The following is a 64,374-nucleotide window of genomic DNA, read 5'->3' on the forward strand; positions in this document are numbered from 1 at the left end:
CATCTCTCTATACTGAACATATCTTTGATGTAAAGTATTAGTCTGTACTTAACACATGAGGGAAAGGAGACAATCCTCCAATATTTTAAAATGATATATGTTCAAAACATGCTTTAATTTGGTCCATTTTCATACTGCAGTTCTACATTTTACATACATTCACAATAGATCTTAAAGCACGTAGAATCATAGAACAGCTCAGGTTGGAAGGGACCTCCAAAGATCACCTGGTCCAACCTTTCATGGGAAAGGCAGCCTAGATGAGATTATCTAGCACCTTTGCCCATTGCGTGTTGAAAACCTCCAGCAATGACGACACCACCACATTCCTGAGGAGGTTGTTCCAGTGAATGATGGTTCTTACTGTAAAAAATATCTTCCTATGTCAAGATGTAGGTTTGTTTATATCATACATATAAAATAATATCTTAATATAATCACAAAACAATGGCATTACTGCATTTTATAGTTGGCTTCCAATATCCACCACTCGAGGAATTTGCAAACTTCTTCTTTACCTTTCTCATTTAGGACCAAGGCTTTTTTAAGCATGACTGCAACCTCACTAGCTGCAGTAGGATTATTTACACCTTTGGAGTTAGGCATATGTTGCGGTGACTGACAGTTATCACAGAAATCAGCAGCATTCACTCATTGACTTCTTCAGTGTTCGGGACTGCAACCAGGGACATAAACTCCTCTACCTTTATTCATGTAAGCAATTCCATTCCCAAAAGGAAACAAAATAAAGGCACTCAGTAAGATCTCAATATTAGGAAAATACCCTTTTCTGCCTTGAATATCCATTAATTGGTGTTCATTGTTTTTAACATCTACTAAAAGCAGCTAACACAGAACTTCTCTTCCACAATTTTTTCAGACAGCCAAGTGATACATTGATGGAGATACCATTTTAGGAAGGTAAGGTATTAAAAATAATTAATTAGCACTGGCATGTTAGTTTTTCTAATATTATCTGCATTTCCTGAAGGTTCTTGGTGCCTGGAGTGTCTGCCACAAACTAATTGTAGTATCTCTGCCCCTGCCTGCTGCACACTGTCATGCTTTTCTCCTTTATCATAAATTGTATGCAATGCCTTCAGCTTTTTAAAATACTAAATCCAGAGAGAAATCTTAAGAATGTGGTGGGAGGTAAACCTAGCTGCTTTCCTTCCCAATTTAACTGATATATACTGGAATGGAAGTATTTCCAAGATAGTGGATTAGTCACTGGCAGCCTTCAGGAAAATAATGATACAATTATACGAAACATCATTTGTCATATCATTACGCATCCTTTGAAATGTTCTTTATTTGAGAATAAGAAGGGATGCTGGAATCTTTAAAATTCAGCACCCACACAAGAGCTACAAGTAGCTCTTCTACTGTCTGGCACCTACATCATCCCTATTCAGATAACAGCAATAATATTGAGACAGACTTTCAGATGCCCTCTCTTCATTGATCTAATGGTCCATTAATGATATGTTATCCAAAAGTTGCAGATAAAATAGTGATTACAGTTTTCACAAGAAATTATTGTCATGTCTTTGTGGTTGGGAAAGGATGATGGAAAAAAATAGTTTAAAACTGTGTTTTCTAAGCCTGGAAATCTTGAAATGACAGTGATGAGAGTCAGGAAAGGAAATGGATGAAGGGACTTGTAGTAGAAACGAGCTAAGTAATCCTAGCACAAAAATAATGGAAGTAAAGAGAGCTTCATATGACTCTCTTGAATGGTTAATTTCCTCACTGCTTTGTAGTCTCTTCTGTCTTGGAGAAACTTTACTTTGTGCACCACTGCCCCAGTTGAAGATAGCTGTTCAGGAACAGCATGTGGAAATAACCCATGAGTCTAATTCTGGTTTTACTATTAACTTACTGAAGTTGTTATATTGCAGTTTCCATTGGCAAATTATTAAATTCCACAAACTTCATATTTAATTTATGACATCAATAAATCCAAACAGCATAAAGAGCCTATCAATAAACAAATTTAAGTAGAATTTTATTTCCTCGAGGAACTTTGTAACTGGAGCTTTGTAAACAAAAGCGTAAATGGCAACAGTGGGTCTTTTTAGAGCAAGATTTGTCTTAGCTAATAGATAAGACCTTAAAAAGTAGGTGTAACTCCTTTGTTAAGGAGCTAACATTAATAAATGGTTAGAATACTAATTTCAAGCATCCAGCTCATTAAATTAAAAAGATAGCTGAGCAGTAATGTGGCTTTATTCCTGTACCAGAATGTAAACATTTAAATATCACAACAAGAAATCCTTTTTGATCTGATACATATAGTCATATCTGTCTCAAAAAAGTGCCGGCGTGGATTAATGTGGTGGGTGTATCTTTTCTGCTCTTTAGCTGACAACACGTAACAGCTATAAACCCTGCCTGCCAACATTTGAGATCTCTGAGACGGTTGCACACCATAAAATACATCAGTCTGGAAGAGCTTTCCAAAGGGACAATGTGAAAGCAAGCAGGGGCAATTAGCACACAAGGAGCCAGCCAGCAGGTGCACGTGCCCAGCACATTCAGCACTGAACTGCTTGGCTCTTCATACTTCTAATAATTCAGGAAAGTCCTAACAAACTCAGTGCCAGCTATGAATCACTGGCACAAATCATTGCTTGTTACAGGCCAGCCGGGCCCTGCAGCAGCGCTGATGGAATTAGACAGGGGTGTATGCATTGGCCCTGCTTAAATGCTGGCTGCCCAGGAGGTCTGGGGGTCTCCAGCCCAGTGTACCACTGCAGTGGCACTGCAGCCATGTCCATCGGGCCCACGGAGCAACCAGCAGAGCTACAGGAGATGCTCCCTTACAACTGTCTGGTAAGGCGCTGGGCTCACTCCTCATTTGAACTCACCAAGACAAAAATTAAATCCATAAAATGTACGTGCAAGGAATGAGATCGTTTGTTGTCTTCCATCCTGAGGCAGCAAACAGAAATGCAAGTGACAGCAGGGAGGCTTTTTAGAGCTAAATTTGCCTTCGTCCTTGACAAAAGACTTTGAAGGAAACAAGACCCTAATAGAGGAGCCTGCTGAAAAGCAGGAGCAGGGAGGAAGTAAGTTATAGGACTTGATCCTGTTACTCAGGGCCACGCAGGCACAAACTGCAATAAATTTAAACATAAAGAAAAGCTTTTTTTGGCTCTTAAGAGCAGTCAGACCCTGGCACAGCTTGCCTAGAGAGGCTGCAGGACCTCCACCCCTGGTGATACCCACAGCCCTGAGGGGATGTGGCCCTGGGCTGTCAGCTCTGGATCACCCTGCTCAGGGCTGGAGTCTGAACCATGCTGTCCCCTGCGGTACCTTCCCACCTCCGCAGCCCTGGGTCTCCATGACTTGTGCCATGGGCCCTGACAGCTGGACCCTGCAATTTTACATGCTGGGGGCTCACCGTGGGGCACCAGGCACCTACTTCAGCAGCCCAGCCCAGCCCAGCCCAGCCCATCTCCTCTAACTTCACAGGGTAGCAGGAACCCGAGGACATCCTGGGAAGAGGCTGGGTAGGCCAGCTTTAAAGGCCCGTGCCCCACACCCCAGCACTCACACGCCGCCTCGACCCGCCATTTTGAGATCCCTGCGGCCCCGCCCCGCCCCGCCCGGTGCTGCCTGCAGGGCCGCTCGGAGCCCTCCAGGGGGCGCTGCCGCGGAGGCGGGCGGCCGCTGCGCCTCTCTGGGCGCAGGCCCCGGCCTGCCCCGCCGGTGCCGAGCTGGCGGAGGAGGCGTTGCTGTGGCAGCGGCGGGTGCTGCCGCTGCCTTGAGTCTGCCGGGCCGGGACCGCCGGTCATGGAGGCGAAGAAGATGAATCTGCCGCGGGGCCCCGAGAACCTCTGTTTTGACAAGGACGAGTTCATGAAGGTGGGTGGAGGCCGCCGAGGCAGGCGGGCTGCGGAAGGGCGCTGTGGGCCTGGGGGTGCCCCGGGGGGGGCCTCCTGAGGAGAGGGGTGGCAGGTTCCCGGGGGGTGAGAGGGCCCGGAGCCTTGGTCGGAATCGTCAGCGCCGCCGCTGGGTTTTCCCCGGGCTGAGGTCTCCGGCGAAGCGCTGAGTGTGTCACTGAAAGGGGTATCTGGGCCGTTCGTAAAGCCAGGCGGCTTGCACCCCGCGGTTGCACCCAAGCAGAGGTTGCGTCTGGGTCTGGCGAGACTGACGCGGAGTCTGGGCGGCGGGGGAGGCCCGCCCCAGGACAGAGAAACCGACAGGTTTGCAACCGGGTGATCCGAGTGGCCCTGACCCGGCCGGGGCCAAGTGCTGCAGCTCACCTAGGGCAGGCCCGAGGTGTGCCCCCTCCAAATCCTGCTCGGCGTGCTTTGAAGCCAAGTTGCCGATAGACTGACGATAGAAAGACCTGCGGCTTTCAGGCCGCATTGCTTGGAGAGCTTAAAGTAGTTCTTAATACTGTATTTCGACTTTTGCTTGGTTGGGCTTTTTAAACTGTATACAGGGAATATAAATCCTTGTATTTTGGAGAGCTAGTCTTTTAGGTACTCTGACTCAAGACACTGTGTGCTTTTGAGATTGAAGACCAAGACTTTGGAACATTAGAAACTACTCTGTTAAGTAGCCTTAGTTTGCTCAACTCACTGGCATATGGAATACTTTATTTTGGGCGTGGGGAAGGGTGTGTTCCTGGTTTGAACTTTTTACTTACATCCTTCTCTTTCCTGTTTCATTTTCAGCCAGATTTTGATGTTGATCACTTTGTATCAGACTGCAGGAAACGTGTGCAGTTGGAAGAGCTCAGAGAGGATCTGGAGCTCTATTACAAACTCCTTAAAACTGCTATGGTAGAACTCATAAATAAGGACTATGCAGATTTTGTTAATCTCTCAACAAATCTAGTAAGTGTTACTAAGTTGTACTGTGTAGTTCAGACTTAATGTGGTTTAGTGGGATTTTTATTTTTCATATGAAAAGTATATGGCTTGTATTTTGGCATTGTTAAGATTTAAGACATCTTAAACCGTGACCCCTTACACTGAGAGAAACTGAAAGACCATTTCTGTAGAACTTAGTTACTGTACAGATTTGCTGTTGGCCTGTAATAAATGCTTTTGATGTATGCTTTTTGTCTTGAAATACTGATTCGCTAGGAAGTTAGACTCAAGGCAGACTTTTTTTCAAACTGTCAGTAGTTTAAAATTAAAGGAAATAAATCATTAAAATAGAATAACAATGATACAAATAAGGCCATTCTGAAGGATTCTTTTAGGACTCTTTAAATTTCCTATACAGTCAATATATCATAAAAAACCCCCCAACCTACTTGACTGAAAATTGTAATAATTTTCATATTAAAATGTCTTGTCCACTGTGTCTCCTGCTCTTTCACTCCAATTTATCCAGGCTCAAAGACTGAGTTTTAACATTTTTATGGGAAGAAAAATTTCCATAGGTTGAAATTTTCTTTAATTTTTCGCTTTGTGTGACAAGCAGTCTGATACCTTTATGCCTGAATTTGAGGTAACATTTATGCATTGTGTTTAAAACTGGAGACTATGAAGGGAAGTATCTTTTCTCGGTTCTCTTTTAATATCTGTAAAATGATAGACGTTGTCAGTAATTCACATATGAATTTACCTAAAGAGTCATAAATGTTTTTATGGTAATTTCTTTAGGTTGGCATGGACAAGGCTCTTAATCAGCTTTCAGTACCCTTGGGACAGTTAAGGGAAGAAGTTATGGTATGCTCTAAACAATCATTATACACAACTTGGTAAACTTCAGCTCACTTTTATATTATGTACAGAATGACTTTTACTCATATTAATAATTATTATAATAAACTTCTCTTTGAAAAATGATGACTTAGAGTGGTAGGAGGAGAGGCATTTTGTTTTCAAGCAGCTGTAGTAGTAGTAAATTTACATTTTCTATAGTGCCTTTCAACCAAGAGCTAAAGGATTCCTTAAACATGATAAATGAATGGACTCTTGCAAGACAAGTTTATGGTGAAATATTGAAACTGTTTCAATATTTGAGTAAGTTAAAGATGATAGTAAATAACTTATATGCAATGCAGTCCCATTAAGGACTTTTTTTTTCTCAGTCCTGTGGTCCAAGCATAAAAGATCACCCTCTTGAAGGTGGGTCTTATTCTGGCTCTTCCACAGTGACTTGGTATTTTGCAAAGGGCAATTTTTGGCCATCTTGGTAGCCAGTTCAAAGGGATGTTTGCTGCATAAATGTGCCTTCAAAATATCACAGCTTTGATGTCCAAAACAGAAAATAGGTTCAGTTAGCATGGAGAAATACTTATTATGTGAAAACTGCTACTTAAATCTGATTTATAACTTCAGTTTCCAGACATAAAATTGTATTGGTTTTATTGCCTGTTTCTGAGTGAACGGTGGTTTGTTCTCTGTAAGGTACTAAAAGAGCACTTCTGATCAGAATAATGATACTTGTGGTGGCAGTACTTAAGGAGCAGGTTGTACTTTCAGTTATTTAGTCTTATTTCTGGCTTTTTTCACTTAGAGGGCAGTTGTACTGTAGCTTTTATTAGTCCTGTATTCTTATTAATCTGTCTCCTGTTTTTAATTTAGATTTTTGAGTTAAGGATTTTTTAAACCTTAAGTGGAAAGCCAGCTTTACATACTGACTTTCTCTCTCACAGAGTCTTAAATCATGTGTCAGTGAGGGAATTCAGGCGGTAGATGACCGGATGACTAAACAAGAAGATATTAGAAGAAAAAAGGTACAACAAATAAATTATCACCTTGAAAAGATCCTCCTTGGGATGGCTTTGGTTTTGACATTAACCCAGAGAAAATGAAATTTTAAAAGTTCTAGGCTGTCTAGATGCACACTGGCAGGATTTTATACTTGTAAAAATAATTACTGACATTTTGTTCGACAGACTTCATTTTTCACAGTGTCTAGTTGATCATAAATCTTTATTTTACTTTACTTGCCAAAAACATGTATGTTTGATTTTGTTGGATTTTTAAAAATTACAGTTACTCTTGTTTCTGTTTGTAATAATATATAAACTTGCTTATTATGAATGAAATTGAAATATAACAGTTTAATTTTTATATGGGGAGACACACACTAATATTTGTTTTTGTACTTAACTTGGAAGAAAAGCATGGATAAGAACAGCTGTCCTACATCCATGCCAAACATTGTGTGTGGGGTTTTATGGACTTACGTGAGCAATACTCCAACTGAGACATGACTCAAGTATTAAGATGGAGGGAGAAAACTTCCACCAGCAAAAAAAATCCAAACAAAAAAGCTAAAAAAACATCCAAAATATCTTCAGGGTCATACGGTAATGTAAATTGGGATTGGGGTCAGACGTGAAAAAAATATTTCTTTAATTACAGATGTGTGTCCTGAGACTTATTCATGTTATTCAGTCTGTTGAGAAAATTGAGAAGATTTTACATTCCCAAGGCACTAAAGAATTGTCCTCATTAGAAGGAAACAGGTAAAAAATCTGTAACGTTCAATTTTGTTCATAATTGATGGGACTAACTTAATTTCATGGTATTGTTGTAGATGAATTTACAAGCATTAGAATATATCTTTAGAAATGTAACTCTGATGGAATAAGTGACTTATTTTAGTATTTTCTCAGTTTTAGTCTTCAGCAAACTGGTTATTCGCAGAATATGTAACTGAGCCTCCAAAGTTCTGAATTACTTGTAGTGCTTTCAGTAAACATGCTTTTTGAAGTTTGCATGCAGTCATTTTATTTTTTTTTTTTCTTGGAAGTCACTAATCCTGTCATGTCTAGAATACTCTCTATAGTATAGTTTAGTCCAATATCATTTGGAAGTAAAATGAGAAATAGCTTTTCTTGTTTTCCCTGCTTATATATAACTGAAAGGACTCCTGCAAGAATAGTCAAAGGCAGGCAAGCCACACATGTCATGCTTCTGGTACAAGGAAGGTTTGTGACAAATTCCTCTCAGACTCCCAAGTTTTGCTTTTTAACAAATTCATGGAAAATGTCTTCTCCCTTTGCGTTTGCTGAGGGATGGACGATGTCTTTCAGCCAGTTTTGGAACTGAGGTACCAGCCATGTGCTTGAAATAGTTGACTGGGATGCAAGCACAACTTAAGCTGGAGGAAAAAGGCAATTTTTTCAACCTGTTTGAACATGAGACTCTCTCTTCAGTTTAGCATGCTGGATCACATGGTAGTGAGTTGGGGGAAGTAGACAGAAGAATAAGTTGATACTTAGAGGGACAAAGCATATGAAGATGTTTTTAGTCAGGGTGAGGCACTTTGCATATTTCTGTTTGGAAGCAAGATTGTACTTGAGTGGCTGAAAATTTGGCTAATTATTGTGATTGTAGACCTGAGAAGGGTAGGAATTTTTCTCTAGATATAGCTGTCATTAGTTTTACCACATGACAGAAAGGGGAAACAAGAAACAAATCTGGATGGTGAAGAGCACTTACTGCAGTTTCTGAGCTCTGTAAGACTGGCTTTTCATGTGACAATGAACTACTGCTGTATAGAAAACAGTGCTTCATACTGCTGAGGCAAGATCTTACGTTCCTCTCAGCTTCTGCTTCACCCACTTCATATGCTAGTAGCTCCAAAACAACTCTAATCATGTAGTCTGTTCCAGATTATTATTGCATGATTGCAGTAATTGTAGTAGTACCTATCAGAATTCCAAATATTTAGATTAAACCATAAAAACTGGGAGAGAGCATTAGCTATCAGCTGCAGATGAAAGTGAGTTGATTTGAAAGGATCTGACTGTGTGTTCTCATTTTGTATCATCTCTTTTCTAGCCCACTTTTAACTGGACAGGTTTTAGAGAGAATTGCCACAGAATTTAATCAACTACAATTTCATGCAGTACAAAGCAAAGGAATGCCCCTTTTGGACAAAGTGAGACCAGTAAGTATTGCATGATACCCAGCTTATCACTTGTAGGATCAAGCAAAACCAATATAGTTGGAAGACAGATGCCTGTTTTGGCAGAGTTTTACTGAATTAATTTATGGGGGTGTCATGGTGTAAGCCCAGCCAGCAACAAAGTACCACATGACCGCTCACATGCTCCTCCCCCTGCCCCCAGTAGGATGGGGAGGAGAAACGGAAGAAAAAGGTAAAATGTCATGGGTTGAGATAAGGACAGTTTAATAGGACAACACAAGGAGAGAAGGAACAATAATAACAATAATAACAGAATATATAAAATGAGTGATGCACAGTGCAGTTGCTCGCCACCCAGAACCCGACATTCAGCCCTTCCCAAGCCATGATCCCTCCTTGGCCAGCTCCCCCAGTTCCATACTGAGTGTGATGCCATATGGCGTCAAATATCCCCTTGGCTAGGTCGACTATCCTGGCTGTGCCCCCTCCTAGGTTCTTGTGAAAATTAACTCTATCCCACCTGAACCCAGGATGGGGGAAAGCGGGTTTCAAGAGGTTGTTTTTGTCAGTTGTCTAGAAGTATTGCTGCTTCTGAGGGTTTATGCTTCGTTTGCTAACTTCTTTGGGATAAATTACTTAGACTAAGAGTAGGAAATACACAGACATTTTTGTCAGCCTAATGTAACTTGCATTTTATCTGCTTACTGATATTGAGGCCTAGTTCTAGAGATTTATGTTGGTTTTGTTAGCTGCAGCATACAGACCAGAATATAAATGGATTGTGCCTACAGAGTGACTGGTTTGAGCATATTCAAGTTTGTCTTCTGGTGAAATCTGTTGCCTCACTGGCTGTTCAGTCTGGTATACTAATCTCCCTAATACCCTGTTTGTAAGAACTATCTACTGTAAAAGATGAATTGATGTTTTGGTGGGGTTTTTTCTTCTGTCCATTCATTGGAGAGAGGGCACAAACAAAGACTGGTGCTTAAAGGTAGATAGAATGGTATCCTGGTATCCTGGCTTGCATCAGAAATAGAGTGGCCAGCAGGGACAGGGAAGTGATCTTACCCCTGTACTCGGCACTGGTGAGGCCGCACCTCGATTACTGTGTTCAGTTTTGGGCCCCTCACTACAAAAAGGACATTGAATTCCTCGAGCGTGTCCAAAGAAGGGCAACGAAGCTGGTGAAGGGTCTGGAGCACATGTCGTACGAGGAGCGGCTGAGGGAACTGGGGTTGTTTAGTCTGGAGAAGAGGAGGCTGAGGGGAGAAATCATCGCTCTCTACAACTACCTGAAGGGAGGTTGCAGAGAGCTGGGGATGAGTCTCTTTAACCAAGTAATAAGCGATAGGACAAGAGGGAATGGCCTCAAGTTGCGCCAGGGAAGGTTTAGACTGGATATTAGGAAGCATTTCTTTACAGAACGGGTTGTTAGGCATTGGAACGGGCTGCCCAGGGAGGTGGTGGAGTCCCCATCCCTGGAGGTGTTTAAGAGTTGGGTTGACATATCGCTTAGGGATATGGTGTAGTTGGGAACTGTTAATGTTAGGTTAATGATTGGACTAGGTGATCTTCCAGGTCTTTTCCAACCTAGATGATTCTGTGATTATGAATATGGAGACGGGCCAATTCTTTAAGCTGATAAGCATGGAGCTGTCATCCTTGATGGCTTTTGAGCTAGTGAGGTAGTTCATAGCCCGTTTTTCACTATGTGTATGCCTATTGGCAAAATATACATGTGTTTCAGCTCAAGACTTCCATGGCACCATGTTGATTCATGGACAGTTTACAAGACTGTTTTGGCACTGAGTTATCAAACATGCATAATAACAGGAGTAAGTGTGAGCAACAGAGTAAGTAGTCATGATGGGAGAACCTTTGTTACTTTGTTGTGTGGCTTCCTTAATGATGCTTGCCAGGACTTCTGTCCTGTACCTGTTGTTGCTAAGGGTCATCAGATTGTAGGTTTCATGACTAGTCAGCAGTTGGGGTGCTGTTCAGAATAGATTCTGTGTAATCATTTTAGGATGGATGGACACAATACAGCATGCAGAAGGGCAGAGAAGAAATTTGACTGGTTAAATTGGTAGTTCAACTGTGACTACATTAATGTATTTCTGAACTTGCTTCAAATACAGAGTTTTAACTGTATCTTGGGCCAGGTGTGTATGTGCAGGTAGTGTGGCAATGAGTTGGATCTAGTGCAAGAGATGTAGGAGGAGATCAGGGAAAAATTGTTAGCAAAAGGGAGAATATATGTTGACTGAAGCAGCTGTTTGGCAGAAGCCAGGAGTCTAATGACATGTCATTTTTTTTGGCAGTGTCACTCAATGTCTTTGGTTTGCAGTAATTTGACAAGTGTTGCTGAGAACACACTGTCATTTTGGGTTTTGACAGTGAGGGATTAATGCCATGGTTGTTACCCCTGGTGACTTACTGCAAAGCTTTTGTGTATTATCACACATAGTGGTTCAGGTGAACAAGGAACAATTATTGACCTACTTCTTCAGAATAAAGGGGACCTTAAATAAGTTACCACATAAATTACAACATATAGAGGAAAATAATTGCCTTTTAACCTTATTATAATAAATACCGTGTTAAATAGCATCTGTAATCCATTAAGCTTGTGTTAGTGTTCATTTAATGCTGACAGTTGTCAAAACTTGTGCACCTTTCAAATGAAAATGGAAAGCTGAGCTAGGTATTTCTGGAAGAATTTACTTCAGCAATGATGTAAAGCAAAGCTTTGCTTTTGGTTTTTTTTACTATATTTTGTTTCTCTTCACAGCGTATAGCTGGAATAACAGCTATGTTGCAGCAGTCTCTGGAAGGGCTGCTCTTGGAAGGCCTTCAGACTTCAGATGTTGACATAATACGTCATTGTCTTCGCACTTATGCAACAATTGACAAAACACGAGATGCAGAAGCATTAGTTGGTCAAGTGCTTGTAAAACCTTACATAGATGAGGTAAGATAAAATCAAGAGTCCTAAGAAAATTAATTGATTTGCAAACATGCTTATTTTTCCTGTTAACCTCTGGCTTTTGTTAGCAGCTTCAAAATGCCTTTGTGGAGAGAGCAGGAGAACTGAGCCCCAGCACAATGTCAGTTTGTTTGTTGTTGTTATTTAAGAAAAATGGTGGAGGAATTCTTTATCTGCCTGTCACCAATTTCAGGTTATATCCAGTTGGGATTCTTTTTCTTATCTACATTTTTCTTGAGGCAAGGAATCCGAAAAACAAACCTTAAACCAAGAACATGATGAGTAAAATCCAATTTATTCTGGATCAGGGTGCATCTGTGGGAATTGGATCAGATCTAGGGTTTGCATTTCCCCATGGCTGGCTCAGTACCAGGCAAAAGCAGCAAAAATAGTTCTTAGTGCAATGTCCTTCTCATTGTATGGAGAAGCAGTTTCTGCAGTTCCCAGCTGTACTGGAGCATTAGCAAGAGCAGGAACAAGGGTTTGTTAGTGAAGCATTTGCTGTTGTCTGGTGGGAAAATCGTGTCAGATGGCCAGTTTCTCAGCTCATGAGAAACTGATTTTAGTAGGCCGTCAGTTTACAATACCAAGTTGCACAAATCACAAAGTACTGATTGAATTTTCTGAAATTAGGGGACTTCTCATTCTCCTGACTGTGAAACTTGTTCCTCACCTTCATGTAGCACTGGTTGTTCTTACCATTTTTTCTGGCCTGAACAGTTGGTGACCTGTCTACACTACTGCTTTTCTTTTTGTTGTGGTTGATGATAGTGTAATTCCTCCAAAAAAACCTCTCAGACAGTAACCTGCCACAACAGTGTAAGAGTCACCAAGTCAGTCAGCTGTGTTCGATTTTTCTTGTATGTCAGCATACCTTCACTAAAAACGTTTTTAAGGGCCTACAGTTATACTCTGGTAACTCTGGTTTCAAGCTTCGAGTAAAAATCTAAAAATTAATTTTAAGATATTTGATAGTCTGAGTTTGAAATGACTTGATAATACAGGTTTGCTAAGTTTTTAATGAGTGTGTTGAAGTGATGTTGCTATAATACCAAGAATTCTTTTGAGTGTTTTCATCAGTGTGTTGGGAATTATGTCCAGGTCAGGTAACAATCCCATATAATTTCAGAGGTTATTTGTTCCCTACTGAGATCTGAATCACTGCCCGTTTGCAATGTAGTTACTAGTGCTAACTGACTGCCCTGTTGCAGGAAGTTTCCCTGGCTTTTACTAGGTTGTCAGAGTATTTCATAAATGCATTAAATTCACTGTCCTTAAAAAAGTTGTTAAACTGGGCCAGCACCAGGGCTGTAAAGCTGTTCTAAAGCTAGCATTACAAATCTTTCAGCAGGATTAATTTTCCTGCTCCTGTGGGAAGGAAAAACTGTAAAGTAGAAGAGCTGCCTTGGTGATTGCAAATATACACTTGCTTGAATTTGGGCGTGTTAAGAGAAGGCAGAATAGATCTTCCCCTCATCATTGCCTCTGTAATTCATAGCATGTTTCAGTGGCTTTGAGTCCCAAGTTATGTTATTGATGTATCTTTGCTGGGGGAAGATCTATTTATATTATAATATTTAATAATCTTCTCTGTGCTCAGTAAACTATGAGAAGCATGTTATGATGTGAGGTACTCTTTTCTGCTTTCACAATATTTAAAACAGTTCATTCTCTACTGATATTTTACAAAGAAATGAGACTTCTTATAGTATAGAATTAACATTTTTATTAAGACCCATAAAAGCAATGTGAACGTTGTTTCTAAAAGTATTGAATATGTTTCTGTAGGCATTAATGCAGTTGATTTTTCTTACACTGATGTGCCTTTCTGAACGTAAATGCAGAAGTGACCTTAAGGTATTTGCTTCCTTTTTAAGTTTAGTGGCTGTTTGCCACGGTGTTCCAAACCAAGGCAGGTGAAGAGTTAATCTGTATAACTTTTGCTGAAGTAGTTGTTCTGCTAAATCAAGATAGGGAAAAGAAATTACCTTTTTTTCACTCAGTAATGTCTTCAGCAGCCAAGAGATAGAATTGTTACCTTTCCCTTCCTTGTGAAAGAATAGGATGTCTGATAACACCTGAGCTGTATGTCATTGTCAGTAAGATGTTTCTTTTCTGCTGTTGGGAAGGAAAACTTTATTTTGTATTCATACAGATTTACAAAGCAAAGCCAGGTCCTGGCTTTTGTATGGGAGGGGGAGTTGAAAGGTGGTGATGTTTCCCCTTAAGGGCAAACTTCCTTTGGGTGCTTGCTAATGCTGTAGCAACTGCTGCAGTGGGGCACAGGTGGTGTTCCCCTCTCAAGTTTTCTCCGTATCTATTCTTTCTCCACTTCTGCACTGTTCCACTTGTTTATGTAGCAAGAGGCAAAAGTGTTCAGACAGGTAGAAGAATATCAAGACATATAAGCTATTGTTCTTATTCTGTATTTTCCAACTACTGTCTGTCTTTTCTTTATGCCAGAGATTATCCCTTTTCACTGAATATGAGGGACTGTCTCATCAAACTGCTTTACTAGCTGCGTTAAAGACAGCATTGTCACAGAAGATTCTTGGCTATTGTCTTACCTGCATTTGGGATTGGACCAACAACCTCTAAATTTAGAAGAAATTTTTTACTTTATTCTGAGGTTTGATTAGCTTTTGCCAGTCACCTGTTCAACTTCACAGACTGCTTCAGGTGACAGTGATGTGTGCAGGCGGTGGGGAGCCAGACACCATGGCTAACATTTAAAAGGAAGGAGCTCATTCCCATTTTGGGGGCCAGTCTTGCCAGTTAGAGTGCTGCATTAAAGGAAGTAGTAATTAAAGCTGGCAAGTTACGCTTGAAAACTCTAATATAAAAAAGTAATAAACTGACTATCCCAGTATTTGAGGTTATAGTGTTAGGAGTTTTGAGTGAGCAGACTGTGAGTCTTGCATTACCGTATTTTATATTCACTTTTCTGACATTTAATGATGAACTCTTTCTGGCAGGTGATCGTGGAACAGTACGTTCAATCTCATCCTAATGGCCTTCAGGCTATGTACAATAGACTGCTGGAGTTTGTTCCTCATCACTGCCGTCTCTTGCGTGAAGTAACGGGGGGAGCTATTTCGAGGTAAATATCTTGGGGCTTCTTTCAGTTGGACTAAAGTTACAGCAAGTATCATATACTTTTGAAACGCTTTGCATAAGTAGTTTCCATGTGCAAATGACTTATCTGGCCTTTCCTGAAGATTTATAGTCAAGTTTGAGTTCTCTCTCATGTCTGTGTTTTTCAAAACAAAACAGTGAACAAACTCTTAGTGCTGTGGCCAAGACCTTCAGAGGAGGGAAAGAGAATCCTGTATTTCACTAGTAGAATAGAGTACTGTTCATAATACAATGTGTCAGATACTTTGGTTTTTTTAAATCCATGAAATACGATTGTACACTTCATTCAAGGAGAAGGGCATAATAAAGCTATTAAAAAATGTAAGTTCAAATGTTACTGGGTTGTTAGTGCACATCAGAGAAGTGGGGATGATCCCCAGAGGTTTGACTGAGTTATTGCGTGTACTGGAACTACAGGTTTAATTGATTTGTGCTTCCAGTGTCTTCTCCAAAAGTGCTTAATTCCTTACGCAATTAAATTGCCTGTTTTGAAGTTTAAATAATTCAGGTCTACTGAATTGTATCCATTTATTCATCTCTTTGCAGGCTGGTTAATATAGTAGCCTGCTGTAATTAGCAGAACTACGGATGTAGCCCCTAGGGACTGCAGAATTACTATTCTAATTAGTCATCCATTGCTGAGCTTTTTATGACTCCTAAGTTTTACTAACATTTAAATTCTTTTAATTCCTCAGCAAGTTTTAATCTTTCTTCTTAATAATGGAATGTTTCTACTTTGTAGCGTGGTGTACTGAACTGGAATTAAATGCTTGTATCTCTTCTTTCAATTTATAAATTTTCATAATCAAGGTAGCTTTTAATCTTTTGCTTCGAAGCACAATATCATGTACAAATACAACTTGGAACAATTATGAAAAAGTTCTCCTTTTCATTGGATTAGTCACATTACTCCTATTTGGTACCTCTTTGAAGTTTGGAGCTGTTAAAACTTGAATTACGCAAGTAAGAATAGAAGTTCTCAGCTGAAATGTACTCATTTTCCAGAACACACTTGCAAAATACGTAACTGCTAAAATTTTGAAACACTTTGAGAGTTATAAAAAATACCTTGCATTTGATGAGACTGTGGGATCAGATAAGAAACCTCAGAGGAAGACTAGTTTAAGAGAATCAGCATACCTGTGTAAAAAAACTTAATTACATTTTGTCTAATGCAGTAGGTGTCTTTTTAGTCATCCCCACCTCCAAATAGCCTGGTGGTAAAATATAACCATGGAATAATTACAATTTTATTTCAGTGAAAAAGCAGATACTGTTCCTGGATATGATTTCTTAGTGAATTCAGTGTGGCCAGAAATAGTACATGGTTTAGAAGAGAAATTGCCATCACTGTTTAACCCTGGAAACCCAGACGTGTTTCATGAGGTAATTCATTTTAATTTTTTCCATTTGTGATTCCTTTGACATACACAAGAGTTGAATGAGTCATGTTCTCTAGCTTTTTTTTCCCTGCTGCTTTTCTGTAAATCCATGTTGTTGCATGGCTTGAAAGAGGAGGTTATCTCAAATCACTTGATTTAAGTTTCACAGAAATTAATTCTCCCCTCAGGTTTCTCAGGAAAGCTCATACAGAAATTATCGGAAGCCATTTAGTCATGTGCATTTGCTTTACACTATAGGAAGGTTAAAAAAATTCTTTGTTTCACTTGCTCGTGAAGAGCTTTTGCTCTCTTTCCGTGCTGCAGATTATGTTGTGATTAGAAATACAAGTCAACTAAAAGAAACAGAAATACTTGGAGGCAGTGTGATAAGGTTTAGAACATGAAAGAAGTCTTTTCCCTGGTATTGCAACCAATTATGAAGCAAGCTTACATTATAAAATGAATTTAAAGTACTCATCACCCTTGTATTTTCATCATTGGCAGTGCTGCTCTGTCTCTAAAAGATCATCTTTTACAGCTGAAGCAGATTTCTTGGTCTAGTATGAAGATTGGCTCTGACGGTACTTTATTAGTATGTCACAAGGAGAAAATACGAGCTTTCTGCTTTTCTTCATGTCCTGTCTGTCTGTATTTAACCATGATTGCTGAAATATTTGGATTTTTTTTTTTCCTTGCAGCTTGACTTATGATTACTGTGAAACCTTTTATTTTCAAGATGGAGATGGCAGGCAGTGATAAATTGTCTGAAGGAAGGCATAGTTGGCAGGTCAGGACAGATGATTTAGGGAAATGTTAGATTGCTGGTGGAGGTTTCTAAGGCAAACGATTCTTCCTGTGTTCATCTAAAACTGTTTTTACTAAATACATTTTTCTTGGAATTTAAGATCTCTTTCATACAGATACATTGAATAATTGAAGGCAGACAGGTATGACAGTGAATGTTTGCAGGGCTGGCTCTGAATCAGAAGCAAATGAAATGGATGTTAAAGAAAGTTGTGGTAGTGCCATGCAGATGACACTATAGGGTCACTATTCTCACCCCGCCCTGGTGAGAATATTTAGTTTTCCATAAAATTTCAGTCACTCTTCAAGCTTTTACATAATGCTCTGCATACTGCAAATTGTGAGCTATGCTGGGCTTTTGTCATTTGTCATCATTCTTGGTTTATAACAGAATGTATTTTATCTTCAGAAGAGCTGGGTTTGCTGGTTTAAATTACTTATTTTTAAAAGGCTGTCATCTTATATTAAGCTGACCAACACTGACATTGTGTTTATTTTGAAACAAAACTACTATAAAAACCCAACACCTCCTCCATGACCCTCAGGTAAATCATGTAGTAAGTCTAAAGTACTTTCCACACTGCTTTTGACTACTTAAGTGACTCAGAGTCTAAATCATTAAAATATTTTATCTAAAAATCAGTAAGAAGTTGATGCCTTGGCACCTGAAATGCCAAGTGTAAAAATGCTGTTATGTCTGTCTAAGTCTAATGGTTCTGAATTAAGAGGAGGGAGGAAAACCCTTTAAAATTGCTTCTGCACTGCTGATAATCCAAGTAATGCAACAGATTTTAGACAGTGATCTTCTATCTCTGTTTCCTAGGTTGATAGAAATGCAGAAGTCTTTTTCTCCAGGTTTGTTTGCGTATGTATACATGTATAGGTTTAATGCTGAAAAGTTTGAATATGCAGTATTATCTGTTAGAAGGTTTGTAGATGTAGAGGAGGGGAATGGAAAAAAATTTTTTTTTTCAAATCCTGTAAAAATCAGACTGGCAGTGTTAAGTGTGTATGTTTAACTATTTACTCATGCAGAGGTGGAGGGTTTTTTTTAATTGTTTCAGGTTGTCGTGCCCTTATTTCTGAGTCAGATTTGTAGATTTACATGTATTTGAAAAGAATGCTACTTTTATCCCTAAACTTTCACTTGAGATTGTTTAAATTTAGATTCCTCTGTTTGAAAATTGCTGTTTTGTTTTCCCACTTTAGCTTCTCTTGGATAACTTTGTGCAGTCAACAATCCAATCCTAGAAGCTGAAATGGGTATCAATCTTGCAGTTCATTCCCTCTCTTGGATATAATGTTATCAAGAACTAGATAAATGTCTCTTGGGTTGTCTTCTATTTTGAAAGTGATATGTCTTTTCAGAGTGTTTGGTTTATATTTCTGACTAAAAATACTTAAGGTAGCGGAGCATTAAAGGCTTGTTTGCCTTTTTACAGTGCTGGGTTTACTGTCTAAGAAAGGAGGCCGGAAAGAGCACTAATCTGTCATTCACTCTGGATTTAAATCCCATACCTTTTACGGTTCCATTGTGTTACAAATACAGCCGTGCCAGGAGAAAAGTAGTTGCCTAAAAGCTTTTGTGTACAATTTCCAGAATACTGTCTTGACATACTGAAACTGCAGCGTCACAAGAAAAATATGCTGTCGTTATACCTTTAACAGAAAGTTACAAATTTATTGAGATACACAAGTATGCCCGTGTCAGTGTGTGTCCTGTGGTTGCAGGAGTTTCTGAGAGCAGAACCTGTAAGCAGCAACTCAGGGTCTTCTGAGAATGTTTTACTGCTTCGTAGGAGACAAAATCACATCACTCATGTAGTGCTCTGGATTGTGGTAAAAGCCTTGTTGCCACAGCCCTGCTGCTGCTCTTCCTAAAATGAAGTCAGAAGCACTGAGAGATTCAGTCAGGCTTATTTCATTAATTCAGCAGTGGCTTAATGAGCATGTATGATGGGTATGGCTGTTTTCTGTTTTTTTTAATAGAATAAACTTGCACATAAGCCAAACTGTTTTTCATTGCACAGAGGTAGATTTTAACTTTAGCTGTATTTTGATTTTTAAATTGAATTACATAACCTTTGTGTTTTGTTGGCAAGGTCTGTTTTGTGTGAAATAACATTAATGCACTATTTTGCTTCTGGTTTTTGCTCGAGTGTTTGCTTTTCTGCTTTGTGTATGATTTAATTTATTACTTCATTATTTTCAGGGTGTTAATAAGTTACTGTTGAGAGTAAGCCCACAGTGCCTTTGAGGATTAATGTACTTTCTCTTTGCTTGCAACTAATTTAATACTATTTGTAAACATCTTATTAGAAGTATACACTGGATAAAGTTACTTTATCTGAAATTGTTTGAAGTTCTGCAAATATTTGGTATTTGCAAAATATTTTTAGGGAAATAGTTCTAGAAATTCCTATGATACAGGTCCTGTATAACAGAAAAAAGTCATGCTTTCATTCTTGTGTGTGTTTGTTTATATGTAATCCTGGGTTTTGTTCCTGATTACTTCTGTTGTATACCTTTATCTCCTGCAGCTGACTCTGTTCTGAGTACTGTGCAGCACTGTTGTTCCACCCCAGTGACTTAGGTTAGAAACACTGATGCATCTCTCAGATCAGTTCTGCTTGTTCAGGGTACTTGGACAATCATATGCTTTTTAGAAGTGTCCTGAAATAGGTTTTCCTATGGTAGAGTAACACTTAACTAGCTATTTAGTTTTGGTTTCATTGCAATCCAGGATTTTAGCCTTGTATGATTAGGTTATTCAGCCCATTCTGAACCTTGAGCTTAACTGTAGCATGATACAAGAGTTCTGCTGAATGGGTGGTGGGCTTCCTTGTTTGCTGAGACCCTGTGCGTGATCAAAATGCTCATTTTTTTTCTGCAGAAGTACACTACTAGTATGGATTTTGTACGGAAATTTGAAAGACAGTGTGGCTCCCAGGCCAGTGTGAAACGGTTAAGATCTCATCCCTCTTACCACAGCTTTAACAACAAATGGAACTTGCCTGTGTATTTTCAAATAAGGTTAGTATGCATTTTTTTGTTCACTCTTTCAAAAGCAGAGTTCAGTCACAGCAAGATGAACTGGCTTAGGGTCAGACCTCCTCATTGTTCAAAGTTTCACTTGTCAACAAATCATAATAGAAGTCAAAATAAGAATTTAATTACTAAGACAAGTAACTGTTTTATACATCTTTCCGATGTAGCAAAATCACAGCCAGCTACTCTTCAATATGTACTGTGGTGTTGTTGCACTGAATTTGATATGCTACTCGTAAGACTTTCAGGAACAGATCTAGATGAGTCTTGAAATCGTGTTTCAAATTCTTGTTCTCCAGTGTCCCTGGAACTGAACTGTATGTTGAAGGATGCTACTAGTACAAATCCAGAGGAATACTCACTGTGAGGAAAGAAGCCTTTCTTTTTAGAAATACAGAATTAAAGGACTTGACAACTTGTAGCTTTTCCATATGTAGCCATGTTTCTGACATCCTTTTTATCTCACAGGATGCACTCTGTATAGTGCTCGGTCTTGTAGTGTTGCCTTCCCAAAGATTGCCCTACTATTCCCTTTTCCTGAGGAGCTAAGTAATAAGTTTTGGCTTACTTTTCCAGCAGGTCTGATGTACCTGTAGTATTACCTTTTACAGATCTTGCAGCTAGAAGAAAGCAGAAAGACCCAAGAAAGACCCGTTTTAATTCTAGTAATTCTAGAATTTTAATGAACAAAACAGAACGTAAAACCATACTTTTAGAAAGTGTAGTCTACACATAAGCCTCCAAGCAAGAAAGAGAACTGTTGATGAAGTCTGATGTTTATTTTTAACCTGGATCACTTCAGTGGCCTTTTCTTATTGCATGGTTCTATAACTGACAATAACAGTACAACCATAGCCACGTACGTACAGTTTCTTTGATACAGGATAAATCTACATTGCTGCTGAAAAATTCCATCCAGGAATCTTATGAATGCTATAGCTAATGTAAGAAAAGTGACAGGAGCATGGGGCTGGGAGCAGGGTCTTAGTGTTTTGCTGGTTCGTTGTGTTTGTAAAACAAAAACCCCAGCCTCTGACATCCTGGTTTGGTTTTTTGCTTGTACATCTGTTCCTGCAGCTGTGTAGTGAATTGATATGAAGATCTGTTACCCTGGGCAGAGAAAGGCTGATGTTCAACTCCAATCAATTTCTCCAAACCACTTAACTGTACAAATATTTGCACTGGCCCAAGGGAAAGGACAGGAGTACTCACTAAAGTAGCAGTGCTGAGTGCATAGACTAAAAGTGTCCATGGAACTGTAGCCTTTATGAACTTTTTAACAGATGTATATCATTAATAGGTCTGTGAGTCTGCCCCTTTTGTTTGAAAGTGCAGCTTTTCTAGTAAGTGACCACTTGATGAAACTTTGATACTCTTGCTCATAAAATTGAAAGGGAGCTTCAACATATTCTTTCTGTTCAAAAATGTTCTTTCCCATTGGGTATTTTGAGCTCTGACTGATAAAAAAACTTTTTAAAAAATCATTTTCCTTTAATCCAAGATTACTGTAAATCTAAATAGTGCACTATTTCAGTAAATGTTTGGATAACAGCAGCTGGTTCATCTTTCACCATGTTATTCCTATATATTGGAATAATCTGATAATTTTCAGAAGTGCCCATGAATTCTTTAGTGCACAACTGTGAAAATAATGCAAGATGTTCATTATATATATCAGGGAAGCGTTTTCTTTGATGTATGTTAATATCCTTAAGTCATACAGGATTTTTATTGAAGTATTTTCTCACACTATGGCATTTATAGTTAAGATTGTTGGGTTTTTTCCTTTTTTCAATCACAGAAATTACCCAGAACAATCAGCCCTCACTAAAGCCTTTACAAATGATCCTTTGAGGAACAGATGGGTGTACAGGCATTTCTTCTGTAGCAGTGCTGGCACAAACAGCCCCTGTAATTCTTTCCCTTACCATTCCTTCAGTTACGTCAGTACAACTGATTGTGGAACTGTAGTGGGGAAATTTTTTTCATGTGTAAGAAACATTCAGCAAAAATTCTGTCGTTGGTAAAAATCTAATTCCATTCTCTAATCCTTTTCACCATAAGACTTAAACGCACTGCTCTGTTGGTGGAAGTGGTGCATAGGCAGGAATGAAGTTTTGAAGCGATTTAACAACTATTTCTAAGATTTGTTTAGCTGCTAAACAACATCTAGTCCATTAGGAGTTTGAACAAGAAGATCTAGGTGGGCCCCTGTTCTGATCTGGAAATGGCAGTTGAGAGGCTTTAAGAGGAGCCCTACAGGTTCGTAATTAGTAAGTTTGATAGAAAGGGTTACAGAGTTACTATGATGCACATAAAAGCAAGAAAGGGGAAACCAATGACAGTAGAGCTTTCTATAGGGGAACTTAAAATGATAACTTTGTTTTGGTATTTAGAGGGAAAACCTGGTGAAAGAATTTTCTGCAACTCTTGCTTGACAGTTTTTAGATGAGGGAAATGCTATGTTGTTTATCCAATATGTTTTAAATACAGAAAAGTATCAAAGGTTTTAATATTAACTTTGCTGTTATACCTAAAAAATTGGAGGTGGGATTTTTTTTTTTTTACTTTTGCGAAGGGTGAATTTTTAAAAACAGGGGTCAAGGTATCCTGTGAGGAACTATTGATTTTTATCAGGTACAGAATTGTTTGCAGAACCTTATGCCACTGTTCATTAACTAACAAGTAGAAAGGTGAAGCCTCCAGTGTCACATGACATATCTGAAGGTCAGCTAAACCGAGTATGAGACAATGTGTTCACTTTTAGTTTAAAAACAGTAACAAAACAAAAAACTTCACTCCTCAAAAAAGCTGAAGACTTGATGCTCTGTGAGCTATCATTCTGATAATGTTTGCAACCGTGACTTTAATAATTCCCAAACTATAAGCTTTGTATTTGCCTGTAAAATGTCAAAGGTTTCCTTTCAAGTGTTTCAATGTTGGTCTGGTTTATATCCCAATTTGTTGGACAAAAATAACCCCATGTTTAAAATCTGTGTATGTGCATTGATAGCACATGGAAATAATATTGAAATAAACATTGGAAAAAATGTTTAGCCATCCATTTAAGCAATTGTTGAATTGTAATATTAAAAACTTTTCTGTCTCTCAGATTCAGAGAAATAGCAGGGGCCTTAGAAGAAGCACTTTCAGATACGCTAGAGGAAGCACCAGGTAAGCTTTTATTGCAAAAAATAATTTCTCTATCGTGAAGGAATCAGTGGTATAAGTAGCAGTGGTTACTGTCTGTCTAGTGAGTATTTAGTAACATGCATCCTGTGGGTTCACATGAACTTTCTGTTTTCTGATGAACTGATTAAACAGTATAATACATTTTTATAGAGAAGGCAACATGAGAGTACTGTTCAGTGATCACTTTACTTACTGAAAACACCCCTTTTGGCAGCAGCTATTAACATATTTGTGGAATATGTTCAGTGCAAGAATGAGCTAAATTGGCATTTGGCATCCTCTGAATGACAACCAAAAGGCTATGCTGTGTTATTGGGGCATATTTTTCTTAATTGTTGTAGGGCCATGCAGAGGCGAAAATGGCTATCTGTTGGCAGCATTCAAGCTTCCTGTGGTTTATAGTGTTGGTGTCTGCTCCAAAAATATACATTGATTTATGAGCAGATGAGGAGGTATGCACAGGAAAGACCAGAGTGGAAGGGAAAACCTGTTATATTCATTAGAAGTATACTACAATCAGAAAAACTTAATTCAGTTAACAGAGTAAATACTTATGAAGAAGGCATCTAAGAGCCACTTACATATGTGTGTGTGTGTGTATATATATATATATATACACGCACACATATATACACACACGTGCTATCGGAAGAGAGCAAGGAGAAGAAAATCCTAATGGAGATGGAATGCGTAAATCCTCCTACTTCAAGGTGTTTTCCTGGAACTTGCAGACACATTCCTTAGCTCTCTAATTGTATGCTGTAAAATGTTAGTGCGTGAACTGCTTTAAAAGTATTTGGTTTAAATCTGGATATTCCCACTGTGTTTTAAATAAATACTTGTAGCACATATCTCAGACATAACTGTGACAGGACCAGTAGTTTAGTGTTAAGGGAGCATTACTTTATGGCTGGCAAGCATGTCTAATATAACTACTTCATAAGACAGGCAAAAATTATCCTGGAAATGTTATCTCCTGAAGTGGATTATTTGGCCAAGCTGTTGCTGCCTTTGTTGCAGGCAAATTCTCATTTGTTGCTTTTGCGTGCATAGCTGCAGCAAGACTTAGTGGAATTTGAAATCTAAAGCAGTGGGGAGCTTGTATTTTAAGAGTTTGTTTCAGACAGTGCTTAATAAATCCTCTTTGCTATCTTTGCGATTGTGTCTCTTTGGAAGAATTTTTTTTTTACTTTTTTTTAAAATCTCAGGTAATGCAATTACATTGATCTTACATCTTTTAAAAATGTGCTTAGGAACTTGACATTTGTTGTCTGATTGTTTCTAGCCGGCAGCTCATACTGTCTTTTGGCCACTCACATGGTCTGGATGAGTCTTCTGAAGTGCTGGTCAGATCAAATGTTTTTACCATTATTAGCACACAGATTGTGGAAACTTAGTCTGCAAATTTTGGCACGCTACTCTGTGTTCATTGGTGAGGTAAGAGAACAGCATGCTTATGGTTTGGTGATTGGGTATGTCCATCAATAAGAGACCTTTTGAAACAAAGTATGTGACCTCTCTTTAAGCAATTTTTTTTTTTTTTTCCTGAATTTAGCATTCTTTAACAAGAACACTTTCAACCAGTTCATGAGTTGTTTTATAAAAAATATCACTGCAAAATACATTATTAACCACAAATAATCAGTGTTGCTGCCTCTGTCTGATGGTTGCCACAGCTGCATTTCCATGTATGCTTAAGGCTGCCTCTGTCACTGAAAGAAGTCACAACTTTTGGTTTTGTTCTGTGTGAGTGTTTACTTGTTGTGAAACTGAGCCAGGTGAAAACTAACCCTGCAAAAAAAAAAAAAAGGGGGGGGTAAATTAATCCAGATCAGTTGCTCAGTGCTGAGACTGTAAAACTGAAAGTTTCATGGGCAACTGACTCAATATCAATGATTCCTTGCTTCTGAGCAGGAGAAGTTGTGCTTTGGTCTTCTACTTCCCACTCCCAGCCATACAAGTTTCCCTGTTTCTTGTGTCCTAGAAAGACAGCATGATAGAATAATTGGGATTGAAAGGGACTTCTGAAGGCCCTCTGGTCCCAATTCCTGCTCAAAATAGGGCCAGCTTAGATAAGGTTGTGCCGTCTTTTCAGGTTGAATTTGGGAACCCTGATCCAATAACTGACCACTTTTTCCACTTTTTTGATCAGAATTTCCCTTGCTACAATCCATGTCCATTGCCTCTCACTCTGTCACTGTACCTCATGGAAAAGTCTGATTCCATCTTTTCTATATGTGCCCCTTAGGTAGTCGGAGGCATCAGTAGGATCACCCTTTTTCCTTTTTTTAAGACTCAGTGACTCAGTCCTCTCAGTTAAATTGATTTATGAAAAGTACTGATAAGTACCAGAGTTAAAACAGAGTAGTTGAGTGAAGCATGTGCCTTACAGCAGAGGGCTTGAGGAGGTGGGAGGAAGGAGTTGTTTGACAGCAATGGTTATGATTTTTGTATTCCAGCATATGAAAATAAACTGTGTTTCTGCGAAGCAGATAATGATCAGATTTTTGGTCTTGCACATTCCTCCAATGCAATAGTTCATTTGAACACCACACAGGTGAAAATTGCTGTGGGACTGGACTGCCCTCTACTATAGTGACAAATTTGCTCCAAATGATCCAACTCCATAGTGCACCAAGAACTGTTTTAAAAATATCTTTTTTTGACAGAATTTAGGAATGCTAATATCCCTTGCAAGTGTGGCATTCTATTGCTGAGAATTTACAAATCCTGTATATACTGTTTCTGTTTGTCCAACTTTAACTACTTTCACTGTTGCTAGGGTTCACATCTTAATTTGATGTTTCAGGTTTCTGTAAGGCCCATTTCCAGTGAGAATACAAAGGAAAGCAAAAAATCTGTGCCAGTTGGTAGAAAGGAATCTTCTGTAAACCTCAACCCTAGTGAGGACCAAGGGAATGGGTCTTCTCCAGAAGGTCAGCCATTGCCTTCTGTATCTAGTACTCAGCTGGTATATGTTGCTGCAGATCTGGACAAACTCCAGGATCAGGTTTGTGCTTGTGATTTTACTTACAAAAGAGTCTTCGTTGATCTATGTGCCAGTATAGTTTGGCATCTTTTTAAACTGTTTAAAATAATGTACCATAAAGCTATTTATTTTTTGTTCTAAATGCTAAAACTGGTGTAGTCTAATATAGAAAATATCACCTGAAATAAATGGTCTACTCTGTGCTTATTTGGGATGGCAGATTACAGAAAAACCACTTAAGGTATTTAAACTCTTTTTATCAGTAGCAGCCGGCATTAATCCCTAAAATAATATGTTTCTGCTCATTTTTGGTGCAAAGCGTCACTGTGCTAGAGTCTTACCTTTGCTAGTAAAATCTCTGTTGCAGCTTGGAGTGTGGTGCAATATTCAGCTTTAATATTACATTCTCCTTTAAATGTTTACTGGATTTAGTTTTTGAGGTTGAAAAAAGTTTTATCATCATAATTATACTTTACTAGTGATCCACAATTTTGAAAAGAGATGTATGGTATTAATTTTCTTCCAGTAGGGATGACTTCTGTGTAGTATTGGTCAATAAGGCTGAAATTTCTGTAATTTGTGAAGTTCTAAGTTGCATCTGTGTTGATAATATTTTGTTAACTTTAAATTATTTCCTCTGAGGACAATAGTAAGGTAGCAGATTTAGTGCATGGGCCTTAATTCCCATGAATATTGTATTCTTCTAGTACTGGTTTCCCATAAATGCAGTAAAAATACAGAAAAGATTGAAGGCATCTTTTGATGCACTGGAAACTTACAGAATGTAGAAAAAGTAATTAAAATATATTTATAACATTATAACATAATATTATGACTGTATCTCTTCTTGGTTTTTTTGTTCAGATTCCTGACATCTTAGAAATGATTAAACCAAAACTTGAAATGATTGGCTTCAGGAATGTATCTTGTATTGCAGGTAAAGCTGAGAGGCTGAATTCAGTCTCTTTCCCCTTTCTCGCAGATTCCCTCTGCCAACCAAATAAAATCAGCTTTTACATGTTATTTGTAATGAGAAATTTGAAAATACAATGTTTTTATTACTTAATGAAGCTTGCTTTAGGTTTAAATAATTGTTAAATAGAAACTATCTTGAACAGACATGTTGTGTCTGGAAAATGTTTGATTTAGAATTGAGTGAGTCAGAAGTGTATTGGAGTTGGGGGGGTGGGGTGGTTTTTGGGGTGGCTTTGGTTTTGTTTTGAAGTAACTTGTCATTTTTCCAGTTATTAGGATACTTCTTCAGCAAGTGGGGGGCCTTAGACTAGAAGATTCATATCATATCTTTAAACTCCTACTTGTAAAGGAAATGAGGAAGAAGGAGAGGCTTTCCATTTTCCAGTTGAAACTAAAATATTTTTCTAAAAAGATTTTTTCTTTCTCTGGCCTGATGAATCATGTAAGGAGGAGAGTTACCAGTTTCATAGTTAAATACATTAACTTCAGAGGACAGAAATTATTTTAGCCTCTCTTTCCTGGTTTGTATTTTTTTAAGCTGATCATTCTTTGTGAAACTTGGAGTCTGATTTTAATTTAGTTATTAAAGCCAGGCATCTAGCTGGGTGAGTGAACTAGTCCCTGTCTTCAAGTATAGGTAGAAGTTCTGCACTGTGAATTCCACTTAAATCTCTTAAATCAGGATTATTGGTAGATACCCAAATCTCTAAATCAGGATTATTGGTAGATGCCCAAGTCCGTAAGAGAGGTAGGAGCCTGTGCACATCTCCCACTCAGTAGGTGGTCTGTTGTCAATCACAACTTTGAGTTGAGCATGTTCCAGTCACTCCACAGGGAATTTAGGTACTGTGAAAAAGAACTTCACAACCATGGATTCTTTGGTAGGTTGGAGCCTTTTGAATCAAGTCCCTTGCTATATTGGTAATACTGAAAAAACTGTGAACCTGGAGAATATTACTTTAGCCCTTTTTTTTTCTTTCCTTCCTTCCATCTGTTTTTCTGCCTGAGGAATGGTTGATGTTACCAGTGATGTTTCATAAATGGCTGGTGTGTATTTATTTAATAAGCATCCTGGATTCAACACCAGCAGCCATCTAGGATAGTGAGTGAGATTGGGATGATGGGGGAATTCACATAAATTTATGTTGTGATTGGGCAGGGTAGCTCAGTTTAAACTTTAGCATTTTTACTTCAATAGGAGCCTTGGAAGACTCGAAGACTTCTTTATCTGCCTGTGTGCCTACCTTGAATAATAGGATTATCCAAGATCTCAGTGAGTCCTCCTTCACTTACCTGAAGAGTGCACTGGAAGTTCCAAGATTATATAGGAGAACCAATAAGGTCAGTGCAGGTTGCAGATGAAAAAATATATCTCAGAAAGGCCTGTGCTAAGAATGTTAACCGGTCAGTACATTTATGAGTTCTTCAGGCCTGTCCATATCTGCTTGATAGTCAAGAGCACTATTATATACCTTGACATAATTTAGTGATTTACTGTTTACCTCATTGCAAAGGAAAAAAAAATGGTATTTTCAAAATTTTAGCTAGGGTAACAATGATGAGAGCATAGACCTGAGATAGAAGGAAGGGCAAGGAGTAGAACTGTTGATGTGCAAAAGAAAAGGGTTAATGAGAATAAATGTGTTTCCCTCATGTCATAGCATATACCACAAGAGGTAGTGTTGCTGAATGGCACGCTTCTTTTGGGAAGATTATACTTCTGCCTGCCATTGCAAGAAACTTCTTCCCAGTGAGCTAGCTGCTTGGGTTTGATCCAAGAAGTATCTTGCACAGTAAGAACAAGATGAGAATGGCTAAAAAGAGTAATCTGTTGAGAAACTAATAAAAAGTAATGGTGAAATACGGTACCAAAACCAATTGTCTGACCTTGGCTTGTTATACTACTGTGATTTGCCTTGGCCAGCCTGTCTGCACAGTTGTGTTGGTAGTTAGCTTGATATCATTCAGGCAATAGAGAAAAATCTGAGTAATGGGAACCACAGACTACTATGTCCTTGCCTAATTTGAACACAGAAGGCAGGCTGAGATGGGCAAGGCCACAGTTCTTTCCCATTCACCCCTCTCTCCTTGCTCTCTCTTCCTACTTGTTTGTGGGGTGGTTTTGGTCAGGGGTGGGGGGAGGGTTGCCTTGGCTCACCAAAATGAAAAGCACTTTCCTGGCTATAATGAAGAAACTGTCCTGCCACCAGCGATGCTGTACTTTTTCAATGGCTACATGGAAGAAATTAGAGCTGTTAAGTCTACTTCTTTCAAGGATATTAAATTTTCTTTGGGTGCTAAACATTTAGGGTAAGCTGGAAGAGAAATTGTTCCTAAGGGAGTAGTTTATTACCTCAGTTTATTACTAGGGTTTCTCACTATCTTAGTTTTAAGGACATACTTAATAAGAAATTGTATTTAAAAAGAAGAAACAACCTCAAGGCTAATAAATTCATCTATGTAGTGACTAGATTGTTCCATCTTTAACAGAGAATATTTTTACTGAAAGTTAAGGAAAGAGTAGAACAAAGTATGTAAGTCCAAGGAGGGTGAAAAACCCCATAACGCTACACTGCTTAGCTCAGTTACCTGAAAGCGAACTCTGCATAGTGATTTAGTGACTGCCATCATCATTGCTGTTCATGGGATGTTTAAGCAGATGGTGGGCTAACTGTGCCAAAACAAAGACATAGGACCTGGCCACTTTCAGGTCAGTCGAGTTGCTAGCTTGAGCTCTGTACTCCATGAGTGTGACTGCATTGCTCTCTTGGCTGGCAGTCTAACTGGCTTTATGTGGTGTGAAGCCCGAACAGGAGACAACTTGGGTAGAGAAGGTACATTATTACAGTCATGTTAAGTTCTGGCAACTTTATTTTGACTATACACTGATTTTTCAGCAGAATTCAGAATTTGGCATGAGGATAGTCTTTGCAGGAACTGGATGAGCAAAGGCCCTTTTGCTTGGCCAGGTTCTAAGATTTTGAACTCTAAGACGTTAATGAGGTATTTCAGGTGACAGATTTTGTGTACCCTGGATATGTTCTGTTGCTTTGCAGTGCATGAGGTTCACCCAAGCTATGTGTGGATCATTCCTGGAGAGATGAAGCATTCTGCAACCAAAACTAGCTGAGAAGATAGTGAGGGGATGTTAGTTATCCCAAAAGCATTCTTCTGGAAAATATATTGGGGGAGCAGGATGGTGTAAGAACAGAAGGAACAACGTCTTCAGTTTAGTGAAGTATAGTATGAGATAGTAGGTATTAGTAGATATAATAGTCAGTTGTGGACACTGAGTCTGATCAGCTTTCTCTGAAATCAGCATGAGCAGGAAGTGTATTCAGGATCAAGCCCTGGTATTAGGAGTGGCTGGCTGGCACATGCATCTCTCAAAAAGCCTTGGTCGTTTTGAACCTTGTTCTATATGTATCACATTGTATAACACTACTGAATGATTTTGTGATGGTGTCTTTCCTATCTATGATGACTTCTTCATTGGTTTGTCATGAATGGAGTGTGTATCTCTTTGCTTAGGTGCAGGCTTAGCATTTTATATATGTGCTAGAATTTGGTGTTGATACTTTCAGTAAGTAAATTACTGTTTCTTTTTCCCCACCTTGTTTCCGGGTCATCTACCAGGAGGTGCCAACTAAAGCTTCACCTTATGTTGACAGTGCTCTTAAGCCCTTCTACCGACTGCAGAATGAATACAAAGATACATTGAAGCAGCCCATGATTCATCAATGGTTGGAAGGTGCCCTCTCTGAAAGCACACAAAAGTAAGAGAACCATGTAGAACATTCTTTGCATTAATTAAAAACTCCAGTGTCCATTGAATGGGCACAGGAAAAAAACAAAACACTATGAATTAAAACAACTGTAACAAAAAGAAGATTATGCCCCTCTTTTGGCAGGGTATATCTTTTCAACTTACTCTGGTGTTGTGTATTCAGCAGGTGAAAAGCAGGGCAGGGAATCCAGAGGCTTGGCTTCTGCTCAGGTCTGTGCAAACCGTGACATTGTGGATAGGGCATTTGAAAGATTATTTAGCTCTAGTAATGCAAGAGACAACTAAAAAGTTGCATTTTGTGTCAGAATTGACCTTAACCTCATGTTGTTTTCAGTGAGCAATGGTCAAATTTTCAAGAAACTCGAGTTCTATTTTCCTTTGACTTTTTTAATGTATGTAATGATTATCCAACCTTTCAGTGGTTTAAAAAAAAAAGCTTTGGATTTTTTTAACTGCTGAAGAGCTAACTGTTCAGTGTAATAAGGCAGTCATAAAGCAATGCTTTCTTTAGTAGAGCTTCTGTTTCCTAGTTAACATCTTGAGAACTTCTTGAGCTTGAATATCCATTTGCATTAAGATCCGTAATGGTGTTTGTTTCCATCTGTTTGTCCAGGTGTATTTTAAATTCATACTGCTGTGGGATGTTGCATTCTATGAGTTCAACCAGTTAAACTGTGTAACGTGGGAATGCAATACTTGCTTTTGTTTGGAAGTTCTGCCAGATAATTTCACTGGATACCTCCTACTTCTTGCACTGTGAACAGTTTATTCCTTGTGCCAGCTATAATATTTCATATCTCTGTAATCTTGCTTCAGACTAAAGAGTCTGCTTAGCCTATTTTGATGTTTCTTTCCTCTTCCCATCTTGATAGTTATTGTTTGCTGGTTTTCTTTGTCCTTTCTGGTCATAGATGGTATGATCAGAAGAGTCCATACAGGTTAAAGTGTGATGCTGTGATTTCTGTCTGTCCTTACATGGTTTTTATAATAATTCTTAGCATATTGTCGTGTCTGTTGACTGCTGCTGAGTATTGGATTGATGTTTTCTGAGAATTAGCCACATAATACTGAGGCTTTAAACTGTAGTTAGCACATGAATTCTTGCCTGCCCTTCACCTCCTTATCCCTCCCTGCTCCACTTCTGGCACCTCTCAGGTACTTATTAATGCCCAATGAATCTGCAGTGCTTTGCACTCACTTTCTTGGTTATTCAGAATAAATTTAATATTATAAGACAATTTTGACACTCAAATATTCACCAACTATCCTTAAAACTGTTCTTAAGTGTTTTGGACAGGGCTAAGCATAGATTGGTCTGGATTCCACTGGTCACTTTCATTTAGCACAAAAATTGATTTTTCAAGCTTGGTGTCTCTTCATTTAACCAGTTACTAGTCCATAAAAAGAAGCTTACTCTTAACCCACAGCAGTTATGTTTAAGTAACATTGTTGAAGGACTCCAAAGATTTATGGAATGTCAAGTCACACCTAAAATATCTTAGACCTAAAATATCTTAGAGTGAATTCTTGTCTGTCTGTTTATCTACCTCTCTGTGTCTAGTAAGCCTTGCTTTTACAGTTTCAGTAAATCTGGTGACAGCACACAAAGTAAGTAGCTGTTCTGTAGTTCCTTGGATCCAGCCAGAGCTTCTTTTTTCCCCAAAAAGCAGTTTCTCGCTTTCCATGTCAGCATTACCGAAACCGACTTAAGTGCTAGGTTAAAAATGGTGGTAGTGGTTAAGCATGGGTAAGACTGACAGGTTCATTTGTTAATTCCTTAAAATTTTCTGTTGAATTCTGTTTTTGTGATTTGTTGTTACTATCTTTATCAATTTGTTTCAAAATGTCTTATCCTCACTGAAAGAGAAGAGACAAACTGAATTTCTTAAATGGAAGAACATTGTAGTTTTTTCATTGAGAATAGTGCAAGTAATTAATTTCCTGCCATGACAATATCTTCTTACATTCAAATGAGAAGAACAGAGAAGAGCATAAACTGATTAAAAATCACTGAGGACTAAACTTGCTTAAATGGCAGAAGAACTAAAAAGTACAGCAGAAGGAGGAAGCCTTCACAAGTGAGTGGAGTGGGACTAGGATATGAAAAGAGACCACAGTTGACTTTTATTGGGATACTTTTACTTTTTGTAGAATGGTATCTTGAGACAGTCCCCATGGCACTGGCAAGCAATTTTTCTTTACCCATTCTTATCCAATTATCCCTTAAAAAAGTTTGCCTGCTTTCTGTTGCTTCCCTGTTTAAAAGTAAGCATCAGGAAGATTCTTTCAACTTTCTTAATTTTTACAGTAGTAGCTTGTTCACTGTCATAGAGAGGGTCTTTGAAAGTTACAGATTTTAGCAAATTATAGAACATAGCTTGATCTGGTCACTTCTCTTATGGCTCCTCTAATATCCCATTGTTGCTCTATTTTCTCCTCTTAGCTATTCTTAACAACTCACTATCCTGGGCATCTGTTAATTAATGTATGTGATATTATTCCCTTCCCATTTAGGCATGGGATTTCAGTCCATAAGGTTTTTTGAACTTCTGTTGATTAGTTGGTTTCTTTACCTTGTTTGATTCTATGCTTTCTGTAATGTGGATCCCAGTATGCTATTTCTAACTGGGCATTAGTGTTGTTCTGACTTTTCCTGCCAGCTTTCCAAGAGTCCTGTTTAGATCAGTTTCTTTATTTTAGAAATAGGCATTTCTGACTGGTGTGCACTTGCATGTTCTCATATACACATGCACTTCTGTAACTTGTCTAAAACAATGTATTTTTTGGTCTGTCAGGCTGTTATTCTTGTCCTTTTTGTAAAAGGAATTTTACTTAGCGCTTTCTTGGTTGTAAATAGAGGCTGATCCAGACTCTTTAAAATTGAGCAATTACATTCCTTGGTCTCTATTGAGTTCAAATATCTTTATCAGGGCAAAAATATTGTGATGAGAAGGAGGCTTCAACACTGACTAGTAATCTTCAGATTGACTCTAGAAATAATGACGAAAATACTAATTAGTTGATAATGATGGAAACATGAGTAGCTTCCTTGCAAGGAAAACCATTCCTCCCAGAATTGTTCAGCATTTTTCTCAGGGCCAGTGATGTACTGGTGTGTATGAAGTAGGCTCTTCTGTAAAAGTGTAATTTTTTTCTTTCTCATTAATCTTCCTTAATTTAGGTATTATGAAACTGTATCTGATGTGCTAAGTTCTGTTAAGAAAATGGAAGAGAGCCTAAAAAGGTTGAAGCAAGCCAGAAGAACTGCAACTTCGAACCCTGTTGGTACAAACGGGGGCATGAGTGATGATAACAAAATCCGCCTGCAGCTGGCCCTAGATGTTGAGTATTTTGGAGAACAAGTAAGTTCTGAGAAACAAGTTTGTTTACTATTATTACTAGTTTTGGAAGGGAGTGAGATGGAGGAAAGGGAAGCTTGACATAAAAAAGCTTTGTCGGTATGGTTTGGGTTTGGGGGTTTTTTCTTTGTTTTTTTACAACTGTATAATGGAGGTGACATGAGACCTTGGTGATTGTAGATCCCACTTGAGCAATGCATGTTCTCCTGTCCTTTCTTATACAAATACAAAGCTTGTATTTCTGACTACTCAAAATTCAAGTAGTGCTTACAAGCACAAAGAAGAAACACTGTGTGGACAGATCAGAGGGCAGGGACCTTCCTTAGCTCTGCTGGAAACATCTTCATGGCCCTGCTTTTGTTTGCCTTCTCCCTGGATATTTCCAGCCTTGATTTACTGCATAGTCAAGGGTCTGTTCCCAAGACCTTTGAAGAGGTTAGCTTTATTTCTTGTGCTGCATAACTGTAAGTTCCTTTCAGTGCCAAATATGAAACCTTAAATAAAAAAACAAAAGAAGATAATATTCCAGGAAATGTGTGCAGCAGCTGCATCAAATTGTATAAGCCTACTGTTTGTACTCATTAATTTCTGAAAATTATATATAAACAAACTTCCAAGTGTAAGTCCATATCATTAGTTGCCAAGCAGTTGTCATCAGTCTTGTTTATGAGCAGATGCTGTTGATGCATTGTAACAGGTAGATAAAGTCCGTCTGTGTGTGACCAGATGCTTTTCTCATATCTGAGGCTTATCACAAAGGAAGAAGATTTGGGTGATAGTATGGAAATCTTACTAACAAGAACTACTATTTGACAGGTTTTGGCTGGGGTTGGGCTTTTGTTCTTTTAATTCCTATTATGTGCACTAACATCACTGCAGTGTGAATTTAAGCTGAACTGGGATAGATTATTCATAATCATTTAGGAGCTGTTTTGGTACATGTGAACATTACAAAGAGTTCCAGCAGCAAACACCTTTTCAGAATCGTTCCATTATGGTTTCATTTTGATCCAGATTTTCTTTTTCAGTGCACTCTTAGTTTTCTCATGGCTGTATTTTTCTAATTGTCAGAGCAATAGATTTCCTGGGTAAGAAATGACTCATAGCAACCTCTCTATTTGTGGAGTTGTTTTCATCCCCCAGGAAGTTCGAGGGTAGAACCATAGGCTCTTGCAGCCTATTGAAATGCTTTCATCATCATGCTCTTGGCTGTTCTTGGATGTGTTCATGTTTATCTTTAAAGTTTTGCCCAGAAACCTCATTTGGGGTTTGAAAAAATTTCAGTTGAAATCAATGCATTAAAAACAAACTTACAGCCAAGTTTCTCTTTCTGGCTGTTTCATTGGAAAACTTTCAACTGGCTTTAGTTACAAGTTGCCTAGAAGATGGTTAAATATTTTTCTGCAAGACACTACATTAACTGGAAAGACTTAACTGAGCAAAGTTGGATACAATTTTTTTTATAGCGTGCACTATATGCAGTTGTGGGTTTTTGCCACATGTTGATGCAGGACAAAACATATGCTTTGCTAAATGTTTTAAGTAGAATAATTAGTGAGCTTTTGATGTTTTAAAGAAAATTAATGTTTCTTCTGTGTCTTTTTAGATACGAAAGATGGGACTGGAAACAAGCAACATAAAAAGCTTTTCAGCCCTTACAGAGCTGGTTCTAGCTGCCAAGGATCAGGCTACAGTGGAACAATCCTAGATATTTTTGAAAACATGTGATTGAAGATAAACAATGTCCCTAACAGAAAGAGAGAGAATTTAACTCTTCTTTATTTTACCAAATAAGTAGCAATGAAGTGCTTCCTAATGTATCTAGAGCAACAAATCAGTTCATCTTCTGTCAAGATAGGCTTGCTTCACCAAAAGACTGAGAATTTACCATAGTTTTCCATTATATGGAAAGCAATCAAAAGTTCTAAACTTTCTACTATAGAACAAAAGTGGAAGAAAATGTTTTTTATTTTTGTTGTACATCTTAAAATTGTAGAAGAATGAACTTATATGATGAAAATAATATGTAATAAATTGTCTTCCTAACTTTTTATGTCCCATATGTTTTTGAATCAAATGTATTCATTGATGGCTGTCAAAAGCTTTCAAAGTGACTTTATTCCAGCTCTTCTGGAATAAAGAATGTGCTCACAGGAATAGGAATCTGCTATTTCTTGTTACTGCTTTGCACTTACCTGCTTTCCCTCATCATGGGATATGGTTGTCTCCTTGTTTGGGTTTTGAATGTTTTCATTTTACTGATTTGTTTTTTTCATGGACCTTGTTGTTGAGAAGTACTGCATTAAAAAAGCTCTTAAAGTACTTTAAATTTCAAAAAGAATCTCTAGTATCAGTATCTAACTTACTGGCTGTTACATTCAACAGTCCTGTTTTCCTACAGACTAAAAATTCACTAAGCTAGAATTTATTCAGAGTTGACATATTTCTGATTTGTATTATACTTTCTATTAGAATTCAGGGGACTATTTTGCCAGAATACATGCAGAATTCTTGTAACCTCAAACTTAATTACTTAGTACATTTTTATATAGCAGCAAATTTGAAAGTGTTACTAGGATTTTAAATGGTAGAAGGATTAACAAAGAGCTTTCTTGAACCTAGAGTGATTTTGCCTATTGATACTTCACTTTTATATGTGAAGGACAGGTAATGCAGTGTGGAGACAGTAGGAGGTGAATTTGAGGCTTTCAAATGGCTGAATACCCTGTCTGAGTGAAGGAAAGTTTAGGGTTTGGCTTTTTTTTTTTTTTTTTTTTACCTTGTGACAATTTAACACTGGGATTCTCATTCATGTTTATTAATTAAGAACACCCGTTTCTTCCTAAAGTATTTAGAGAGTTTGGGTCTTAATGGGAGAGCCAAAGATGATGCAAGTCTTCCAACTACTTAGAGACAGGGAGTTCGTAGCACGTGGCTGTTATGTAGTGTTGAAGTTGTAGTGAACAAACCTTTCACAGCATTAAGGCTTTTATTCTTCCTCACTGTTGGAGAATTGACCGTACTTTAGTTGAGAAGGCACAGCTATGTGATCACTGTGCTTTTGAAGCGATTAGGATAGGTGATTGTTCTGACTTTTCTAAAATTAATTTTGTGAAGAGGGGCAGTGGGGAGAGTACTACTGCTCAAAATTATGTTCATTCTTTGATTCAATCTGAGTAATAGAGGGCAGGATTTGGCTCTTCTAATTTGCTTAGCACCTCTCTGTTCATGGCAACATATACAATAGAAGAGCATCCAAACTTATTGCTGAAGAAAGAAACACCAAAGTGAACCAACTTGCAGATGTCCCATCTGTTTGTCTCATTCGGTGACATTGAGATACTCAGCCAGCCAAGGGCTTAGGTAGACGCTTCTGAATAAACGTTAACTCTTACTGCTTTTGAACAAGAAGTTTGTGGTCTGTATTATATTTTTCCAGGCTTCTAATTGATGAACCTGGAAAGTTTGGTTTCCCGCATCTCTTCATTTGCTGTTATTACGAGTCAATAGTAGACACATCTTGCTACCACTTGCTACTGTTGTTTTCAGTGATGTTTTATTATAAAATGAACGTGTACGTTGTAGGCTGAGACTGAAATTGTAGTACTGTAAATGCGTGGTGCAACTTCTTATTTTGGAAGGTGTGTATAAATTTAAATTCCTATAACAGCTCTCTCAAAAGTAGCTGATTCTGAGATCTGTGCATACTAGTGATTGAAGATAGAACAGCTTTGTTTGTAGCCTCCAAAATCAGGGAAAAGGTTGCAATCTGTTTACCAAACCAAAAAGGCATGAAAAGGTTACTTGCCCTTTTGTTGCACGTGATTTCCCACATCTTCCTGCAATAACAACACTTCCTACTTGTTGTCATCATCAGCTTGCTGAATATACAGGCTGAATTCTGTTCTTTTCCATTGAAGACCAGCTCTAATTTCAGGGCAGGAAATAACACTGTATAGCAAATCAAAATTATTGAATGATCCCATGATTGTGGTAAATGTCTAAATCACTGGTTTTATGTCAGTTGCCCATCTTTGGTTTTTGTTCACTTGAATAGCTTTTAATTTTCTTTCAGTGAAATACGACATTAGTTAAAAATTTGTATGATACCCCCGTTGAAAGAAAGAAGAGGTGTGAATTGGCTTTGTCTTTGGTAAAATGAATTTTAGCATTTTCAAATACTGTGGATCAGTCAGGAGGAAGGGATCTACCTTGTAAGTAAGTGTGTTCTCATAGAGATGTCTTTTGCTACTAATCCTCTTTCTTCTATTCCTCAGATTTTATTTTTTAAGTACACTTCACTTCATGACAGTAATGCAGATTTTGTGCCGCCTTCTTCCCTTCTAGGACTTCTAGAAAACTTGCTATGCCTTTCTGAGTCTGAAAGGAATTTAGCTGGAAGTGGTTTTGTATAATAGCATTGAGGAGGGAAAGAGTGGTGACATGGTTTTTTCTAAAATGGTAATTGGATTCTCAAGTTCATGGGTTATACCAGAAGTGGACCAGACTCTTAACCTCATCACCTAAAGATAACTAGCTATATGTATATTTGGCTGGACCACTCAATATTGAGGAGTATTTACTCTCCTTTTTCCATCAGCAATTGTATTTTATATTTTCATGCTTGAACTGAAGGGATGAGGAAGCAAACTGCCTAGATCTTTTTTTTTTTTTAAAGCTTATCAGCATAATTGGCAGCTGTGCTCAGGGATAAACTATGATGTTTTGATGAAACTTTAAAAGCCCATCTTTGTCTTTGTTTTCTTTCTCCAAATCTTCTGTCTGTTAGAGCATGATTTTAGGTGCTTTGTTCACTTAGGCTGTTGAACTGTAGACTGCAGCTGAGAGCTCAGTGTGTGACTGATGCTTGGGATGTGCATCATTATGTGCCTAGCAGAGGAATGTGGTGGCACTGGAGGAGAGTGAAGAGTATAAAATGTCATAAAAAGTTTAGATGGAAAACTGATGCCAGAAACAAGTCTCAGGAGAGTATGCATTGTTGGGGAAGTGGAGAAATTTAGTTGGGATTTTTTGGGGTGGGATTTGTTTGGTTTTTTTGTGGTGTTTTTTTTACCATTTGAGTATCTAGGAGAACGGGTACATGTACAGATAGCTTATCTTTTTGGTACTGTAGCACTTGCTCCAGAACCTTTCTCTTCTCAGTCCTTACTCTGGCCAGTATACTTTTAGTTACCCATCTCTGCACTTTCTTCCTTTCTTTTCTTCTCCAGGGTGTCAGGGCAGAGGTGCTTTCCACCACAAAGTTTCTTTTCACAGAATCACAGAATGGAAGATCACCCAGTCCAACCATTAACCTAGCACTGACAGTTCCCAACTACACCATATCCCTCAGCGCTGGGTCAACCCGCCTCTTAAACACCTCCAGGGATGGGGACTCCACCACCTCCCTGGGCAGCCCATTCCAACACCTAATAACCCATTCTGTAAAGAAATGCTTCCTAATATCCAGCCTAAACCTTCCCTGGCACAACTTGAGGCCATTCCCTCTTGTCCTATCGCTTATTACTTGGTTAAAGAGACTCATCCCCAGCTCTCTGCAACCTCCTTTCAGGTAGTTGTAGAGGGCGATGAGGTCTCCCCTCAGCCTCCTCTTCTCCAGACTAAACAACCCCAGTTCCCTCAGCCGCTCCTCGTACGACATGTGCTCCAGACCCTTCACCAGCTTCGTTGCCCTTCTCTGGACACGCTCGAGTAATTCAATGTCCTTTTTGTAGTGAGGGGCCCAAAACTGAACACAGTAATGGAGGTGCGGCCTCACCAGTGCCGAGTACAGGGGTAAGATCACTTCCCTGTCCCTGCTGGCCACGCTATTTCTGACACAAGCCAGGATGCCATTGGCCATCATGGCCACCTGGGCACACTGCTGGCTCCTGTTCAGCCGGCTGTCAATCAACACCCCCAGGTCCCTCTCTGACTGGCAGCTCTCCAGCCACTCCTCCCCAAGCCTGTAGCGCTGCTGGGGGTTGTTGTGGCCCAAGTGCAGCACCCGGCATTTGGCCTTATTGAAACTCCTACAGTTGGCCTTAGCCCATCGCTCCAGCCTGTCCAGGTCTCTCTGCAGAGCCTCCCTACCCTCGAGCAGACCAACACTCCCACCCAACTTGGTGTCATCTGCAAACTTACTGAGGGTGCACTCGATCCCCTCGTCTAGATCATCAATAAAGATGTTAAACAGGAGTGGCCCCAAAACCGAGCCCTGGTGGACACCACTCATGACCGGCCAACCGGATTTAACTCCGTTCACCACAACTCTTTGGGCTCGGCCATCGAGCCAGTTTTTTACCCAGCAAAGCGTGCGATCATCTAAGCCTCGAGCAGCCAGTTTTGCCAGGAGAATGCTGTGGGAACCGGTGTCAAAGGCCTTACTAAAGTCAAGGTAGACAACATCCACAGCCTTTCCCTCATCCAATAAGCAGGTCGCCCTGTCATAGAAGGAGATCAGGTTTGTCAAGCAGGACCTGCCTTTCATAAACACATACTGACTTTTCTGGAATGTGGTTGGTTTTGTGGGTGGTGGGGTTTGTTTGTTTGTTTTTCTGACTGTAACCACTGAACAGGGTACAGAGTCCTGCAGCAGCATGCAGCCCCCACCTGTGAGTAATGGCTTTTTGTCCCAGAAGTTACTGGCAGCCTGGCCAGGGCCTCCCTTTTGTTATCCTCCATCTTCATCATAGAAGTGGAACATTTTGTGGTCTGAAATTCTGTTTGTGGCTGCCACCTTCTGACTTTAATGAGTAGATGGGATAACCCTTAAATTAGTATGAACACTTGGAAGCTGCCTCTTTCATGCTTAGAGCTGTATCACTGGCTGTATTGCATGATAATTTGCAATTTACTGTCTTAAAAAACACAAATCTGACTTGGAGCAAACTTCAGAAGCCAGAACAAGGGATGTAGTTATGGACATAAACCCAAGTGAACTGTGGCAAAGCAACTTGGAAGTGGTTTTATTTGCATCTTTCTGTCTCTGCATATTTATAGTTAGTTGCTTCTGTATATAATACCAGTACAGTATTTAGATGTTAGGGCATCTGGAATACATACAGTATAATCAGATAAATACATGGATGCTATATCGTAGCACTCAAAATCCTAGTATTTTCGAGAGTGAGTTGTGTTACTTATTAGTCTTTCCCATTAAGCTAGAAGGATCTGTCATGTATCTACATCACCGCGGGCATTAGTGAGTTTGGATTAGACATTTGGGCCACTGTGGATGACGATGGGCTATTGTGCTCTGTAGGATACATCTGGCATCACGTACCGAAGAAGTTCACAGTTATTTTCTAAATGCCATCAGTGCAAAAGACAAATCTAGAGATGAGAGGTGGAAATCCTTGTTCCATGGAGAGGCTTTCCCTAGTACCAAGATTTCACACCCAATTCCTCACTTCCTAATTCAAGAATTGTCTAATAGTCTCTTGTTCCAGTTTAATGTTTCAAACCTTTATGACTCTGTTAAGAGTTGGATTGGACCACTGAAACCTTTTTATTCATGTGTAGCAGCACATCCACCATTTATACTAGTATAGGTTATTGCCACTACTCCTTTTTTAAAAAACATATGGTTTGGCTATGTTATAGTGTGCTGATCTGGGCTCTATCCAGTAATGTTCTTTTTTACTATAGGGCCGTAATAAATGCTTCTCAAGTTAGAAAGTAATCCAAGGAATGGAACTGTATTGGAACAGTAGGCCTTTTTTTTTTTTCCTGAGAAAAAACTGAGATAATTCTGTCAGGCTATGAGAATTTATCTATCACAGTTCATTAATGCTACCAAACCCTATTTTTAGATTTTCCATAGAGTTAAGAAATGAACGTATCCATCTGGGCTGCAGAAAGAAGAAACTTCCTCCAAATCTGTTTTTGCTTCCAAGGCAAAAAATCTTGTCTCAGTGGGCCAAGCAAAGCCTGCTCATACTGTTGGCAGCATTTTAAAGGAAAATGGTGCTGATGAAGCTCTGTGGACAACTGTAAAACTTTCACTGTAATGTAAAAGGGGGTCTCTTGCAAAACTGACCAAACTGAAAAAAAGTGACCTCTTAAAGAATAAAAAGGTCCTTTTCTATACCTTTCTATAGTGAATGCTGCTTGTGCTTAAAAAAATAATTTTGTAAGGCAGTGCCCTGCTGGCTACTACTTTGTTCCCACTGCACTGAAAAAGGGAGCTGGGGGCAGCAGGGAGACAAAGTGGGAATAAGGAAAGAAGCTGGAGGAAGAGTTTGAGTCACCTCATGTGAAACAGATGAACAAGGATGAAAAGTTGCAATGTTTTAGCTTTCAAAAAGCTGTATTTCAAACACTACCTGCTTCATCTCAAGCTAAGTAGAGCACTCAACAAAATCATAAAAATAGCTGATGAATAAGAAAAAGGTGATGGGAAATGTGCATCATTCCCCTCCCTCCCCATCCCTCGTGCTTGTATTTAAACCCCGTGCAGAGGGTTTGTTACTCTGCCAAGGAAAAGCATTGCCCTTGACTTCTCTTCAAAAACAGCTAAAAGGAAGGGCTTGTTCAGTGTTACATCCAGGAACACCACATCTTCCTTCTGTGCTATGGCATCTTCTGGCTGATCTGTTCCATCACCAGTCAGTTTGAAAAAGGCTTTATTTATTACCTGTAAGGCAAAATGGATGAGTAACTCTGGAGTCATTGGAGCATGATAAGTGAAGAGACAAATGAGAGTTTGAGTAAATGATAAAACACATGAAGTAATTAATAACTTAGATCAGCTGTAAGCAGCACAGGATAGACTCCATGGATGCTTAAGAAAGGTGTTGGAGTACTTGTTCCGTAACATGAAAAAGCTCTACAACTACTTGTACACTTGAGCTGTATGAAATCCTGGTACCCCTGAAGCCCCTGACAGAACTTCCAAGGTAGGGCACCTTCTAAAAATAAAACTAAATAAAAGTAAAGGCACTTGAATTCTACCTCTGGAGCATAATTTGCTGCCTTTTTATGAAAGACAGTCCTCTCCTTCAAGGTCTCCTTTCTTCCCCTTGGGACTTGAACACTGGAACCTGTCTCCAGGTGAGGTCATGTGCTGCATGCACCTCTGTGTTTGCAATTTCTGGGAGTAGTCCCTAAGGGATGGAGGATTATCCTCAACAGCCCAGTAGCTGCAGCCTCTGCTATACACTCCAGCTCTGGTGCCTGGAGGTGCATAAGCTGGCGGTGGTAACGAATGCAGTCTAATTTGGATGTACAGCGCCTAACACACTCACATCTCAAATTTTGATCAGTGCTGCATGTTGTATTTGCCGCAGTGATGAAATTTTAATATTTTAAGGCAAACCTGTTGCTGCTGATAGATTAATCTAAGGAATATTCACATCGTTCAGTCATCTTGAAAGTCCCCTACTGAGCATGTGTCCCACATGGCTCTGACTGGTTTGTTCTAGGTAAATTTACACAGTTAAAGAGGCTGAAACTGAACAGGAGGCATATTTTTTAAGTGCCGGTGATGGGTACTGTACCTTTCCAACTGTTAGATTGATGTTGCTTATTTTACTGAGATCTGCCCCCTTCCCCAGCAGTGCAGGCAGTTTCATATCTGCAAGAAGCTCCTGTAGATCACAGCTGCCTTCTATTGTTAACTCCGGCAGTCTTAATCTAATTTCTCTGCAGAAAAGAGAGAGAGAGAGAAGTGAGTACGTGCTCTCCACTATGGAAGTGTGGTGTTTGCGCAGTCCTGGGGAATGGGCATGTGAAAACAGCTGCAAGAAGTGATGGGCATCATGGTACTGTTTTCAAGTGGGAAGTCACCCTAAATCTGCTCTGGGTATGTTATTAAACCCCGGACCATCCCACCTCACGGGCCCTGTGTTGTCAGCTATGGAAAGGCACTTGCTCGTTTCCTTGAAATACCCCCAGATAAAAAGCTGATCCCACCGAAGTCAAGCTCCCTCGGAGTGACCCCCGCCCCTGGGTTTGCAGGTGTTTCTCTTTGTGCTTGGCGTTAAACCCTCCCTGGCAGGATCCGACCTGCTCATCGAGCAGGCAGGCCTGCCGGGAGCACCCTGTCCCCTTCGCCCCTGGGGGAGGGTGCGTGTGCCCAAGCCCTACCTTGGGGTCAGCTGCTGAAGCCAGGCTGAGGACTGCAATGGCAGCTCGGACTCCACCTGTGCCAGGTCGCTGCCATTGATGGGCTGCAGCAGCACCAGCAGTGTGGTCTTGCTGATGGGGACTTCCACCACAGAAAAAGTCCCACTGGCATCAGTTTTGTATTTGAATGTCCCTGTGACTGACAACATAGGGACCAAGACCTTCGTGTTTGAATCCACCCAGAACTCCTGAGGTTCTTTGAGCCGGGAGGCTTGCTCAATGTTCACTGAAAAAGATTGAGAAAGAAGAAATTGATTCTTCTCTTTCTTCACTCCTCCCCTCTCCCCCTTAGCTGGTATATATGTTTGTTTAAAAACAACAGACTGTGCATTGGACAAGGGCTGTGTGTATAAAATCATGTTTAGCTACTATAAACATACATATCCTGCCTTTAATATGCCTTCTGGTAGCATCAGGCAGCGGCTGGTGCAGGCTCACAGCACAGGGACAGCGGTTGGTGCAGGCTCACAGCACAGGGACCACAACTGTCAGGGCTGCAGCCAAAGCTGCTGTTTTTCTACTGACTTTGTGGCCTTTCTTGGGCACAGTATTTCTGCTTGATTGGTTGCCTGCTTTCTCACAGACTGCCGCATGGCTCCCAGCTGCCTTGCAGGCCTGTGCACAGGGTCTGCTTGGATTTCGTCTCCATCCTTCAAGTGGTGCTGATTGCAGGTTTGGGAGCTCACCCATCAGGGCCAGCCCTTACTGCAGGAGCGCTCTCAGGAGAGGGAAGGCAGCACAAGCTCTGGCTGAGGTCTCACCCTTGGCGATCTTATGAACCAAAGCAATGAGGAAGGTAGTAAGCATAACGCCAAAGCATTGACTGAGCCGAGGAGGTTAAAAAGGACATACCTGAACGCTTGCTAAACCTTAATATGAATTTCTTACCCAGTTCACAAGTATGGGAAGCCTTGCTCTCACCTCCTGCTGCTTCTGTGCAGCTTTGCCTTTCAACATGTTATCTGCTCACTGCCATAGATCAGTGCTGCTGCCCCATTAGGCAGATAATCCTGTTGGCATTAAAGAAACTACTGCCATCAGCAAGAAGGGCAAAGATCAGAAATCTCAAAATTGCTCTTTGGTGGAATTAGGGAATTAGGAAAACAGATGCATAAGTTGTGGTAAAGAAAGGAACACCTTGCATTAAATTAATGTTGGTATAAAATAGGAGCTGGTCTAGCTGTACTGTTAACTAGTCCATTCTCCAATAAATCCAAATAAATGCTGGACCCTAACATATTTAATGTGTAGTAAGTGGTTTTGCATAGGAGCACTTGCCTCTTAAATGAGCTTGCATAAAAAGAGCATTTAGGCACTTTCACCTACTGTAACTTCACCAAAAAGAAGCAGCAAGCAGGACATGTGACAGGTGTAAGCAAAACAAAGGACAAGGAAGTAGAGTTGTTCACCTTTTTCTTATTTTATAAGAATAAGAGATGCAAGCAGAAAGAAAGGAGCCACTTTCACAGGGTCTGTATAACCTGCAGAATTTATTCTCACAGGATGGCAAAAGTCAAGACTGTAACAGTTAAATAAAAGGGAAAAAAAAAAAAAAAAGCATTCAGATAGCTAAATGTATCAATGTGGGATAGTAATTGGTTTTAAATAGCCTTGGGGAAGATATTGCAAAATTTCAGCGCTCTACTATTGACTTTGGGACTGAATCCATTACTACTGTGCTAGTCATGAGCCATGACAAATCAACACTCCTGTATTTGAAGTGGCTCCCTGTGGCCTTCTGCTAGGTGAGGGTCTGGACACCTGTGATCTCAAATGTGTAACTAGGTGTGTACTCCCCTGAAAGTGCTCTAAAAGCTGTTAGTTGTCTTAATATGACTGTTTCTTACAGCATTTTTTTAGCGTACAGGAGAGATGTATTTACTAAAGCAACCCTGCTGCTTGCCTCAGAAACCTGGAATGTAAAAGGAAAACTGAAGAAAATGAACATCCCCTTTATGGAAGGTGATAGCTGACACACCGGAAGAAAAGTTTTCTTACAGTGAGATCTTTCATATAAGGACACAGAAGCTGTGGAATTGGGCAACCTTTCAGCAACCACACCAGAGCAGGGAAGAAACCTGTGTCTGCAATATAGGGAAGATAACTGAAGTGAAAAAGGCTGTCAATCATAGAGCAGAGATGTAGCCTGGGAGGGTAAAAGAGTACTCTGCAGTACTGACTTGGGAGTATAGGAAAGAAACATTGGACCTCTCTGCTTCAGGTGATGATCTTCATGTTCTGTAATACAGGCTTTATGCCAGGCTGACAAGCTTAATGAATGGATGACTTACTGTGGAAAGCTATGACTTTTTACTTTAAAAAAAAAATAGCAAAAAGTATCCTGCCAAATTTCTAGTTAAAACTGAAGTTGTTGAGGGTTGTCTGTTCAGAAGAGAGTTTAAATTTGAGAAGGTAAGGGTGCAGTCCCATGGTACTATTTTCATTCACTAGTTTGTAATTATTTTGCAACTTTAAAAAAAAAAATTATCAGTAAAATTTGGACCTGATGTTCTGTATTGGAGGGCAGCCTCTGCTCAGCACCAAGTCTACAAATGTGAAAACAAATATGTGCAAGCAAATAACAGTTGAGACTGTTGGAACATTTAGCTGTTGTTCTGTATGGATTTCTGTCATTTTATTAATCCTATGGCTGTTGATAGCATCTCAGGAGCATATATAATGTGTTTCAGACCAAAAAATGTACTTTTTCCTTTCTGCAGCTATAGGAAGAGACATAGAACATGACAGCATTGCAAAGCAAATGCTGAAGTCATCTCCTGTGTTTATTAGAAGAGAGCTGCTTATCTAATTCATTTGTTCTTGAGCCAGTTTTCTTCATCTCGCATGTGGGGACTACAACATCTCAAGTGCACCCTTCTGAGAGAGAGGAGGTAGTAGAGCTGATCCAGTGACTCAGACCCTCGAGTATGTGTTCCTAAGCTAACAAAAATACAAATTTTCAGTACAGAAGAGGAAAAAATTGTTCTGCTAAAGGAAAACTGCTCTTGTGTCTATGCCTAAGTCTGTAACACGAGAATTATTTTTGCAGTATCATCTCTATGCTACACCTTACACTGAAGAGAAAGCTGATGCTCACAGCTCCCTGAGGAGTTGGGATCGGTTAATGACAGCACCCATGAAAGGCAAAGAAAACCTGATATCCAGTTTATGGGTGAGAAGATGAAGGCACAAAAGCATTTCATGGGCACCACAGCTCCACCTTAAGCAGCAGAGGCCCACTTAGAAAGTTAAGGCTCACTGCAAGTTTTCTGAAATACAGTCACTGGTAGGCAAGCTGTCCTAAAGCGTGTGAGCTCTGGTATTGTGTTCAGCCACAAGGACATTGAAAAGCAGCTACACTCAGAAGAGGAGGGTCAGTTGTGGTACAGGGGGATTTCTGGGACAGCAGCATGGAACAGCCCTAGGTAATCATGGGATTGCCTTAATTCTTCTGGTTTTGTATTTGCTCCCTGCTTTCATAACCGGTAGCTTGTTTGGTTGCTTCCTGAGCCAGAAGTTGCTTCTAGGCTTCTGTGTTTAATAGCCACTAGAGGAGTCATGTCCATTATATTTTTTAGCCTTTCTTGAAGCTGTATCTCCAGCCTGTTACCACCAGCTCCCCTGTGGAAATACAGGTTCTGGGGAACAGTATTTCTTTGACTTGCTTTAAACCTACTTCCTGATCATTTTTGCTAGAGGCCCCACATGACTTTTAGTTCCTTAGCAGTCAGAAATGCTGCACAATTCTCTCTTATTCATCTTCCCACACCTTTCCTAATCCTTGGCTTCCTGGACAAGGAAAGGATTCCCTCCACCTCCTCCTGCTTGCCCTTGCTGACTCATGGCAGAGTGCAGGCAGGATCCCCAGCACAGTGGTGGGGAGCAGGGCACTGTACCTGGAGTAGCAATCCAGCCTTTTATCTGAGCCCTTCCCTCTCACCACGGGCCAGGCATGACCTTGCTTCCTTCCTGGGAGCAGGGCCACTGTCCGTCCTCCACCCAGCCTGCCCCCGAAACAAGCAGTGTACCTGTCAAGCGGACATCCACCGCAAACAGCAGCTCGGCAGAGGGATCAATGTCTGTCAGTAAGCACTTGGTTTGGCCCTTGCTTTTGGCCTCCATGAAGGCGTTTATTTGCTTTGCTGCCTTGCTTGGGTTTGTAAAGTCAACAGCTCGGACGTAGAGAGCATCAGTGGAGGGGAGCAAATCCTGCACAAACAGTTGGGATAAAGGTACACCAGGAGCAGAAAACAGGCAGAGCATCTTGGAAAACAGCAGTTCCTCGTCCATGCTCTTGATGAGGCTTTCGATCATCCTCAGGCTGGAAAGGACTTTGTGTCCGTCCACCCTGGAGGTGCAGTCAGGCTCTCCAGAGGGGGGAACAAATCCCAGCAAACGCTGCAAATCAGCTGCCGTCTGGTTTGAGGCACCCAGGTAGAAAGACACCAAGGAGCCATAAAGACTGGTTGGGGACAGGAGCACGTTTTGGCCCTGCCGTGCTTCCCGCAGCACGCTGTAAAACCGTGCACCCAGGATGTACACAAAGTGCTTCAAGTAGCTCAGTTTCTGTCTCCCCAGGACACTCAGGCTAGGGGCTTCCAGCTTGTCCTGGTCATCCAGGTCATCTTCATAGGCAGGTGTGGTTTGGGACTCAATGGAGACTGGGACAAAAGTTTCCTTTCCCTCCTGGACCAGGCTTTCCAGCTCCTCACAGGTACTCTTGTTGAAAGAAAATAAATTGAAAGGGTGGACATAGACCCGGTCACAAGTCACTGCAGTGAGGCACGCCAACAAACAGAGAAGTTCTGCTACCAGGTTCATGTTGAAAAATTGCTGCCACGGTGTCTATTGAAAGAAAAAGTGGAGAGGAAAGAAGACTGATCAACCTGTTGTAAACATGGTTTCTCTTACTCGCAGTGTGAGGTGCTAGTGTTGAGTTGGAGTTACAAAGGCAGTAATTTCAGTATTTAATGCTGGCTGGTCTGACTCTGTCCCCTGAAGAGCCCAGGGTGAGATGACCACTGGTTTCAATGATGGCAGGTGGGGAAATGCTAAGCACAGATTTTACTCCATTACCCGCTGCAGTACCCTAACAATTTAGCATGGGAAGCAATATGATTGTGCAAACTAGAGTGTGCTAGTTCTGGCAAAATATTATAATAACGCAACTATATTGCTCCTGAGACCTGGTCAGAGCTATCTCTGCAAACTGCTGCACTAAATCTTGCTGACATATGGACAGGCTAAGTGATTTGCCTGCTGTTACACGGGAGGTGGGTTTGGAAATCAGGTCTCTTAAGGTCTGACCACCGAACGATCATGCTTTGTATGTCTAGTCAGCATAATACTTGGCACTAGCAGAGTGTTTTGTGTTTTCATAGCCCAGTGCAAGCATTCATTCTAGCTTCTAGGCAAACACACTCCAGGCTTCCTTATACAAATGTGCTAACACTGAAACCATTTTCATAGCACCTTCTTTATCTGAATACAGAGTTAGAAGGGGTAAGCTGAGTTTTGCTCTACTGTACAGGCAGTCTTCTCCTGTGGTAAAAGACCACCTGCCGCTCTTGATTTTTTTTGACAAGTAGAGAATTTTACTGGATGTGGATATCACTGGTGTTTTGGCACAAAGGATCTGGTGCATACTGGGAATAAGAAAGTCGTGGGCACACATACACACACATACATACATACACACATATGTGCAAACACACTGACAAATTTTTGCATTTTTATATTTCTAACTTTTGCTATATCTGATTTTTTGATAACTAATAGCTCTGCTGTACCTTTCCTGGAATTCTAGTATATGACTTTGGATTTGTGTATTTGAAATCCAAATGTGTTGGAAATTATGAATCTATAACACTTATTATTGGCCAAAACACTGTTATTCAGAGCTGTATTTTTATTATACTAGTAATTTTTTGTTTATTGTAGCTCTGTTCACCCTCTTTTGCCCTTGCCAAGCTCTGCAGAGCTCATTGGATGGGCAAAATGCTAACAGCCTTGCCAGTAACCAAGTACTGCTCTCTGCCTTCTTTCTCCAAGATTTTTTGAGGATCATGCCAGCCTGTCAGGTATTGTGAATCTGGCAGTTTGAGCCTTTTGAGAGGACACAGTGCAATGTCTGTCTCACCAACACTTTAATTTACATAGGCTGGAAGTGTCTGGGTTTAAATCCAGCCATTCAAGACCTGACACCATCCTGATTTACAACGTATAACTATATTCATTTCACTGAGGGTTCCTCAATTGTTTCATGCCTAATAATACTGCAGTTTACAGTATCACCACTCTCTTGCAAATACCAAACATGAGATGCGCAGATGTTTGGTAATTAGACATACCTTGCTAAGTACATATGCCTGTTAATGTGCACATCTACATTCCCAGGCTGTAGGCTCCTGCTTAACATCTTGGTTTGCAAATGGAGTTTCTGCTGTTGTGATCCCTCAGGATGTCTGAGCGTTTTCCTAGTGGGTGTCTGTGGGTCAGGCCTGAAACTGTTTGCTATCCAGAGGCACTCAGGGGAGGACCCGCTGTAGAGCTCCAGCCCTGTGCACTTGCTCATTAACTCCCACCTCATCCTCTAAATTAGGGTGTAGGCAGTGGCAGTCAGTGCTGCTGTCCCCTCTGCTCCCTGCCCTGTCTTCACCTCCCCAGCCCCGCTGGCAGCAGGTGACATGCATCACAGATCTTCATTGCTTATGATGGGTGAAAAAATTATCTTGGGAGGTGCCTTCCCAGTTATCCCAGCCACGGGGCTAGTGCATTTCTAGACTTCTTGCTGCACTTTCCAGATTGGGACAGCTCAGGAAAACAAACCAAAAAGCCACACTGCCCTTCCCACTCTGTTCTCTCCATAAAATAAATCTTTTGAAGCATTTCTTAATCTTTCCTGTAGCAGCAGGGAGGATGACTCTGTGCCACCCAGTCAGGCTGTGCCATTAGGCTCTGTTGGTGTCCGGTGGTTACTTCTCTACAGCTGCCAGAGCCCCCATGTCAGCTCTTTTCTCATGAGCAGAAGCAAGAGGAGCAGTTCTCACTACCAGCACTTACACTAAGCCCCATCTTTGGAAAGCCATCATGTTTTATTTCCCTAAAGAAGTCAGCCCCGAGCCTTTCAGAAATCATGAAAACCTGAGTTGAATATCTGGCATTCAAAGCAAATCCAGTAAATGTGCTTACTCGCCTCTGTCCCGGTGCGTGCCGCCCCTCCGACACCTTACCCCCTTGGGCAGGCTCCTCACAACAACTCTTCCCCCTGGAGCAGGCTGGCGTGATTGCAGGTGAATTTATGCCCTTTCCATGGGAGGGCCCTTTCTACATGTCTGCAGAGGCATTGCACAAAGCTATCTTACATCACAGGCTGGGGGGCCAGAAAAAGTTAGCTCAGGCCAGACAAGACCCAATGAAACCTGAGCACGGCATGACACCAGCTGCGAGGAAAAGTTCCAGGGATGGATACACAACCTTTAACCAGATCCAGCACATTTGTGTAGCCTGCAGTTGCACATTTACTAAGACAGACACGGGCGTTTTACTGTGCATAAGAACCAATTATAGGACCTGAAAATAGCTCAGCTTGTTTTGTGCCAGACTGAAAGGAATGCAGATTTCTTTGTACCTGTGTTTGTTGTACAGTTGGACCAGATTTTTTTCTTCCTGGGTAAATTGCCTTTAATCTCTACCTTGCAGTCTAGGTATCCATCAGTGAGTGGGATATGTACACTACTGCAAAGTAAAATGATTAAGCTCTCAATTTTTACCCTTTCCCTCTTGATCTATCCAGAAGATCAAAAGTTTTTTCTTTTTCCTCTTCAAAACAAAATGTGTTGAAAAGGAGAGGATGAAAGCTAGATGGATTAGATTGCCAGAGCCAGATCACAGAGACTTCATCCCTCCCAGTTTCAGCTTTCCAAGTCCTGTTTGGTAAAAGGGGTGGGATTTGGAGATCTTTCTCCTGCTTTTGAAATGGTCCTCCAGTTTTTGTGTGCCCCTTCTTCCTCTTTAAGCAAATAAACAGTGAATCAAACCAGGGATGATGCAGTTGGGTTAGACTGGGTCTCATTCAGTGCCCCTGTTATATAGTTAGTAATTAAAAATCCCATGGCTGTAATGGGAGTAGGGCTGATTTAATATCCATGCCCTGCTTTTAGAGGGCCCGTCAGGCGTAGTTTGTGCTGTGGTGCCCAGTTACATGTTGGGTTCAAGGAGAGAGCCGAGAGAGATGTTTTCAGTGCACCTGGGCAGTCAGAGCTGGTGGAGCTGAAGTTGGAGACAGAGACAGCCAAGTCCTGCCAGCCTGAGTGCTGTATGCCAGGTGCCTAGTGCCAAAGGGATGGCAAATTTCTGTTTCTGCAGCTCTACTTTTCATTTAAACAATCTGATTACCTTAGCATGAGGTCTGAAAGTGGTTCTGAGCACAGGCCCGTATGACATGCTATTATGCACACAAAGCTTAAACAAACAGCTTGAAATATTCAAGGTGTTTTGTCCTCTTGCTGCTTGAGCATCTCAGTTGAGGGAGCATCTGGCAACAGAACAGTCCCTGAGCATTTGTACTGTCTCCAGACCGCTATAAAATGCATGCAGCCCAGCCACGGATCCAGGCAACGGGAGCAGTAGTTCCTCCATTAAAAAATGCATTTTGTTCAGCTAAACGCTAAGAGAATGAGCTAGGTTTCAGGCTGCAATCCCCCTTCTTTCCCCTCTGCCCCAAAGAGCCCTTCCTGCAGACAGAAAAAAGCAGGTCCCTTAGAAGCTAGTGGAGTTGCAGGTGGGACGTGTGACAGCACAGCCCAAATCCGCACCTCCTGCACCACCACCCATGCGGGTCTGCATGAGGCACTGGGCACCAGCGGTGTGCATGAGCGGCCAGACCATGCTGTACCTGTGAGCTGTAGCTGGTCTGCTATATCCTCCTGGGTGAGGCTTGGACACAGGGGAAAAGCAAAGCCAGCCTCATACGCTCAGTATCACGGATGCAGAAACAAAGGCTGTTTCAGTGAAGGGTACCTTGTGTTCTGTAAAACTCTGGAAAGTATCCTTATTATCAAGAATGATTGACTTTGCCTAATAAGCTACAAGTGATGCTAATAACTTATACTACAGCTGCCAGACTTACGTGTTTGCTGCGGACAATAAACACTGGAAGGGGAAATCACATAACCCCCAGCCACTGTATTTTTTTTCCTTAAATCATTAAGTCTCTGTGCTGTAGCACAGAGGGCATTGTTGTTTGGGTATCACCTCCTGCTTCCAACTCCCCTGTGGGCCATGACAAAGTCATGCTCCAGCTCGTGGTCTCCTTTTGCTATAGGTACCAGCCTCAAGTCAGGCATCCCTGGCTGCAGAGGGAGCAGGAGGCACCTGAATGATAACCCCAATGTGGCACTCTGGTGGCTCTGTCACATAAAGAAAGTTCAGTTTTTAGTTGAAAGTTCTCAGGGTTTTTGACCTTTGGGGCTCTTTTGGTGTTTGTGCACTTAGTTCTATTGTTTTCTGTTGACAAAAAATTGTGAATGTCTTTGAGAAGCACAGGAATCTTTCTTCCCGCTCCCCTCTTCCCCCCATCAATAAAGTCATTGAATTAAAATACCCAGCTTTCTCCAGAAAAAAGTTTCACCAGAAAATGTTCAATGACCCGCTTTCACTATGGTGCTCCCCTCCTGCTTTGGACCACTGGGAATTTGGCTGGCCTCAGTAATGAGGGCGAACCTTTGATTTCACCTTACATTCATGCCCTACTACAAAGCTCAGACACAACTCCCCCCTAATTTGCTGGTCACTTATGCTCACTCAACTAGTATTCCCCTATTCAGATCCATCACGCACTAATGCACCTCTTAATCCTTGCCTTTTATCTTCTCACAGTTTATACTAAAGGAGAAGCTGTCAGACTATGCAGAACACCTGGAACATGTATTATCCTAGTAGGACTTAATTACAGTTAGTCTTTCATTTTACTTCTGAGCCATTTTTAAGCAGGAGTACATGAGCATTACTCCAATTACTATATGTGGACCCTGTTGTTAGACTTTTTTTTTGGGGGGGGGGGGTGCCATGGTTTTAGAAACGAGCGTGTGCTTAAAGATAGAGCTTCAGCTTCCGAAGAAGAGAGTCTCAGTCCTGCCCTTCGGCTCCAGTGTCCGAGGATTTGGCTCCCTGAAGAGAGCTGTGCCAGAAAACCTGCATTGGGCCAAACTTGAGCAAAAAACTTTCTGGCAACTAGGAACTGAGGAAGGTGAAAGTACTGCTGTTCCTACAGGCATCCCCTCTGCAAAGCAAGCCCAGGGCCCACGCACATTTCCTAATGAATCTTTCCCTGCAAAAGCCGCAGTAAAGGTACAAAGAAACACAGACCTCTCAAACTTGCTCTTCAGCGAAGAGGTTCACGGTCTCCTTTTGTCCCACTCTTCCCGATTTTGGAGGGGCACTCAGCTCCCCCTTTTATACGTGCTCTTGCATAAGCAGGGCCCTCCCTCCCTCCTCCCCCCCACTGCCCTCATTTCTCTTCAAAACCTGCCTCTGTTTTTCCTGCTTGTTATTCATGGTAGCTGCTGAGAGGGAGCAAAGAGGGGTGGAAAAACACTGGTGCTGTAGTTACAGTTCCTTTCCTTTACAGCCACTCTCAAAAGAATCGGATCTCCTGGTCAGCCTCTAATGGGGAAACACTCCTCTGCCCCATGAAAATTTCTCAGTGATGGTGCTGCTAGCACTCCTTCATGTAAATACTGTCAAATAGGCTTCAGATATTTTAACCCTGGCAGAGGAACACTAACCCTACAGCCGGCAGTGCGTAATTCGGCCTTGAGTGGGAAAACAATTTTGTCCAAGCTAGAATTTCGATTGATTGGCCAGGTGGCTCTTCTTTCGCTGAAGAACATCATGTCTCCACTCTGTCAAAAAGTGTTTTCATTGATCCAGAACGTTCTGGGAAAAGCTGTATTAAATTCAGCACTTTGTGTGGAGACAATAGTAAATATTTTATTCTGTTTTCTTCAGTTTGTTTTCCAGTTTTCCCAAATTTTGCTCTGAGATATGAACTCAAAGGGGCAAGGCATACTCCTGTGATGATGTTCTTGTCTCCCGCGAGGTTATGGTGAGAGTCACGGATGAGGGATAATAAATTACCCTGCTCACAGCCTCAGACCACAGACCTTCACATGGGCTCTTTGTAGGTTGAGTTGGCATGTCTGACCTACACAGATTATGAATTAATGTATGGCTAACTCAGACATAATAGCATGTACATGGTCATATATCATTTCTAACTAAATTTGAGGGTTTCTTTTTTTAAGACTAAAAGTACTTTGAATGAGGAGTAGGCCACAAATAGTTTGTTTATACAACCTGTGGGTTGATGTGGGTAATTGTAAACATCTATACCCATCAACATTCATAATGTTCCCTCTCTCTTCCGCTTTGGTAAGGGAAGACAACGTGGGATCTCGACAAGGCACCCAACAGAGAGGGCAAACAAGAGGATTCAACAAAAGGAAGACAGGGATATCACTTCATCCGCTGGTGCAGTTGTTGCTCCAGGTGTGGCAGGCAGTCATGGCGGTGGAAGGACCACCATCTGTGGGACACCCAGGAAAAAACTTTGTAGAGCAGCCAAGTGCCTGCAGAGACTACAACACTTCGTTGTGGAAGAGAAACCACTGGTATGGGGAGTATAAATGTAAAATGATGAAAGTGAACAGATAGTCCTGAATTACTGTTTTGTAAGGATGCATCTCTTCAAAATCAGCGGGTTCCCAGTAAAATTATCAGGCAGCAAATGTAAATGAAAGGAAGGGTCCTTTTGCATATATAAGCTGCAGGACACACTGCCTTAGGATGCTGCAGAGACTGAAAGTCTTAGCTGGTACAAGAAGAGATTAAATGAAATCACAGAGGGCATGGCTATTGGAGGCTGCAGAACATGATGGCCCAGGTATGACTGCTAACTTGGGAAATCCCCAGACAGCCGGCTGTCATGAATTTTAGCTTGATCCATAAACCAGCTCTCGTGCTTCTCTCAAAGGGCTTGTCTTCAACTTGCAATGGAAATAGAGATGTCTGAGCTGAGGCTAGTTTATGCTGGCTCATTTTTCAGCACAGACTGGAAACACTCTTTCAGTAGAGCTATGCCAGTGAAAGATCACACCCAGCAAACCCAACCCTCAGTCTCGGTGTTGCTTGGCTGTGCTCCTGTGCGCAGCGTGTTTAGGAACCTGCTGCTATCTCTTCAAAATCAACAGAAGCCCTGGAAAATATGAACAATTTTCAAAAACTGTGGGTAGGCTCTTAATATTTGTTAGTCACTTCTCAGTTTTTTTCTCTCTTAATCAGGGTGCATGTACTAACCAGTGACAGAGTTACTGCACTGGGGTCTGAAATGTGTCTCTGTCTTGTGCCAGACCTTTGGGCTCTGTTTTCACTTCAGCTGCACACAAAGACACGGTGACTTTTTCCTGAGTAAGTAAGCAGGGAAGAAGGGGTACATCTCTGGCAACGGGTCAGGGAGGTTTCTAAACATTAGTAAACCAATTTTCCCCCCATTCTGTGAGAACTGTGGCAAGCTGCCATAGGACTGATTTGTTTGGTTTTGCTGTCTCTGGTGGGGAAAGACTCTGCAAAGTAATGTGGTTTTTTACTGTTTTAATAAAACTTTGATAAGGAATGGGTTTGCATTGATTTTACCCATGTTTTCTCTGTACACCTGACCTCTGCCCCTTGTTGGCTGGAACCACTTTTCTGTGAAAGCAGCTGGTGAGCATGGGGGATGTACTCAGCTTGCCCAATATTTTGTGTAAAGAGGATTGCAAAAATGCTTTTCAATTATAGCATTCAAAGTACAGATGATGAAAGAGAGACATTATCCTGCTTCTGCTGCGGGTTCTCACAGCAAGGAGCAGTGGAAAAATTGGTAACGCGGCTGCTACAAACCACAAGGACCACATGTGCCATCCCTGTGCTGGGGCGGAGGGACACGGTGTGCTGGCGCGGATGATGGCAAAAATGCACATGATGAGTGGGTGGCCAGAGAGCTGACTCAGGGAGCTGGGGCCTCCCTGAACAAGGCACGTGTGGCATGTTGCTCCCTCCTCATGGGAGGAGAGGTGCCCTGGCTGTGCCAGCTGCCCTGGCAGTCACTGCCCTGGTGGTGCTGCAAACCCTCTGTGAAGGAGGAGGGAGCATCACCATGTCTGCATCTCTTTCTGCTTCTCAAGGAACAGTCCCCTTGAGGGAGGTCTGTGCGCTGATGATCCCCTATCTGTGGAGCTCTTCTAATGATTTAATACCCAAATGAGCTTATATTGACACTAGCATATGTTGTTCCAGCTTACAATTACATCTGGTTTGCTATGGTTTCTGTTTGCAGACCCTGAGTGTGGAGATTGCTTTAAGTTTTTGTAACCCTATTTTTTTCCTCTCTCAGTGAAAGATGCAGTTTTTACTAGCATTTTAAGAACAGTCTATGCACAGCCTGCACACACACACAGAAGCATGACTGCGTGCCCACTGTGTGTGTGGGCAAAGGGAACCTCCTGCCCTGAGGATCTCAAAATACTTTGCAGTCTAACAGTTATGTGGGTGATCTGTAATTGATTTTGGGTGCTTCCCTGTGGCAGGTGCTGTGCCTGTGAGGAGCAAGAGACAATCCTGGACCAAAGCAGCCAAGACAGAGTAAGCCTGTTCTAAGAGGGAAAGTGGACATGAAGAGGTGACGTGATTCACCTTCAGTCACGCAGCAGGTTGGCAACACCTCAAGAAAAAGCAGCCAGGTTTCTTGACTCCCAGCCCAGTGTGTTACCTGTTTGATCACACTGTATCTTTATCCCTTGGATGAGAGCTGCAAGGCAGAGGCGCAGGGATGGCAGTGCCTGCGCAGCGAGATGCCTTCCTCAAAATGCTGGGGCCAGCTTTGTTATCAGAATTGATACACTTTTCATGATACTCTCTCCTGATGGATGCCTTTGTGGCAGGGAGGGATTTTGCACTGTCCCAACATTTCCCAGCTGGGTCAGTCACTGAAGTCATCAAGCTGTTCCCCAAGATGAGTGAGAGAAGCAGCCAGGTGAGCACTGTCTGGGAGATGCCACAATCTTCAGCTCCAAACGGCTCCACCACCAAACATCCTGCTCCCCTCAGTATTGCAAGGTTGCTGCATAAAGCTCAGTGAAGATTTATTCCCTGGGGATCTTCTAAGTGAGACCTTGGGAGGCTAATCCTTCCTGACACCACTGGGATTTTGAAACTCTCATTGCACTTTTTGGTCCCGAGCTACATTTTCCCCAGTGCACCATGTGCGATAGTTGTTGTCTCCTAGGCTGGAAATTCAAAGCACAGCCATAGATAGAGAGCTTTGGGAGCTGGGATACCCCTATTCCCTGAGCAAACTCAGGTTCCCCTTCCTCTTCTCTCCAGCCTCCCTCAAGCCACCTCTGACTCTTTCTCCTACTCCTCTGCCTGCAGCTTCTTGCCCTGGGCAGGCAAATAATTGCAAGCAGAAGGACTCCACTGTTTTGACTGCTATTCAGTGTTCCCCTGTGAAGACTATCTGTGGTGGTCTCCTGCCTCACTCAAGGAGTGGTTTTAATCATATACAGTTAATGCAGTTCAGCATTAGTGAGAAACAGACTGGCTTCTTCTCCACTGTGGGGGTTACAGGACTCTTCCATTTTCTGGATTTGTAGCTGCTGAAAGGCAGCTCCCACCCAGCCAACCAGCTAGAGGGGCAAAACTGCAGCTCTCTTGGGCCAGCAGCAGCAATTTTCACTGCTCCAGATATAATCTATAGTATGAAAAAGGACAGACTCATTTGCGACCTGAGAGGAGTGTGGCTTTCAGATTCACTTTAATTTGAGGGGTGCACAACTGATGATAGCAAAATTGTTGGCCACATTGGACTCCCTCCCACTTTCAGATGCCGGCAGAAGGATGGAAAGGTAGAAAGCAGAGAGAGGGACTGAGCCAGGCAGCGTTACATTAAGGCTGACCAGGTTGCTAGAGCCTCGCTGGATCTCTCTCCTCGGGGGCTGCTGCGCAGCCCCGTCCCCTCCTTCAGGACCAGCTCCAGCCATGCCACGCAACAGCAGGAACCAACTTCCCACGCCAGCGCCGATGTGGAATTACTCGCGAGTCCAAAGCTGGCAACAGGAGGTGAGCGGGGTGAAGACGGGCCCTCAGCCAGCCGGTTGCAGAACTGCGGGGATGAGGCTGTTCCCTCTCCCGTTAGCCGAAGCTGCCTCCATGCGGAGCGGCTCCGCATCGCTCGTCGGCACCGCGACAGCGCCGGTAACGTTTGGAAATGTTATTTCCTTACTGCACTTTGTTAAACCAGTAATTCTGAAAGCAAGAGGAGGGAAAACTTACCACCAGTGGTGGTTTTTTACAGGAAATCATGAAAGAGCTTGTAATGGAAGTTTCTGGGGTTTCAATAAGTGGCAAAAATCAGTCTTCTTGCAGGTCAGAATTTCCTGCTCTTTTGTTTTTACTGGATTATTTTTAAGCAAAGGTTTAAATGTTTTTGCTTCAGTTCTGGGTTCATTTTATTTTTACTTTGCTTTATTTTTCCACCTTTTCAATGTTAACTGTAAAACCATGAAATAACATTTTAGCTTACTGCTCAAGGGATAAAGCTGAGCAACAGTAAATTCAGCCCAGGGTATTCCTAGTGAGAAAAGAATTAAGATTGCCTCCTGGTCAGGATGCTGAAACACACCCTGATGAAAGCCTCTGAAAACCATAAGCTCCCCCCCAAAAAAAGATCAGTGGGTGCTCTTACAGTTGTTCTCCCAGGGAAAGCTGAGCTCCTGTAGGAATTGCCTCTGACTCAGGGTGTTGAAAACATGCTGCAACTTGGCTCCTCTCCCACACTGCCACTTGGTGTTTCACAGTCTAAAGAAAAAGAATAAAGATAATCTTAAAAGCCTTCTTTTGTTTGTAAAACAGCCCCTCCTCCAAAGTAATGAATTAATGCAGCGGTGTGTGCTTAGCTCTGACAAAAGCCTGGAACAACAGCACAGAAAGCCATGCCTGTTTGTCTGGGTAAAGCATTTAGATGGCTGCCTAACCATGGTATTTCAGCTGCCAGTACAGATAATGCTGTCACTACTTACCAAAGCACACAAGAAGACGTGTTTCATATTTCTTTCTGGGTGCGCAAAAGTGGGGGTAGCCTGTCGGGGATGCGGGGCAGAAAGGGGACAGGCAGAGCAGAGCTGTCTGCTGGCCCTGGGGAGCATTGGGGTAACCCTGTAAGCATTGGGGTAATGTGGGCAAGGTGAGCTGTGGTGGGGGAGCAGCCCCATGGGGTCACCCGCCTCAGGGCAACAGCTCAGCACCCACCAGCCCTCGGCCCTGCAGGATGTCTGGCCCATGTCAGCATTTCATAGCCAGGCATGGCAGTGGGCAGTGAGGGCAAAGCTGCAGGTGGTGAGAGCACGGATTAATCCTAAAACCACATTTGTGATTGACGCCTCTTTAGGAAAGGGACCTTTTGTTATTACACAGCACAGTGAAAGCAGCCAGGCTGTGGCCTCTGGCCTCTCACCACTATGTAAAATGATAATGAACATTCACTGTAATTTTAGGATTCTCCTTTGAATGAGAGTTTGATATTCTGAAATTCCTCCAAGGTATTTTTTTACTTTAATCAGCTCAGGGATTTTCAAAGGGCACTTCGTAAAACCCCTCTTCTTGATTTCCAATATCCTTTTCTCATTTATCTCCAGCATTTTTCACTAGGCTGTCCATGACATTTTGTAGGGCTGTCCAGTCCTCAGGCCTGGCTTGCAGTCCCTTCACAACCCCTAAAGCCCTGAATGACTTTTCTCACCTCACCTCCCTCTGCCTCACTTCTGCCTCTGGAAATAAGGGAGAGAAGGATGGCCCAGCTCCTCTGTAGCAAACTGTTATTGCTGGAAGCTGAAGGAAAAGTCCTTAAAAATACAGCCCCAAGCTGGGCTCAATTTCATCTGGTCTCAGCTGTTGTTAGAGCAATATAACGTGTCCCCAGTTAGCAAAGATGTGTGCAGGAGCATGTGCAAGGCCTGCCAGGCTGCAAGCCACCGGGCAGAAGTCCATGCTCTGCAGTGAGCCAAAGTAATGGAAAGTGTAAGAAACAGCATGGTTTCATGTGACCATGACTGTGGCATTTGGATTCAAATCAATGCAAGTTTCAGAGGACGCCAAGCAGTATGAAATGAGACTAATCTCGGAGACAGAACAAAGATGTTTTATATAACTTCATACAAATTCAGAGGAGGAAGGAAGAACAGAGATCTCCTGAGCTTCACATGTGGTACTTCAGTCCACATAACAACATCTACCCTTAATTCTTTACAAATATAAGGAAAGCTATAAAGGGACCAAGACAAAACTGTTCATGTCTCTCAAACCCCTGGAGAAAGGGCACAAAATGAAATAATCTAGCCTAAACCAGTCCCTTAGAGAAGGTCAGATGACACTGAAGGGGTTTAGCCAGCAGGCAACAAGACTGGAGAATGTGGGATCAGTCAGGTCAAAGGCTAGGGATAAACCCTCCAACATTAAACTAATGACAGAGCATGAGGTTTAATGACAACAGGGTTATGAAAGACTTAATCAGGTTGCTGTTGTTTGAATAACCAGCTTTAAATCCTGAATGACCAGGGTCCACCTGATGGTAATGGGGAAGGAATTACATAAGTGTGTCTCAGAAAAGCACATGGCAGATGCTGAACAGCGGGGGCTGAAAGTCGGAGCTGTAGCATGATCCTAAGCAAGGAGGCCAAGGAGCAGTGGAAATCATAGTTTCCTACATCAGACCTTTTGGGTTCTTTTTATGTCACCTTCTGCTCCATGAATTACAGCTGGAGAGGGAGAGAATAATAGTCTCTCTTAGATAAAAAGCAGTTAAAACCACAGAAAACAAAATCAGACTATCTGCCTTCTTGATGAAAACAAAAAGATCCAAGGAAGTTTGACCTGAGAGCAGACAGAAATTACTCTGCTCCTGTTCCTATCAGCAGTAAGTCGGCCTGCGGGTCTGCTCTTGGCAAGGGATGCTTGCTCTCCACCAGAGCTACCACTTCTTCAGTGCAACACCCACCCCGGCCTCTCTGTGGACGTCATGGGATGAGCAGTGTGGCTAGGCAGGAGGGCGATGCCTACGGGCAGCTGCAATCGCACTGGTGTTCACACTCTCTGTGTGCTTTGGAGCCATGGCTGAAGGTAACAGCTAAAACTCCTGGTGTTTCAGGAACAGGCATTTAATGATAGTGCCTGGAAGAAAACGGTGTTCAGCTTTAACATATGTTGCCAGCCTGTGCATCACTTGTGCTGCTATGCTGTCACCTCGAAATCTTGCCTGCTGATGTGGCTGGTAGAGAGATCTCTGCAGAGCGCAGGGGCCTAATGGTGTCCAGAGGTGGCCTGTTGGGAATTAATTGCATTCAATCTGACATCTCTCAGCTGGCAGCACCTTCACACGCCGGCAGGCACTTACCTCCCAGACCAAGGACAGACCTGCTGGGAGAGGGCCAGTGGGCTGGAAACCTACTGTCCACGAGACAGTGTAATTGTGGAGGAAGGATTTTATTACTCAGGGCTGTCTTGTATTGCTTTAATGTCACAATATGTCTGTTGCAACAGTGTATCAAATGAAAATGTACACAGCCTGGTATCACAGCCTCTTATCATCTGTGTTCACCTACTGTTCCAGGGAGTGTTAAAATGTACTCTGCTTTTACTCAGTGGCCCAGCACATCTAAGGAGCAAAGCTGTTTCAGGTCAGTGGTTCAAATCCTGCCTGCCACTCTCCTGAGCTAGTAGCAACATCTTGCTAGTGTCTGTCCATAATGGAGTATCACAGGACCTGTGTTTCATTTTCCTCCCACCTATAACAGCCTCCTGTACCTCTAGAGAGCACCAAGTGGCAGCAGTAACAGGAGTCATCTTAGGGGAGAAATGCACTTCTCACTGCTTTCAAAAGGACACTTCATGGTAAAAGAGCAAAGGTGCTTGAAGTCTCTTTCCTTGTAAAACACTTCAGTGGGGTAAATACCTAAGTGATACACATGTCTGTATGTTTCTGCCCTTCCAGAACAGAGAGCCTCAGGGATGAGCCCATGACTCTTAACATGTGACTGGCAAAGTGCTTCATTTTAATGAGAACTGAGACATTTTATTAGCATTTTCTACTCGTTCCTCTTTTTTCCACCTGCTCTGCCCAGGCTCCAATCTCCTGCACATTTTCAGTACCTTGACACCAAGGCTGAGATATCAGAGACTTGGAAGTTTCCCTGCTGTGTCATGACATGAAGCAGTAGGGTGAGGAGAGGGAAGGGTTGTCCCTGCCCTCTGGGAGAAAGACTGCAGTGTGGAAACATCCCTTATTACACACCAGAGTGTTCACATAGGAGAGAAACTGCATAAATTCCCCTGCAGAAGGACAAGCACCCGTAGAGCTCAGCCCACACATTTTTGTATGCAACTGAACTCTTGTGCTGCTTTTGGCTGGGGCACAACAACCCTGAAAAGCAGAAATTCCCCGAAGCAATATATATGGTTACTGTCCTTGGGCTGTAGCAGGTGTGGAGGCTGCATGTCTAGGATGGTGATCATCTCCTTCCCCAGTCAGCATGTTAGTCTGGTGTATGAGAGGTGTTGTGGATAAAGGTAAGTTCCTGGTTTTGCCACTGGCTGAATGTGGGATGTTGGATACATGGCATCCCTGGGCTTGTGTTGCCTTTCACCTG

At 41.3% G+C, this 64,374-nt stretch overlaps 2 protein-coding genes across 7 annotated transcripts; one reads left to right on the forward strand and one right to left on the reverse strand.

Annotated features, from left to right (window-relative positions):
• Nucleotides 1-3,681: 3,681 nt before the first annotated feature.
• Nucleotides 3,682-36,556, forward strand: COG2 (component of oligomeric golgi complex 2). 5 transcript variants are annotated; one of them, XM_074818512.1, is made up of 18 exons: nt 3,682-3,870; nt 4,689-4,850; nt 5,628-5,693; nt 6,626-6,706; nt 7,341-7,444; nt 8,766-8,874; nt 11,645-11,824; nt 14,815-14,939; nt 16,234-16,360; nt 20,054-20,193; nt 23,321-23,382; nt 24,686-24,837; nt 26,210-26,410; nt 27,254-27,326; nt 28,566-28,705; nt 31,001-31,140; nt 34,333-34,513; nt 36,117-36,556. In XM_074818512.1, the coding sequence occupies exons 1-18, from the start codon at nt 3,799-3,801 to the stop codon at nt 36,216-36,218; spliced, it is 2,217 nt and encodes a 738-aa protein (XP_074674613.1). In that variant the 5' UTR covers nt 3,682-3,798; the 3' UTR covers nt 36,219-36,556. The 5 variants fall into 5 exon arrangements, with proteins under 5 accessions (XP_074674613.1, XP_074674614.1, XP_074674612.1 ...); XM_074818511.1 differs by having other exon boundaries at nt 3,683-3,870; nt 28,563-28,705; XM_074818515.1 differs by having other exon boundaries at nt 3,686-3,870; nt 4,693-4,850; nt 28,563-28,705.
• A 4,896-nt stretch (nt 36,557-41,452) lies between these two features.
• Nucleotides 41,453-55,104, reverse strand: AGT (angiotensinogen). Of its 2 annotated transcripts, none has more exons than XM_074818516.1 (5): nt 55,007-55,104; nt 48,667-49,483; nt 44,600-44,864; nt 44,011-44,155; nt 41,453-43,148 (listed from the first exon to the last, which is right to left on the reverse strand). In XM_074818516.1, the coding sequence occupies exons 2-5, from the start codon at nt 49,457-49,459 to the stop codon at nt 42,957-42,959; spliced, it is 1,395 nt and encodes a 464-aa protein (XP_074674617.1). In that variant the 5' UTR covers nt 49,460-49,483; nt 55,007-55,104; the 3' UTR covers nt 41,453-42,956. The 2 variants fall into 2 exon arrangements, with proteins under 2 accessions (XP_074674617.1, XP_074674618.1); XM_074818517.1 differs by lacking the exon at nt 55,007-55,104 and adding an exon at nt 51,834-51,897.
• Nucleotides 55,105-64,374: the final 9,270 nt, after the last annotated feature.

The sequence above is a fragment of the Strix aluco genome, chromosome 3 (assembly GCF_031877795.1).
Source record: "Strix aluco isolate bStrAlu1 chromosome 3, bStrAlu1.hap1, whole genome shotgun sequence".
In the NCBI taxonomy this organism is placed as follows: domain Eukaryota; kingdom Metazoa; phylum Chordata; class Aves; order Strigiformes; family Strigidae; genus Strix; species Strix aluco.

What these genes read in the sequence shown, in the direction of transcription:
- COG2 (XM_074818511.1), top strand. Translation starts at nt 3,799, where the DNA reads ATGGAGGCGAAGAAGATGAATCTGCCGCGGGGCCCCGAGAACCTCTGT. An exon ending in ACAAGGACGAGTTCATGAAG is followed by an intron (nt 3,871 to 4,688) that starts GTGGGTGGAGGC and finishes TTTCATTTTCAG; the next exon opens with CCAGATTTTGATGTTGATCA. An exon ending in TTTTGGACAAAGTGAGACCA is followed by an intron (nt 8,875 to 11,644) that starts GTAAGTATTGCA and finishes TTCTCTTCACAG; the next exon opens with CGTATAGCTGGAATAACAGC.
- AGT (XM_074818516.1), bottom strand. Translation starts at nt 49,459, where the DNA reads ATGAACCTGGTAGCAGAACTTCTCTGTTTGTTGGCGTGCCTCACTGCA. An exon ending in GGTGGATGTCCGCTTGACAG is followed by an intron (nt 44,865 to 48,666) that starts GTACACTGCTTG and finishes AATCTTTTTCAG; the next exon opens with TGAACATTGAGCAAGCCTCC. An exon ending in TCAATCTAACAGTTGGAAAG is followed by an intron (nt 43,149 to 44,010) that starts GTACAGTACCCA and finishes TTTGCCTTACAG; the next exon opens with GTAATAAATAAAGCCTTTTT.